The following is a 72089-nucleotide window of genomic DNA, read 5'->3' as shown; positions in this document are numbered from 1 at the left end:
AGAGAAGGAGCAGGAGATAAGCCGGGCCCCTCCCACCCAACCCATTTCCTCCCAGTGCCTCCCACTGGCCAAACCCAGGCAGAAACTAGCTAAGAGACCTGAGAACCCTTGCCAGTCTTAAACAGTCTGAGCTCCCCGACGCTGATCATCAGAGTCCCCTCTCAGGGGTGGGCTCTCTCGTCTAGCTCCGCAGAGCCCCTGAGAGGTGGAATCTTCCCGTCTTCGGGATTCAGATGAAGTCTCGGTAGCCGCTGCCCCCCTCATTCACCAGTGCCCATTTGTGGAACCCGCCTAAGATTCTCCTCCCTCTGCCTCTCTGCCCACTCGTGCACGTGCGTGCTCACTCTCTCAATCTCAAAAAAATAAATAAATAAATAAAAATAAATTCTGATTGTGTCCACTAAGTCCCCTGAGTTTTCCTGCCAGGAGTCACGCTATTGCTGTTCTAAGTTCTCTACTTTCCAGCTCCGCGGCTCCCGCGTGTTGGCCCCCACCGCTCTTCGCCAATGCTCCGGCTGTCCACTTGTCGGCGCTGTGGCGGCCCAGCGCACCCCGCCTGCTCTGAAATCACGTGGGGCCATGTGACTTGTGCTGGCCAATGAAATGTAAGCAGAAGCCCTGTGCGCAGCTTCCGGCGGAAGCTTCAGGAGCTGCCGCAGAATTCGTCGCTTTTTCATTTTCTGTCTTAGAGGCCTTGAGAGAAATGTGTGGAGACAGAACGTAGGTCCCTGCGTTAGTTTCCTATTGCTTCTATAACAAAATTCCCACAAGCGAAGTCCCTTAAAACAACAGAAATGTATCATCCTACAGTTTGGAGGTCCGAGTCCAAAATCCGTCTCACTGGGGCTAAAGTCAGGATGTCGACCGCTGGTTCCTTCTAGAGGCTTCCGGGGAAAACCCCCTTTCCTTGTCTTTTTTAGGGTCTAGTGGCTGCCTGGCCTCCCAGCCTTGCACCTGTCCCCCCCATTACTCCCCCTCTTCCTTCCATGGTCACATCTCCTGCTATTGCTTCTGACCTGTTTGCCTCCCTCTTATGAGGGCCCTTGTGATCACATGGGGCCCACCTGGGTAACCCAAGACAATCGTTCCATCCCAAGAGCTCTCAATCACACCAGCAAAGAGCCCTTTGCCACATGAGGTGACATATTCACAGGCTCTGGATATCTTTGGGGACGATTATTCTATCACAGTCCTTGAGAGATTTCAATCAGCAGAGCCCCACCTACCAACCAGCCCTAGACATGTAGTATGAGCAAATGATAAACATTTATGGCATCCACTCACTAAGATTTAGGGGCTCATCTGTTAGGGGTGCACAGTTTAGCCCGCATTTACATTTAGTTTCATTTCTGTCTCTGTTTATATGTTGCAAAGTTTAAAAATAACAGTATTAAATATAGCCATTTTCTACATAAAGCACTTTTAAGTAGTATACCCATAAATAATCAATCTATGGGCAAACCAAGGAGCTTTTTGTTGTTGTTCCTGAACAAAAGTAACTTTGGATCTGCAAACTAGACCTAAAAATAAATATTGCACATATTCAAGACCCTAATAAAAATTTTTCTGAATCTGAAAAATCTTCACAGATTCCCTTTGGCCCAAAAAACTAACCAGTTAGCAATGTGGATTTACTTAGATGTGGAATCAGATGAAAGTGAGGGAGAAAACAACTCACTGGAAGATGATTAAACTTAGTTTTGTGTTTCCTTGAAGTTGGGGGAAAGGGATCTGACCATTGAAATGAAAACACTGAGTTTCCAAATGCAATCCTTTTCTTAATTTCTGTAATTACGTCAGAGGTCATGAAAAGTAGAGTAACTAATATCTGACAATGCTGAAATGCAGAGTCCGAGGTGGACCACAACCCACACGTCTTCTTCGTAAGTCGGGTGGACATGTGGATACGTCAATCTCTGTCCGAAGCAGTGTTTTGCCCCTCTAATCGGTAAGTCTTCAGTATATACGTCTAATAGTGTACTCACCGAAGTGTAATGAGCATTACAATACCTACAGACACAAAAAGAACGTACAGTGAAATAAATAACACTTCTAAATGCCCTGCTAATCATGATGGTATCATACTACATTCATTAATGTTTTAGGACACAACATGCCTTAAGGAAAGGCTCGTTGTTAGGGCACCTGGGTGGCTCAGTCGGTTAAGCGTCTGCCTTCAGCTCAGGTCATGATCCCAGGGTCCTGGGATCAGCACCACATCGGGTTCCCTGCTAAGTGGGGAGTCTGCTTTTCCCTCTTCCTCTGCCCCCCTCCCTACTTCTGCTCTCTCGCCCTCTCTCAAATAAATAAATAATCTCTTTAAAAAATAGAAGAAACTTTTTTAAAATTTAAAGAAAAGAGGAGAGGCTCCTTGTAAATGATAGCAGGTGTGAATCCAATTGTAAACTTGGTAATTTCGAATATTTTTGCCCAGCTTTTTTGTCAGAACTAATTTGGCTCATGTTATTTTTACCTTTTAATGTGGATAGCGAAGAGTTTGTTTTAGGAGTGAAAGTGTCTGTTTTGTCATTTTTATTGTTTGTTTGCATTTGTGTTACTGTTTTCACTTCGGTCCATGGTTTCCTTGCAGGAAATCTTTTCCGTCATTTGTCTATTTTATGAGAGTTATTTTAATTAAAACCAGTGACTATTATTGAAAAATGTTTGTGCTCATAGACCTGGGCAGGCATAAACTGTAATACGTCACACTGTACTGAAAACAAATGCAAGAATGAGGAAACCACCTTCCACCCTCCTGTGTTCTGGAACTCCCAGGGTCTCCTCAGAGTGACTCCACATGATACAACCAGGACACAATAGCATCCAACGTTTGGATAAAGTAAGGTTGCCCGTGTCAATCCAAGTACTTAGTATTCTAGCACTTCTGGAATGCATGTGCCATACTCTGTAGAACTCTAATACAATCCCCTCTTATTGATGGGGATATGACCCAAGACCCCAGTGGATGCCTGAAGCCATAGGTTGGACTGAACCCCATATTTACTATGCTTTTTTCCTATACATACAATCAAGCTTAACTTATAAATTAGGCGCAATAAGAGATTAACAGTAACTAATAATAAAATAGAACAAATGTTAACAATATACCGTCATCAAAAGTTATGCGAACAAGTTCTCTCTTTCTCAAAATATCTTGTGGGGGACTTACCCTTCTTCTTGAGGTGAGATGATAAAACGCCTCTGTGATGAGATGAAGTGAGGTGAATGACGCAGGCATTGGGACATGGCGTTTGGCGACTACTGACCTTCTGACCATGCGTCAGAAGGAGGCTCGTCGGCTTCCGGTCTGCAGTTGACTGTGGGTAACTGAAACCACAAAAAGCAAAAACCGCAGATAAGGGGGGCATACTGTATAAATAACAGAAATGCAAGTTTTTAAAAAGGCTTTTGCAAGAGCGATGAATTCAGGTCCTTGACAGAAGATCTATAATCTATTCAATTAACATTGCTCTCATATAACAAATGACAAAAACCTGAAGCCCAGAGAGGCTGGCTGACTTTGTCTTGATCCTACAGATGGCTCTTGGCAATTAGCACCAGACACCACATCCTATGCGCCTCAGGCCAATATGATTCCCATTACACCACAAGGTTATGAATGGGTAAATTTAGCCATTTGGTGACTGAATTAAGTCCTGCTGGTCTCCCTTCAGCATAGGGCTATATGATGAGGTAGAAACACTCAACGCCAAAGCAAGGAGAAGAAGGCAGATGGTCCAGCTCTGGAGATGGGAGATTTTTAGCTCTTTGCAAGATATGAACGGGGATAGTTTGTCTTTCCACAGTGTCTCTCGTCCCCAGTAACTGTTTGTCTCACTGACACAGTCTTTAGTTTGATTGATTGATTGATTGACTGACTGATTAAGATCCTCTTGAAAAGAGCTTTTTTGTGTCTCCCCTTCCAGAGAGTCAAGGACATTATATTCAATGTCACATTGATTATATTGATATATATTGATCATATTCAAGGACAACCATCCAGAAAAGTGGCTGGTGTAGTAATATATGAGGAATGATGCAATGTCCCTGGAAATGTAATAAGATGAAGATAATTCTGTTTCTCTCCTGTATCAGTAAATTTCAACCAGGGAAGCAAGACCACTATGAGTCTTGTAGGATAGATTAGTATTATGGTGTTAGACCTTACACAATTTGGGGAGGAGCTGAGGAAGAAAAGTTTCCAAAAGTACCAGAGGAAAATCCTACCCAGCCCTGGTGGACAAGTCAGAGCTCGATGATGCTGGGTGAAACCAACGGCTGGAGAGGAACTACAAAGAAGCTGGTGTAGAAGCATCTGGAAGGTTGTCGGCTCTTTGATGCTTCCACTTCTGTGAGCTCACAGCAGAGCATCTCACGGTAGGTCTGGAGTCACCGCTGGTCAGTAGGGCCAGGAGTCGGGAAGAAGAGCTGGATTCAGAGTGGGAAGAGCATGAACAAAATGGAACCCACTGGGACCCCTGCGGCCATTCCCGGCTGCTTCTACTGACTTCCAAAATCGCTGCTGCTTCGTTTCTGCCTCTCAAATATCCTACATATGTCTCTTGCGGCAACCATAACTCTGAAGCATCCAGGATATTCTTGTACCCGGGTATCTGGACAGGGCAGTTCCAATTTAGCTAAGTCGACACTGTACAAAGCCACCATAGCTCCTCTCAGGGACAAACACCGTGTGCCCGAAAGTGACACTTTGATAAGCTGCTTGGGGTAGAGGGCAAGACACCCAAGGCTCTGGCCCCAGTTACGATCCACGATAAATATGCTGCCTTCTGAGGATGTGAGGCTATCTGCATGGCTTTGTGTGTGGAATATTCCAGTTTGGAGCCAGACCTGAATCATGGGGGGGAGGAAGCAAGGTGCCCCCTATGGCACTTCTTTGCTGTCTTTGCCTGTGGCAGGGTTCAGCTTCCCTAGGACGAAACCTGGAACAATTTATAGAATATAGGTTTGGAGAGAAACCTACAATCACTATTAAAAATTTACATGTAAATGCTCTTGCTCGTTGGGCCAGCAATCCCCCTGCTGAGAATTTTGCTCTCCCCACTTACGAACCATGTGAACTTGTACATACTTACAGATGTGCAAAATTCTGTTACTGGTGAATTCCTTGCCGCCTAAGCAAAAATGAGAAACAACCCTAGCATTTATCTAGGGGGACCTAGTTAAATAAAATGTGGCACATCTACAGGACAGAATTCTATGAAGCTAGGGAAAAAAAGAATAAGAAAATTTTCTATGGTAGGGGTGCCTGGGTGGCTCAGTCGGTTAAATGTCTGACTTCAGCTCAGGTGATGATCTCACGGTCCTGGGATGGAGCCCTGGTCAGGCTCTCTGCCCAGTGGGGAGTCTGCTTGTCCCTCTGCTCTCTACCACCTCCCTGGCTCATGCTTTCTCTCTCTCTCTAATAAATAAATAAAATGTTTAAAAAAAGAGAGAGAGAGAGAGTTTGTGTGTTTTCTTTGCTAATGTAGAAATACCTCTGGGATAGGTAGGGGGGAAAAATGAAGAAGAAAAAAAAGAGACAGATGCAGAACAATGTTTATAGTCTCCCGACTTTTGTGTAAGACAAAAAGGAAAATAACTCTACACATTTGGATTTGCTCATATGTTCAAGTCATGGAAAGGACCCAAGAAACTAACAGAAGTGGTTGCCTATGGGGGTGGGGGTGGGGTGGCAGGAACGTGGTAGACGAGGACAGGGATGGGAACCAGAGTTCTCCGTGTACACCTTTGTCTATAGTTTTGATTTTTAAGTCATCTTAGTGTTTCATATATTCAAAAAATAAATGAATGAAAAAATTAAATTCAGGTTGCCTTCAAAGAAAGAAGAAAAAGAATTTGAGGAAGCATCAAATTACTAGCCTGCCTGGAAAAGCCGATATCTAGGTCAGACCCTGTCTCCGCTTCGCCCAACCACTTGTCTCAATGTGGGGGACAAAGTCTGTCACATGGGTCACAGTCCAGAGCCTCCCGTGGGGCAGCCCATACCAGCTGAGGCCACGCTGCTGCATAGTTCCTTCATTCTCTCTCTTCTGCTTTCCTCTCCTCCTCTTTTCAAATTTATGAACCCCATTTTGCTGATGGGGTAACTGAGGCACAGAGAGGTGAAGGACTTTCCCAAAAGTCACACAGCTTGCAATGATTTGATTCCAAACATTGGGCCACTACACTGAATTACTGTACTGATTTATTTATTTACATTATTTACTTAACTATTTTGGTTATTGTGTACCTCCTCCCACTAAAATACAAGCTCCTTGAGAATATGGATTTTTGTTCTGTTCAGTCCACTGCTGTATCCCCTAGGACCTACAGAAGTCCGGGACTATACTAGGTCCTCAAATATTTATTAAATTATATAGCTCCTGTGACTTCAAGCCCTTCTTTCTGGATTTAAGGGGAAAACAAGATTTTTTAAGATTTTACTTATTTATTTGAGACAGAGCTAGAGAGAGAGAACACAAGGCATGAGAAGAGGCAGAGGGAGAAGCAGACTCCCCAGGTGAGCAGGGAGCCTGACTTCGGGCTCCACCCCAGGACCCTGGGATCATGACCTGCGCCGAAAGCAAGAGTTGGATGTCTAACGGACTGAGCCACCCTGGCACCCCCGGGAAAACAAATTGTAATAAGGGTAGATTGGTTATGCAGCTTTCACCCAGCAAATAAGAACCTCTTCCTTCCCATCTTGACTCTGTTCTGCAGTAAGCGGGATGCAATATATTTAAGGCACACGGTGATTGTTTTCAATATTCGGCTTCCGATTTAGAACCGAGAGTGTCACACAGCTGTGTAATTGCTCACTAAGATAATAATCTGGCATTCTGGATGCCGGAATTTGCAGTGATGCTGTCAAGGCCTTCCCAGAGACAATCGAGGCTGGGAAAAGACCTTAGATGAATCTAGTGGAAAGTGCATGGAAGTTCATGGCCAACATCATGTGTTATTACAATCTAGTACTGCTTGTTGTGACTTCAGGGGGCCCCCAAAATAGCACCTCATCTAATCTCTGAACTGCTTGAGGGGAAATAGACAACAAAAAGAAAAAGACAGAAGGAAACCAAGACATCATGTTTACGGCTAAGAAAGCTGACACTGCAAAATGTGTGGCTTGGATTTAAGAGAGAAATGTTTTCTTAATACTAAACCCCAGAACTAGGCAAACTCACCCATGGATGACTACAGACCTCCCCAGGCAGGGCCTTGGCTTTAAACTTATGCCGTGAAGGGCCATCTGGGTGGCTCAGTCAGTTAAGCATCTGCCCTAGGATCAAGCCCCACATCAGGTTCCCCGTTCAGTTGGGAGTCAGATTCTCCCTCTGTTCCTCCACAACCCACCCCCTCCTCCAACTCATGAGCTCTCTCTCTCTCTGAAACAAATAAAATCTTTAAAAAAACAACAACAACAAAAAACAAAACCTATAGTGTGAAGGAACAGAGCAGGATACACATTCTTTGTAGGTCCACCAGCTCTGTAGGTCCACCAGCTCCAAAGGGAAGGGTTGGCTACTCTATCCAGATGTGGGTACCTGATGTGGGAAACAAAGGCAAATGAAAAATGAAATGTACTTACTACTTACAGCCCACTGACAAGTCCTTAAAACAGGCAGAGTGACATTCCTCTAGGAACTCAGCTGCCTCGATGTTAATAATTTGTTAAGGGTGAAAAGCAATCAGCCCAACCCCCGAAGACCCTGTGTCTACTTCCGCATAAAAATTCCTTTGGAAACTTCCTTTATCTCTACCCCCCCCAGCAAGATATATGTTGGCAATCATCCCCCAAGACACACCAAGATACATCTGAAGGATCTCATGACCAAGGTTGTATTAGACAGTAATAAACAACCTTTCCCCAACAATAGCTAGCCCCCTCAAGGTACTGGTGGAAACGTTGCTTCCAATATTCCTTAGAGATTTTTGCTATCCTTAATCCCCTCCCAACCTGAGAATATATAACGGGCCACTCCTCATGACCCAGTGCAGCTCCTTCTGCCCATGGGTCCTGTCTTGGTGCTTTCATAAAGCCACCTTTTTGCACCAAAGATGTCTCAAGAATTTTTTCGTGGTTGTTGGTTCCAAACCCCAACATCTTTCCTACATCAAACCCACTAGCTACTCAAGTCACCGCATCTCCCCAAGGAAAGAGTGGGTGATAGTGCAGAGATGGGAAGAGCATCACATGGTGGATACCCCCTCCAATGGGAGGAAGCGTTAAGAGTGGGGATGACATTTAACTTCAATAGCAGTGTCCCGGGCGCCATTGGACTGCTCTCAAAAGAACCTCAATTACATTTCCGCCCTATGAATTTGGTGTTACAGAATACGCAGTAATCTCCTACAGCTACCATGTTGTCTTGTAGTTATCACAGCTAAAACTGGATTGAAATCTTAGAATTTTCCAGTCAAAATCGAAACTTCAAAGTTAAGCCAGTCTACTGCTCTCCTTTTTGCAGATCATGAGACTGAGGCTCAGAGACGTGGGTGGGATATGTTGTCCTATCACAGAAATGCAGGTCACCCAGACCCAGAACTGGAAGCCTTGTTCTTTTTTTTTTTTTTTTTTTTTTTTAAATCTCAAGCCACAGCCTTTATCTATCCAATGGCCTGTTTTTCTGCTTGTCATCAAATTGTCCCTCATGTCAAAAAAGAGAAGGAAAGGAAAACCTACCCCAATAATGAGAAACAAAAATATAATATACATGTAATATACATGTCTATGTTACAGCCAAGACTATGCAGTGGGGCTAAGAAATGTTCCTGGAGAACACAGAAGTGGTTTTTCTAAATGATAGGAGATGAGGGCCTTGCCAACTCTCACTGTACCTTTTGTGATTTGATACTCCCCACTGAAATCTTTTATCTCTCCAAGTCTGTGGTACTATAGTTAGCTAAGTCTCTCTGTTCAGGGAGACTTAGCTTTCTACTGCCATAAAATTCAAGAGAACTAGACAGATTTTTATGGGAACATAAGCTCAGTATCCTAATGACGTCTGTTTTAAATTATTTATGCACAGCTCAAACCTCCTAGGCATTGTTATAAAAAAAAATCCTACATTATTATGAATCATATGAGCTCATTCTCAATGAATGGTAAAAGAAATGAGTGTTATCTTCAGAAACCTGAAGGAGAGGGACATCTTATTTCAAGATTCTTTCACTTCCTACAATGCAATGTATACGTAGGGATAGCTAGAAATAGGGCCCAATATAAAGATCATAAACCATCATGTTTGAAAATAGAAATAAAGAATATATTCAACATTATAATTATATAGTATAATAATAGCAATGATTTTTTTATTCTGTATATCCATAATTACTGCAGAAGTCATCCAATTTATTGGTTTATTCCCATGCTTACTATAAAAAGCTAATGGCATATTTTAAATTACAGAACGTTTAGGTGGGTACAGAAACTTTCTATGGGGCTCCTGGGTGGCTCAGTTGGTTACGCTCCAACCCTTGGTTTTGGTTCAGGTCATGATCTCAGGGTCATGAGATGGAGCCCCACGTGGGGGCCCTGAACTCAGTGGGGAGTCTGCTGGGAGTCTTCCTCTCCCTCTGCCCCAACCCCTGGGCTCACATTCTGTCTCTCTCTCAAATAAATAAATAAGTCTTAAAAATAAAATAAAGGGGTGCCTGGGTGGCTCAGTGAGTTAAAGCCTCTGCCTTCGGCTCAGGTCATGATCCCAGGGTCCTGGGATTGAGCCCTGCATCAGGCTCTCTGCTCAGCAGGGAGCCTGCTTCCCTTCCTCTCTCTCTGCCTGCCTCTCTGCCTACTTGTGATCTCTGTCAAATAAAGAAATAAAATCTTTTAAAAAAATAAATAAAATAGGGGCGCCTGGGTGGCTCAGTGGGTTAAGCCGCTGCCTTCGGCTCGGGTCATGATCTCAGGGTCCTGGGATCGAGTCCCATATCGGGCTCTCTGCTCAGCAGGAAGCCTGCTTCCCTCCCTCTCTCTCTTTGCCTGCCTCTCTGCTTACTTGTGATCTCTCTCTGTCAAATAAATAAATAAATAAATCTTTAAAAAAATAAATAAATAAATAAATAAAATAAAATAAAAATAAATAACATTCCTGATCAAAAACGACTTGCCCACATGCTTCTGTGTGCTTGCTTCGGGCTCCCCAAGTAGGTCAGGTCATTACAGGGATGGTTATACGCTGCAGCACGAGGGCAATGTGGTTGCTAAGGGAGTGAAACCCTTACCTGACAAAGTACAGGCTCTCCCAGCAAATTCAGGTCACTGTATTGTGGAAATGCACTGTGATGTCTTTTTTTATTGGACTGTATGGCAATTGTCACAATCAGATATCTTTAACAGAGAGAACTAGTCCACGGGCCTGGCAATCCTGAATTGTAAAGCTATTGCTCATTGCCTAGAAAGAGAAAAAAATGCTTTTAGACCTCACCACTGTCGGGTGGGATAGGTTGGGATATTTCTCAGTGTAGTGTAAAGAGGACCTCAAGAGAGGGGTCCCCAGGAATATGGATCTCCCATGGCGACTAACAACCAGAAAACCCTAGAAGCTGCACTGGCTTATGCCAACCCAGCATCTTCTAGGGTCATTCTCCTCAATAACAATAACAATAACAATAGTTAACACTTATTTAGCAATTACTTTGTGCCAGGAACTGTTTTAATGGGCTTATATATATCTAACTCATTTAACGTCACAATTTACTCTATGCAGTAAGTTTACTAATATTACACCTAATTTACAATTGGGGAAACGGAGGCACGATGAGAAGTGCCTTGGCCAAGATCATAGTTATTAGATGGCAAAACATGCTCCAGATTCCTTGTACTTCCCTTCCCAGGTAGAGAAACTGTTTTAATGTGTTACCCCTTATTGGTACACACGTATACAGGCCCGTATGTACTGTCCCTTTACCCGAGTATTTTAGCAAAGCAGATCTTCAAGTTAATTGGTCAAGTAATAAAGATCTAATGTGAGAGCTTCCAAATCAGTTCAGTTCTTCCAGATTTCATCCTTTTACACTCATATTACTATTTTTTAAAGATTGACTTATTTTTTTGAGAGGAGGAGGTGGGGGAGGGGCAGCGGAAAAGAGAAACTAAGAAACCTATCTAACACAGGGCTTCATCTCATGACCCTGAGATAGTGACCTGAGCCAAAACCAAAAGTCAGACACTTAACCGAGGGCACCATCCAGGCATCCACACTCATATTTTTTATGCTGACGTATTCTACTTGAAAAAAAAACAGTGTTTTTTTTTAAAGGAGTTTGCTTTAAATTGCAGATATCATGATGTTTCACCCCAAATACTGCAGTATGCAACTCAAAAAAATGAGCACATCCTACAAAACCAAAAGAAATACTCATCATGCTTAACATATCACGATACTAATCATCTTAATGAGTTTTAATATCATTTATGACCCAGGCCATATTCCAATTTCCATAATTGTTCCCCAAATAGATTTCATCATGGTTCAAAACTGTTCACATTAGGCTCTAATCCAGGACCACATGTCCCATTGGTGTTTGAGTCCCTCAATTTCTTTTCCTCTGTAACAACCTCTGTCTTTGTGAATGACAATTTGCTGAGAGTTTAGAATGGACCCGTAGAATGTTTCACCTTTGAGATTTGCCTGAAAGCTCTGTCATAGTGTTTAGCTTGTTCCTACTTTTTCCATTTACTATCTGCATTTTAGATACTCTTCTGATACTTAGAAGGGCAAAAAAATATATCAAGTCCGCAGACTTCTAGAAAGAAGTTTCTGAAGACTGAGACGGGGAATGAGCAGAAACAAATGACTAAAGAAACATTTTTGGGTTCTTTCTGGACTTAGTTCATTTGAGTGATACGTGGATGAATGACCACAAGTAATTGAGAGTAGAAAAAAGAGCAGCCTCAACAACTTTCGTTCGGAGTAAGGACGAGGCACTGTAGGCACAAGGCAACTTTGTGACATGGACGCCAACAGGCACAGTAGGATTTGGGGTTTTTGCCTAACAGGCTTTACCACATTAGGTGGGGTTTGGTGATACAAGTTCTGATTGGAGACTCCAATCTTTCCTGAGTCAAAGTGTAAAAGAGCCAGGTTTAGTTGCTTAGGCAACCAATAATGTGAGACGTGATGAGTCATAAATTCAACTTGTTGTTAACTTGCAGTCATGAAAGTCTTTTGAAGCTTTGTTCCAAGACAACTCATTTGAATGCACTTTAAATGCTCAGGAAATGGCCCTGAAAAACATTTATTCAAGGCAGGTAAACAAAAGCTGTTTCTATGGTATTATTAAAATAGACTGGATACATTTCCAGATACTTCCCGCCTCCCTCTACTCACCAAATAGTCTGTCCGCCTGCTTTTTCCAGGACCATGGACATGTCGCAGGTGTTCACCAGGGTGCGAAAACAAGCCACGATTCTTTGCGTCTCAGATAAAGTTACATTTGTTCACTCAGGAAATTCAAGTTCGTGAATTGTGGGAAGGTGGGGAGGAGGGAACTCTTCTCCCTAGGGTCAGGAGAAAGACCGTCCCTGCCTTCAGGGATCTTTATATCTTATAATAGAGGCAAAGAAAGAGGTTATTAAAATATAGCACACAGGAGGGAGCCCTGCACTAGAAGCTAGGAAGGATTTTTCTGAAGGAAGTGGTTCTGAACGCTGAAATGACACTCCCTACCTGTGTACCAGGCACTGTTCCAAGCAAGTATTTTGTAGCTATCGATATGCAGTGAGCCTAAGATCAGAGCCCAGGCAGTCTGGCTCCAAAATCCACACCCTAAATCCTTAGACTCTACAGAGAGACCAGAAGGGTCTGCGTCCGCTTGCCACAGCAAAAAGTGTAGGTGCTTGAGGGTGGGGTAAGGTGGACACAGTGTAAAGGCTCCCTGGGAGGCATCAGGAACGGTTGAGCTAGAGCTCAGCTCCCTGACACGACCCAGCTGAGGCTCCAGCAGCTCTCCCAGGGTACTGACCTGGGAAGGGGACTCCCAGGATACTGACCCTTGTTTCCCTTATGCTATGGAAAGTGATCGGGTGAGGGCAGCTGACTCGGGTAATGAAAGGATTCTAGAAAATTCCTCTCAAAAGTAAATCTTTGCTGACAACGCCAGATGCTGGCAAAGTATAAGGCAACAGGAACTCTCATTCATTGCTGGTGGGAATGCAAAATGGTACAGTCACTCTGGACACAGTTTGGACAAAGCTAAACATACTCTTTAAAAAAGGGGGGGGGGCGCCTGGGTGGCTCAGTGGGTTAAAGTCTCTGCCTTCGGCTCAGGTCATGATCCCAGGGTCCTGGGATCGAGTCCCACATCGGGCTCTCTGCTCAGCAGGGAGCCTGCTTCCTCCTCTCTCTCTGCCTGCCTCTCTGCCTACTTGTGATCTCTGTCTGTCAAATAAATAAATAAAACATTTTTTTAAAAAAAGATTTTTATTATGGGGCACCTGTGTGGTTCAGGTCATGATCCCAGGGTCTTGGGATCGAGCCCCACCTAGGGCTCTCTGCTCAGCGGGAAGTCTTCTTCTGCCTCTGCCCCTCCCCACTGCTCATGCATGCTCTCTCTCTCTCTCTCAACTAAATAAATGAAATCTTTAATAGATATACCTTTTTTAAAAAAGATTTTATTTATTTATTTGAGAGCCAGAACGAGAGAGAGCACAAACAGGGGGGCAGAGGCAGAGGGAGAAGGAGAAGCAAGCAGGGAGCCCTACGCCGGTCTCGATCCCAGACCTCTGGGATCACGACCTGAGCCAAGGAAGACACTTAACCAACTAAGCCACCAAGGTGCCCCAGAGCTAACCATACTCTCACCACGTGACCCAGCAGTCATGCTCCATGGTATTTCCCCAAAGGAGCTGAAAACTTCATGTGTACAGAAAACCTGCCCATAGATGTTTCTAGCAGCTTTATTCCTACTTGCCAAACCTTGGAAGCAACCCAGAGGTCCTTCAGTAGGTGAGTGGTTAAATAAACTGGGGCACGACCAGATCATGGAATATTATTCGGGGCTAAAAAGGGAATGAGCGATCAAGTCGTGAAAAGAGGAAACAAACGCATCTTACTAAGTGAAAGAAGCCAATCTGCAAAGGCCACATGCTGAATGATTTCAGCTGTTGACATTCTGGAAGCAGTAAAAAGGCCCATGGTGGCCAAGGGTCAGGGGGAGAGAAGGTTGCGTAGGCAGCCCACAGGGGAGTTTTAGGATAGCAAAACTACTCTGTATTATACTGTAATGGTGGATACATGTCATTATATATTTCTACAAACCCATGGAGTGTACAACCCCAAGGATGACCTGTAAAGTGAACTATGGACTCTGGGCGATCACGACCCACAGTCATTAGTTATAACAAATGCACCCTTCTGATGAGGGATGTTGATAATGGGGAAAGGTGTGTGTGAGCTGGGAGCAAGGGAGATGCGGAAAAATCTCTGTACCTTCTACTCAACTTTGCTATGAATCTAAAACTGCTCAAAAAAAGAAAGTCTATTTTTTTTTTTAATAAGTCTTACCCAACCTTCTGTCAATTAGATTTTGATGACCACACGTCTCTTCTAGAACGGCATGATGCCCTGCCAAGAGATAATCCCTGCTCGGATTTGTTGTACCTTCCACCGTAAAATCTGATTGCTTTTCTCCTACCCTGACTCTAGTGAGGCGGGAGGCCGCCCTAGGGAGAGGCTTGGGGCAGAGCAGGACACAAAGATGACAATGCGCTGTTGGAATGAAATCAGAATCTCCGCTGTAAGGTACAACTGGCCTCCCTTTGACCACATATTCTCTCCGCTCTACTGGGAGCATCCTGGGTTTTTGCACTCAAAGGGCTTTGTGCGTCATGGGCTATGGAAAGCAGTTCTGGAATATTAAAACGCTACGCTGACTTCCAAGATGTCAATTACCGGCCTTCTGTGAGTGAAATAAAGGCTAAGGCTGTCTCAAGGCAGATCGGGGGCACCCAGCCAAATCAACATGCTCTCATCTTCATATTCATCAGATGTTCTCCGTTTGGGCCGAATTACGATCTTTGGGGACTGCTTTTTCTCTTGCTGAGTCTGGCAGTCTCAGCCTCAAATCCAGGTGAAGCTAAAGCCGCCAGGGCTCTGGGTCGATGGCCCAAAGTCTCCAGCCGAGAGCCTGGCACCAAGCCTTGCCCGACAGTAGCATCTGCTCGTAAAGGAAAGCAGAGCCCGCGGTCAATCCTCGTGTGACACCTCCTTTCAACCCGACTGCTCTGCTTTTGTGTGACTTGACGTTATTTATTCCTCAGAGAGGGAATGAGTGACTCACAAGATCTTGTGATTCACAGAGCCTCTCGCAGAACTAGGCAGATGGCAAGTGAAGAGCTGGGACGAGAGAAAGGATGACAGGAGGGTGAGGGCCGCTCTGTCCCTCTGAAGTCATCAGAGATGTCCCCCCTCCCCCCCCCCAGGAAACTGCTCCACCAGGAAACCAGCCAGACCCCCCTTTTACCCAGCAGGGAAAAGGCGGTTGGGAGGCACACTGGAGCTCCCTGTGGTGAGGATCTAGAGTTCATCTCCGCCCCCCCCGCCCCCCCCCCCGCCACCCATCTCCCCACTACCTCACCCCTGCCCACTGAGAGCCTGCTTTCCAGCTAACCTCAGGGAACTATGTACAATGTTTTCCCCTTCCACCCCCACTCTGCTTGCCTGGATCCCTCACCCTCCCTTCCTGCCCAAATCTCTTTCTGTACCTCCGTCTTGTCCTGTTACCTGTTCACATGTCTCTTCTGCCCAGTGAGGCTACTGATGACATATGTAATGCAGAGGTTAAGGGCATGAGTCTGGGGCCAAGCCACTAAGGTCTGAATCCTGGCTGTGCCAATTCTCAGCTATGACCTTGGCCACACTGGTTACCTTCTCTGGGTGTATACATGCATGATACATACATATGCTCATATGCATATGCAAGTACCCATTGCGGAGCACACTGAGCGCCCATCAAGTGGGAAAGTAAACTTGAATCTTGTAGGGCTGCCAGGAGGAGGTGACCCCCAGGCCCAGTCTTTAGGAACGAGTGAGAAAGGGGTAGAGAAGCAGAGGAAGGCTGAAATGCTGGCACAGGCGAAAGCAAAAGCATGAGAAGAGAGAACATCAGTCACTCCGTAGGGCCCCAGGGGAGTGGGGGGCGGCACAGATAGATGTGTTAGAGACTCAGACAGGAGCTGAATCATACAGGCTCTGCTAATGAATGTGGATATTGCCTAAGGCCAGTGCAGGGAAATGGAAAGAGTTCAAGTTGGAGCCTGCTGTGAATATTTCGGCACTTTCTAGAACACCACATTTTTCATAGCATTAGCCAGTGATAATCTCTGTGGTCATGAGCCTGAAGCCCCATAGGGTGCTGAAGAAAAGCCTGAAAAAGGACTCTGTTCAGTGTCACAGTTTTCTAGGGCCAAAAATATTTTATTGTACTCTAATTCTTTGGGAAATGATAAATTCTTTCTGGAAAGGATCTATGTCTTTTTTTTAAATCGCTAAAAGCATCTAGAACAACATGTAGGTATACCAGATTTGTCCAACAAATAGTGAAGGGAAATTCATATAATTCCTACACATTATATATTGGTAATCTGTAGTTATTTGAGACAATTAACTGACCATTCTGTTGGAAAGTGGGATCGAGGATTGGGACATGGACTTGATTTTAACGAGATGTTAAAGGAAAAATCTCCCCCTAGGGTATTTGTGGGACGTTAGACTTCTGTGTAATGGGGACACTGTTCATGTTTTTCAATAAAACCAGTTAGGAAGCTTTTCCTTTGGTACCACAAAATGGCAGAGGTTAAACTTCTGGCTTGTGGTAACACAAGGTGACACTAGCAATAGAATGATATCCCTTTCACTTGGAAAAGGAAAAGGGGGTGAAAAGAAACTGGCAAATTGCAAAGAGTAATGCAGTCTGGGGGATCTACTAGGGAACACTGAGCCTCCAAAACCACAGTATCTTGACACACAGCCTTTGGGTCCGGGCTCATCCATCCGTCCATTCATTCATTCATTCTACTACTATTTCGGGGCCCCTCCTGTATCTGGCATGCTAGGTATACAACAATGAACAAAACAGATATCCTCCGCTTCTGTAGCTCAAGAACATTACACGGAGGCAGAGCAAACAGGCTTTGAAAAAAAATAAGCTCAAAAATAAGTATATAAGAACAACGCATGATAAGCAGCATGGAAGAAAATAGGGACTCCTGCTATGAACGAGAAGGGAACCCTGCTTTCGGCTGGATGGGGGTCAAGGCAGGCTTCCTGAGGAAGAGTCAGAGAGGGATGAGTAGGAAAAAGCCAGGACAGGACTGATGGGGAGACGACTTCAGGCAGGGGGAGGCTCCATGCCAGACCTCAGGGGGACAGAGCTGAGAGAACTTGAGGAACAGAAGGGAAGAATAGAAAGGAGGCAGAAGTGGGTGGTGGAGGGGCCGGCGAGGGGGTGAGCACCGTGGAGGGGCTGAAGCCAGAGGCATAGAGACCAGTTGGGATAGTAGGAAATGGTGAGAAATGCCAGAGCCTTCTACTTGGTTTGCAACCTGTCTTCCAGCTCAACACACTCCCTAAACTCCAGTGCCCTGATCCCAGGGGAGAATCTCAACTAAGGTCGGGGTGAGCGATACAGATGACAAAGGCACCCAGCAGCTTCCCTTGTCAGACGTTGGGAGTGGCAGGAAGCCCGAGCACGTGGACAGAGAACAAGAGAAAGAGAAGGCTTGGGAACCAAGCTGACCTGGCTTTCACTCCAGGCTCCCAGTGTGGCCTTGCACCCCTCGGTCTATAAAATGAGGGTAACGGTACTCATTCTGAAGGTCGTAAAAAGGGATTGCATGGGGATGGGTGAAATGGTCGAAAGTGGGCAAACAGTACAGACTTCAGTTATAAAATAAATCACAGGCATTTAGTGGACAGCATGGTGACGATAGTTAATAATATTTGCATTGCCCGTTTGAAAGTCGCTGAGTGAGGGAAGCCTAAGAAACAGGCAACTCTTGATCTCGGGGTGGTGAGTTCAAGCCCTACCTTGGGTGTAGTGATGATCACTTAAATAAATAAGTAAATAAATAAATAAATAAATAAAGCCTCTTTAAAAAGTTGCTAGATCTTAAAAGTCTTCATCCAAAGGGGAAAAATTGGGGGGTGAGGGATGTTACCTAGAGTTATTGTGGTGATCATTTCACAATGTATACAAATATCTAATGTATACAAATATCTAATCATTATGTTATACATCTAAAATTAATACAATGATATATGTCAATTATACCTCCATAAAAAACAAACAAGAAAGGCTTGCCTGTAAGTGGAAGTGAACACTTGACCTAGGGGCCGCGTTCCGTAGATGGTTGTTGCGGGTTCTTCGGGATGAAAGGAGTTAACGTGAACCCCACCGAGAAGGCAGAACCTACTAGGGGTCGGGACTCCGAGTGAGGCGGGAGTCTCCGAGAGCCGGATCTCAGCCTGAGCAGCTGCGGGTGGGCGCTGATGTCACCCCCCGAGAAAGGAACCGCAGCGGGGGTGGGGTGCGCTCGCCGAGCGAGCAGAGGGGCGGAGCCAGTGGAGGAAGCCGCGGCCGGGGCAGCTGCGCAGGAGGCGAGGACCGGGCGGCCGGCAGAGGGGAGCGGGGAGCCGGCGGCCGCGAGGAGCGGGAACGGCGCTGGGAGGCGGGAGCAGTCCGGCTGCGGCGGCGGTCGCGGGAGGAGGCGGGCTCCGCTGGGCTCGGCGGGCGCCCGGGCGCGGCTAGCTCCGGATCCCTACCTGCGCAGGTGAGCCCGCCCCGGGTGACAGCTGGAGGCACGGCGAGGAGCTGGGGGGGGGGGGGGGTAGGGGGGACGGCTCCTCTGCGCCTTTACTGCCGGGGTCCTCAGGGGCGGGGGGATCCACAATCGTCCCTGTCAATCCCCGCTGGCCTGGCTCGAGCTTCGGCCCAGGTCCGCCAAGCGTGGGGGGCTCCGGGTCGTGCAGGCGGCCTGAGGCTGGAGATGGGGCGACGCCTGCGGGCTGACGGCCGGTTTCCCTCCCCCGCCACCAGGAAGTGCCGCGACCCCCTCCGCTGTCCCTCTGAGCACGCGCCGGTCCTCGTCCTGCCGCAGGCCTCCCACCCCCTACCCTGGTGTCGGCGTTCCTGCGGCCCCAACCACTGAAAAAGTGGAGGGACCCCAAGCCCGACCAGGGCATGGTGGCGGGAGCTGCACCCGGAGGGCAAGACCTTCCCACGAGGCTTGCTCAGATTCAGTGGGTGCGAGGGGGCCTGACCACCACAGCTGAGACATGGTACCTTTGCTCCCTGGTTTGAGGCAGCCGCCTAATGCCTGAGCCAAGATGATCTAATTTGGCTTTAGGTCAGCAAAAACTTCCTGGAGCTCATCAAGAAATAGGGTCAATCTGAGGGCAAAGTTGTCCTTTACTGTTCATCGTGGCCATTGTTGGTAGAGGTGGGGTTGGGAGGGTCCATGATCCACCTGGAAACACGCCCGTCATTGCTAAATCACTTTTCTGAGCCTTGTGGTACCGATAATTCGTTCTCTCCTTTGGGAACCCGCCCCCCGCCTTATCAACTATTCCTTCTCAGTCATTTCCTTAGCCTGTTTTGCTTCCTTTTTCTTCTCTTGTTAGTATTCCCTTAGCCTCATTGTTCACATTTTCCAATACTCTTTGTAGACAACTTTATTCGTTTCTTGCTTTACCTCTCATCTTTATGACAGCTGCTCCCAAATTCCTGTTCCCTGCCTATTCCTAATCTGTAACTCCAGAACCAAATTACCAAATATTGTCATTCCTACTGGCTAATCCCAATGTATGCCCCCACAGGCACCAAATCCCACATTCCCAAACTCAAACTGATCATCGCTATCCTTCCCCAAGGTCTTGGTGCGGGTCTCCTCAGTTCCTTGGCTGGACTGTTACAGCACCTTCCAAACTGGTCTTCCTGACTCCAAGTCCATCCATCCCTTGAAAACTCAACAGTCTTAGTCTTGGGTGTCTTCAGAACTAACCCGAGAGCATAGAACTTTCTTCCTCTCCTTCCTTAATACCCTGTATACCCGTAAAGGAGCCCTTTGCATGTTGGATAGCTGCTGACTTGTCTCTCTTCCCCTTTAGACCAGGAGCTCCTTCAACACCAATTTTTGTCTTCCCCTGGCCTGGCACATAGTAGACACTCAATAAATATTTCTTATAGTTAGTGACCTTGTAACGAATTGAAACCTTTTGCAGGACACAATTTTTAAGTAGTAAAACTGTGCATGGTGTGTCATTTCACTCCAACCTAAATCCAATTTGTCCCCATAGTGAGTTAATCTGTGTGTGTTGGTGGGGGAGGAGCATTACAACATGAGTCTGCAGGTGGTTGGAGACTAAGACTGATGACAAAATGAAAGTAAGTTTTCCAAATTGCTGAGCTGATGCTAAGGGTGTTTTTAAGGTTGATCTCAAGTGCAGCCGTAGTGACTGGATGGTGACGTAGCCAGCATCATGACTCCCTCCTTCTTTCCTTAGACATCGAGTCAACGAGTAAGCTGAGCACATTCAACTAGAAGAGAATCAAAGACAGAGTCATCATGGCTTCAGTGTCTACTCACGGAAACCAAGATAAAGGCCACCATTTGCCACCACCAAGCAAGCAGGTATATTTTTAATTCGGAAGTCTACCAACTGAAGAGGACCATCATGTAGGACTTTCCTTAAACCACATCCTTGAGCAGCCGGTCTTACTGTGTTCAATCTGGCACTTTGCCGAATGGGTTCAGAGACAATGGGATGGGGAAGGAAAGTTTTGTTTTGTTTTGTTTTTTTAGCTTCCTTGAAAAGGAGCCTTTTAAAATTTTATTTATAAAATCCTTTCTTTTCTCTTTCCTGTTGAGAATCCAGCCTAACTAACTCTTATGTAGGCTGTCAGTGACTGAAGAGGTTTCCTTTGGCAGAGCAGCTCTCTTAATTGAATCTAACAGAATGATAAATCATGCTCGTTTTTATATTTTTGTTGCCAAGGCTAACCATACGAAGTGTATACACTACTGACAGGTGTTCCTTAGCTACTAAAGTAGCATTCAGCTTGAGAACCGTAGCGTTAACAGGGGCACAGTCTTGCAAAGGGTGAAGAATGAATATTGTATGGTTTGGGGACACATACATGAAACAAAGAGAAAGTATTTTGGTGGGTAAATGGAGTTCGTGTTCTCTAGCGTCAACTTTTCCAGCGAAAAATGGTTTCATGAAGGAGGGGATGTTTAAGGAGCGAAGTTTAGGCGAGGCAAACAGACAAATGGTATCAAGTCACAAGGAAAATGTAGATGCCCGAGTTGCCTCTGTGAAATAGAGAGCCATAAAACATGTATGGCTATTCAAGAAAGGATCACCAGAGCTCCTCCGGGGAGACAATGCAGAAGCATCAGTCTTGACAGCAGGACTCACAGCACCTGTAGTGGTCAGAGTCCCTGACCCCAGATGTGGATATATATGGGTGTGTTTGGGGCAGACGAGGAAGGGAGGCGTTCCCTACCTCTGCCGCAGCCACTGGCAGAACCAAGAAGAGATATTGACACAGGGATAAGGAGTGCTTGCTGAGCAACTAAGGTAAGTGGAGAGGGGGAACAGCTCCTCTCACCGCCATGACTCACCCTGACCGCCTTCATCTGTGCGCTGTGCTGTGGGGAGTTGTAAAGAGAGAAGACGGAGCTCTACCTACTTGAGCTATTTGTAGAACTCTGAAGGCATAGATGCCACAGGGTCCTTTCACCTTATCATCATGCATGTAAAGTGCTTGGCACAGTGCGTGGCCCATGGGAGAGTGCTCAAGAAATGGTGACCATTGTCCACATTGACATCTACTACAAAGAGTCCAAAAAGGAACATTGGCAAAATCAGCAAGGGAAGATTCAAAAGCCAAAGAACTGCACCTCAAGAAAAACACTAAATATCCAAGCGGTAAATGGCAGAGGTCCTGCATAAATAATTCACGAACAAGGAAATACAACTGTGACTTGTACAGCAAGGAACAAATTAAATAAAATTTGTTTTAAAAAAAATGAATGAACCATCCAGAGATGGATAAAATTATTTTCAAATCACATATCTGATAAGGGTCTAGTATTCACAATATACAAAGAGCTCTGACAACTCAACAACAAAAAGACAGACAGCCCAATTAAAAAAAAAATGGGCAAAGGACTTAAATCAGTATTTCTCCAAGGAAAATATGTGAATGGCCAACAAGCAAATGAATAGATGATTGATGTCATTGGTCATTAGGGAAATGCAAATCAAAACCACAATGAGATACCATTTTGCAATCACTAGCATGACCATAATTCAAAACAGAAACAATTTCGTTTATTTACCTTAAATTAACTAAATAAGTTATATTTTAAAAAATTTAATGTGCTAATTTGGAAAGGAAGAGAAACAAAAAAGAAAATGAGAAGTGTTGACAAGAATGTGGAAAGACTAGAACTCTCATACTCCATTGGTGGGATCGTACAATGGTGCAGCTGCTGTGGAAAACAGTCTGGCAGTTCCTCAACAAATTAATCATAGAATTACTGTACGGCCCAGCAGAATGGAGAACAGATGTTCAAACAAAACTCACACATCCACGTTCAGAGCAGCTCTATTCACAATAGCCAAAAGGTAGAAATGACCCAAATACCCATCAGTAGATGGCTGGATAAACAAAATGTGGTATATCCATACAATGGAATATTCTAGAGCCACAAAAAGGAAATGAATTACTGACACATGCTCCAACATGGATGAACTATGAAAACATTATGCAAAGGGAGAGAAGACAGCCATGAAACGAAGCATAATGTATGATAGCACTTACGTATCCATAGAGACTGAAAGCAGATTAGTGATCGCCAGGGAGCTAAGGGTTGGGGGGAAGCAGGGAATGAGGAGAGGCTCTTTAATGAGTATGCAATTTCCTTTTGGGGTGACAAGAAACTTCTGGAACTAGACCGGGGTCGTGGCTGTACAACATTCTGGGTGTCCTTAGTGCATGGATTGTGTACTTTAAAATGGTTAAAATGACAAATATTAGGTTTTGTGTCTTTTACCACAATGAAAAAGTATGGAGCCATTGTATAACCCAAGATGACAACCGAGGTTAGTTGAGGGATTGCCTCAACATGCGAGGAGAAGGGCATTTGGGCTGAAAAATACGTAGATTCTCAAACACATTAGTTATCAGAGAAATGCAGGTAAGAATAAAATAATTGCATTGTACTTAGACCATTGACATTTAGAAGACTGGATAATGCCAGATGTTCCAAAGTCTGTTCTTTACTCTAACCTGCTTCGAATCCAGCTTAACTAGCTCTCAGGCAAGCTCTGTAGGCACAGAGGAACATTCAGGAACTGCTGGTGTGAGTCGATACTGATGCAGCCACTGGGGAGAGAACTCCAGCAAGACTGTGCAATCGGGAATACAGGTGTCCTCTATTTTACTTCTAGGTATCTATCTACACATGTTCTCATGGGAGACTGTAAGGAGACATGCTAGAGAATTAGTCAGCAGTTAGATCTTAAGCGCATAGAGCTGAGTTGAAAACATTTTTTGAGTAATATTAAATATATAAAATGATGCCATTGGCATAAAAAAGATGTCCATACCTGCGACAATGACCATTGTACAACAATGCATACCAACAAATGAGCCCCATTAAACCCCCAGAATGGCAGTGATGGGCAGAGGAGAAAAGGAACGGAGAATGTAGGCAAGCATGAGTGAATAATACATGTGCGCAAAACGGGGAGGGTCATAAATGGTGGGAGTTAGTCCAGATTATAGCATATTGATAGGATAAAAAGAATACTGCAGGTCTAGTAAAAAATGATCATGTCAACCATGTCAGTATTTCCACCAGAAATTTTGTGCAGGCCACTCACAAACGTGTAAAAGAACCTATTAAGACAAAGTAGAGGGGTGCCTGGGTGGCTCAGTGGGTTAAAGCCTCTGCCTTCAGCTCAGGTCATGATCTCAGGGTCCTGGGATCGAGCCCCGCATCGGCCTCTCTGTTCAGCAGGGAGCCTGCTTTCCCCTCTCTCTCTGCCTACCTCTCCACCTACTTGTGATCTCTGTCTGTCAAATAAATAAAATCTTAAAAAAAAAAAAAAAGACAGAAAGTAGAATAGACAGGGCACCTGGGTGGTCAGTCCTTAAGCGTCTGCCTTCAGCTCAGAGTCCTGGGATGGAGCCCCGCATCGCATTGGGCTCCCTGCTCCGTGGGGAGCCTGCTTCTCCCACTCCCTCTGCTTGTGTTCCCTCTCTCGCTGTGTCTCTCTCTGTCAAATAAATAAATAAAATCTTTAAAAAAGAAAGTAGAGTAGACAAATAAAAAGCAGTCTGTTGATGAGTTCATGGCCTTAAAATGCAAATAGAAGTAGAAATAGGTGAATCGAAATGCCCGGTCTATAAATAACTATGCAGTCCCCTGCTCTGAGTGGGATCCCGGATACATAAACACTGTGCCCGAGGGGAAATCTCTTCTTCACCCAGGAGGCAATACTGAGTTGGGTCCTAAGGATGCCAGGCAGGCAAGGGGGGCGGGAAGCCTTGCAGGGCGAGTGAGCCGCGTGGACAGAGGCTGGAGGTTGGAAAGAAACTCTGACCAGATATCCATTCCATGCTTGAGTCAGTGAATCACTCTGCTTCTCCCGCTGGGATTCTTTCCTCGCCTAAACCCGCCTAGCATTCCAGGTTGGAAGGTACTGGCTGAGACTGGTCGTGACTGCAGGCATCCACACAGCACACACGCTGGGTGACCAGAGTCCAGAGTCCTCCGTGCACTCCTCTAGGGAAAACAGTGCACATGCTTTGCTCATGATTCCGGTCAACTCACCACACAACTTTCCTTACAGAGTCTGTTGTTTTGTCCGAAATCAAAACTGCACATCCACAGGGGAGAGATTTCGAAGATTATCCGAGAATGTCAAGAAGAAAGTTTCTGGAAGAGAGGTAATTGCTCCCCTCTTAATCTTCATTAACATGATATTTGCCGCAATAAACGGCCCTCCGTGTCCCCTTAGAACGACGGTAATGACTCACTTCTGAGCAGGGACTTTGCACTTCTCTTGCCAGGCCTGCCTTATGTAAGACGAGGGTGTGAATTCACACTGTGCGTTCAAGTCTCTTCCAATTTAAAAAATTCATGATCTGCCATTTGAAAATGTCATGATGGGGCCTATAGATATAGTCCCAGTGTTTTGCAGCATTGGGATAATGTATACTTTGAAATATGCATCTTGATTTCTAAGATCAGTCAAGTTCAGTGTCAAAGGATTGGAAAGTAACACTTTAGAACTTGATATTCATTATACATTATTATGATTATTGATTGTGCTCCTAGAAATGCATGGGTGTGTGTGTGTGTGTGTGTGTGTGTGTTTTACAGCCAATGAGTCAGTAACTTAAGTGAGCACTAGAAGATTAACATTTCAGTATGACCCATTCATCTACCATCAGGTAGATAGGAATGGGGAAATCGGTTGCTCTTTGATTTTTCTGGGTTGCTAGGAAGAACTAGATGTTTATCTGCGCTCTCTGCCCTTGGAAGAATTGTTGCATTTTTTTTTTTTTTAAGATTTTATTTATTTGACAGACAAAGATCACAAGTAGGTAGAGAGGCAGGCAGAGAGAGAGAGAGAGAGGAGGAAGCAGGCTCCCCGCTGAGCAGAGAGCCCGATGTGGGGCTCGATCCCAGGACCCTGGGATCATGACCTGAGCCGAAGGCAGAGCTTTAACCCACTGAGCCACCCAGGAGCCCCGAATTGTTGCATTTTGATAGAACTGGAAACTGCCTTTGCCAGACTAACTTGCCTGTTTTAAAAATCATAGCTCAACATCACCCATGTTTAACACGAGTATAATGATCTTGTAATCTTCAGAAAACAGACCTCCCCAAATCGGGCAGCAAAGTGTCACTCAAGACAAAAAGCTAGGAAGGGTCCTAGACGGGGTATGACGGAGTTTATAGTGTTTTTTAACTTTTACATAGGATTAAAAATTTCCAAAGCCACAGCTCAAAGCAGACCCCCCAGTTCAACGGCTAAGTGGGCACACACGCTGGGATGCCTTTGTCATAGGTCGTGTTCCAAATCTGGTGCATGGGGGGCACTCTGTAAAAGCAGGTGGCAGGGAGGGAGTAGCATGGGGTTAGGTTTTATCACCTTCATGCTGGGCTTCAGGTTGAGGGACTGGGGCAGATCTCAAGAAAATTCTGCCTGCAGTGTTTAATAAATACTTGTTGGATAAGTGAAAGAAAAAAATGACTGAAAACTCGTTGCCCAGCGTATTGCATGGAACACTGGGTGTGGTACATAAACAATGAGTTCTGGTACACTGAAAAGAAATTAAAAATTAAGGAAAAAAAAAAAAAAACCTCGTTGCCCAGGTAGATAAGAGAAAAAAAAAAAATCCCAGACTAATTTCCCATGACTTCTGGATGGTGTGCCAAGCTTGGAAATAGCGATAACGAAAGACATTTTTCTTTTACAGCTTTGCCTTTTTCTCTTGTGAGCATGCTTGCCACCCAAGGACTAGTCCACCAAGGTAAGATTCTAGATCTATTGAATGATTAAACTTAAGAAAGCCCAGTTTTCACTGGCCCTCCTGGCAGCTTTTTGGCACTTGGCCTTTGTTTTTTGGTGAGGGATTTATTTATGCCGGTCTTTGCTAATTCTCAGACTAAGCACCCCCCTCTCCCGAAGATGTCCTCATCTCCAGGCTGAGTGTCTATAGTAGGTTATGTGGCAAAGGGAAATTACGGTTGCAAGTGGATTGAAAGGGTGTTCATCAGCTGACCTTAAAATAGAGAGATCATTCTGGATTATCTGGATGGGCCCGGTGTAATCAAAAGGCTCATGAAAAATGCAGGAGTGGATCAGAAGGCGGAGCAGAGGGATGGCAGCACGAGAAGGGCTTGGTTCAACAGTGCAGGCTGTGAAGACGGAGGCAGGGACCGTGAGTCCATGGATGTGGCTGCCTCTAGAAGCTGGAAAGGCAAGAAACCCTCGAGCCTCCGGGAAGAAGGCAGCTCTGCCAATACCTTGATGTTAGCCCAGGACTATGGTCTGAATTCACATGGTGAACTCTTTAACACCCCATGCAGTGGTATTAGGGGGTGGGGTCTTTAGCGGGGAGGTAGAGCCCTAATGAAGGGGGTTAGTGGCCTTGGAAAAGAGATCCCACAGAGCTCCCTACCTCCTGCCATCACCCGATGAAACAGCAGGAAGTCTGCGTCCCCAAAGTGGACCCTCACCCAACCATGCTGGCACCTGACCTTGGACTTCAGACCTTGGACTGAGAAATGAATTTCTGTTGTTTATAACACCTCGTCCCACGTCTGCCATATTTTGGTATGGCCACCCCAATGGACCAAGTCACCTAGGGAGACCCGTTTTGAGCTTCTGACCTCCAGCACTGTAAAGGAACAAATTTGTATTGCTTTAAACCACTAAGTTTGTGGTAACTTGTCAGAGCCCAGGAAACCAGTGCTGTGCCTTTCTCTATGCGGGAGTCCATGTTTCCCTCGAGCTCCACTACGGTTAGACAGAGGCATTGCTTGGTCCCCAGACAACAAGAAAGCACTTGACTTTGTTAAAGCTGTACTGAACACTGCTGATCACCAGGACTTTAAAAAGAGGATTATACCCAGCAAACGTGAGAGAAAATGTTCTGGTTCTTTCTGGGGTCTCAAAGACCACATATGTCATGCGTCTAGGAGAATCTCATCTCACTCAGTGTTACTCTTGTCTTTAAAGTTGATTTATTAAATATGATTTCATTATTTAAAGATTTATTATTTATTTTAGAGAAAGAGTTCACAAGTGGGGAGATGGGCAGAGGGAGAGGGAGAGACATCCTCAAGCAGACTCCCCACTGAGCACTGAGCCTGACATGGAGCTCAATTCCAGGACCCTAAGATCATGATCTGAGCCAAAATCAAGAGTTGGCCGCCCAACTGACCAAGCCATCCAGGCACCCCTGATTTCACTGTTGTAACTTGAAGATAGCCTTTTTATAGAAATATATTCATCAATCGGTAGCATGCATTTGTCAGACCATTTCTTTTTTTTTTTTTAAGATTTTATTTATTTATTTATTTATTTACTTGAGAGAGAGAGAGAGAGAAATATCACAAGTAGGCAGAGGGGCAGGCAGAGAGAGAAGGGGAAGCAGGCTCCCAGCTGAACAGAGAGCCTGATGTGGGGCTCGATCCCAGGACCCTGAGATCATGACCTGAGCAGAAGGCAGAGGCTTAAACCACTGAGCCACCCAGGCACCCTGTCAGATCATTTCTAACAACAAAAAATTATGGCCACAATGTCTATAGGGATTATGTTTTATAGATACTAAATTGCTTAAAATCTATAGTCTCCCACATGTGTGCAAATATACTTTTCCAGGTTTGTGTATTAGTCTTCTGTAGCTGCTGTAATAAATTACCACAAGCATAGTGGCTTAAAGCAATACAAATTTATTATCTCAAGTTTCGGAGGTCGGAAATCCAAAACAGTTCTTGGTGGGAAGAAATCAAAGTGCCAGCAATTCTACCTTCCTTGGGACTCGGGGGAGGTTGGTCTGGGGCTTCCATTCCCTTTCCAGCTTCTGGAGACCACCCACAATCCCTGGCTCATGGCCCCTTCCTCTGTCTGCAAAGCCAGCAACACTGAGGCAAGTTCTTGTCATCCTGCCGTCTGTCTGGTTTGTCTCTGAATCCCTCTTCCACATTCAAGATGATTACATCTTGATTACATCGGGTCCACCCAAATGATCCAGGATAATCTTCCTATTTTAAAGTTATCTGGGGACACCTGGGTGGCTCAGTCGGTTGGGCATCTGCCTTCGGCTTGGGTCATGATCCCAGAGTCCTGGGATCGAGTCCTGCTCAGCGGGGAGCCTGCTTCTCCCTCTGCCTGCTGCTCCTTCTGCTTGTGCTCTCTCTCTCGCTGACAAATAAATAAAATCTTAAAAAATAAATAAATAAAAATAAAATTATCTGATTAGTAACCTTAACTCCATTTTCTTCATAGTTTTCAGGGATTGGGATGTGGACATGTTTAGGAGACCATAACTGTGCCTACCACAGATATTAATGTTTTCATGTAAAAATTATGATCGATATGCTATGAATCTCTAAACTGAGACTTTGTGTTCAATTACTTAAAAAGAGGAGGGGGTGATGCCTAATTGCTTGGAACTAAGTTGTTAGTTCTGCCTTTGCCTCGATAGCTTTTTTTTTTTTTTTTAAGATTTTATTTTTTAGGAATTTCCACACCCCGCATGGGGCTCAAACTTAAAACCCTGAAATCAAGAGTTGCACGCTCCACGGACTGTGCCAGCCAGGAGCCCCGCCTTGATATCTTTGTTTATTTATTAAAATTTTACTTATTTAGAGAGAGACCGCGTGACTGTGAGAGAGCACGAGCTGGGGCGGTGGGCGATGGAGAGAATCCCAAGCCAACTCTGCTGAGCAGGGAGCCTGACATTGTTCTTGATCTCATGACCCTGAGCTCATGACCTGAACAGAAACCAAAAGGCGGCCTGCAGCCAGCTGAGCCACCCAGATGCCCCCCTGCCCGCCCCCACCTTGGTATCTTTAAATCACTCTTGAATTTTCTGTTTCATATTCTTTTCCTACATATTTTGGCAAGCCAATACATGCTACTTGCCAAAAAAGGTGATTTGAGAGTTAAGCTCCATCAAGGACTGACTTTTAACTCTTTAAAAACCTTCTCTTTAGATTGAGAATCTGTGCATTATCTTAAACATTGAAGTTTTCTTTATACTTTATAAATCTGAATAAGTTATAAAATGAAATAATAATGTATTTCTGTATTTTTCTTTAGGTTATTTGGCATCTAACCCAAGATTTGGATCGTTGCCCAAAGTTGCACGTAAGTCATAGAAGTTAAAAAAAAAATAAATTCTTTTTTTTTTTTTAAAGATGTTTATAGCAACTGGGTATATGGATGTCAGACCAACCAAATTGCGTGTGTTGACGCTCTAAAATATTGGTCTCCATGTTTTTGTCTCTTTGCACTTCTTAGTTCATGCAGCACTTTCTGGTATAAGGCTGGGCAGTAAGGACCCCACCTTCGACAGGCCTCTTTAAAGCCTGGACCAAAGAGAGACCAACAACAGAGCCTCTGAATGATAGAGTCATTAAGGTTTTGAATTTTCTCCTTTTGGCCAGATCTATCAAAATATTTTCTATGACAGACCTAGCCAATGAATACTTTTCAAAAAGCAGGGACTTTCTAATACTACATTAACCACAAACATGGGGGCTCGTCTTATTCCACTCATTCATTATACATAGACCTGTTAGGTACAAAGAGGATGCAGTCCAGTGTGTGGGCTGAAACCCCCTTCCCAGCAAGAAAAGCAGGTTGGGTGTTTCTCCCTGGAAGGTTCCCTCTGCCTCGTGACTGCTCCTGCCGGCCAGCAAGATGGGTTGTGGCTCCCCCTTCTCTAACCCATAGAGAGAGTTAAAGGGATTTCCTGCCAAGGAATTTGGAAGCTACCTATAGCCACAACCCAAACCCCATCCCTTCCTTCTGTGGTGGCCTCAGACATTGATTCACCCGCTGGGCCTCCCTCTGGCTGCCAGTCTCTGAGACAGCACCTTTGCTTCCCCTATCCTGGCCCTTCTACCACCAGCTCAAAACTGAGGAGATCAGAAATTCTCCATTTCCCAATCCTGCTCTTTAATAGGGAGATTCACTGGCAGAGATTTTGTTCATTGGTTTATCGTGGTACTTTTCAAGTAAAAATTACTATGGCTCATGTAGAAAGTTCTAGAAGATCATTAATGGAGGAGATTCTGAACTTTTAAATGATCTTTTCTAACCTGCTTTTACAGTTGCAGGTGTCTTGGGATTTGCCCTTGGAAAGGCGTCATACATACGAGTATGCCAGAGTAAATTCCATTCCTTTGAAGACCAGCTACGTGGGGCTGGTTTTGGTCCAGGGCATAACAGGTTTGTAACTTTTTAAAAAGATGTTATTCGGTTCTTATTTTTAATTCCAGTACAGTTAACATACAGTGTTCTGTTAGTTCCGGGTGTGCAATCTAGTGATGGTCAGTGCTCGTCATGATAAGTGTCCTCTTAATCCCCATCCCCTATTTCACCCATCCCCCCAGCGACCTCCCCTCTGGTGACCATCTGTTTATTCTCTAGAGCTGAGAGTGTTTCTTGGTTTATCTCTCTCTCTCTCCTTTTCCTTTTGTTCATTTGTTTTGTTTCTTAAATTCCACATATGGGTGAAATCATATGGTCTTTGTCTTTCTCTGACTGACTTGCTTTGCTCAGCATAATACGCTCTCACTCCAGCCATGTTGTTGCAACAGGTTTGTGATCTTTTTGATTGAGGGATTGTAAAGAAAGGACTTATAACAAGTTAAACGAAGGCCCTTTCACCACTTACCATATTAAACAATTATCTAAGTATCCATATATTGGGAAAAAAACCTCTTTAACTCTCCATTTTTGAGTTGTTGCTATTCAATTTCAATAATAATTATTTATCACTCAACTTAATTACCTACTTCATTTGCTCAACATTTCATGAGCACCTACTGCATTCAAGGCAATGTGCAGTAGAAAGAATGCCTTCATCAGCAGACATGGCTTCTACCATCACAGGGCCACACACAACGGGAACAGGTTTCTCTGCTGCGGGACTTCTCAACCCTTCTAGGTTAATGTGTATCATGATTCTTATTCAGAGGTGTGAGCTCCATTAAGGGCATATAAGGTGTCCTTAAGTCCAGAGTCCTAGACTTAAGGACATTCCCTCTGCGGTTCGAGTACCTGGGTGGAAACCAGTTCTACCACTTACAAAGCTGGGTAACCTTGGACAAGTTTCTCACACTCTCTCATCTTCAGTTTTCTCCTCTGTAGAAAATGGTGATCCGAACTGTTTTCATGACATGTTGTAAGGAATAGAAATGATTATTTAGGACAGTAAGTGCTCAGTGTATAATAGCTATTTCTAAGAGAATATTTATAGGACTAGTGGTGGGGACACATTTCTCCAAAGACCCTCACTTGGCCCAGTGGATTCTATTCTAGAGGCAGCACGAAAACTGTGAAAATAATGGACATGAAGATCGTTATTGGCCCTTTTGGGAGGATGAAATTCTGGGAATCTCTAACCAAGAAATAGCTCCTGTTTTTCCTTTAAAAAATTAGACTTGTGAACTTTAATGTAGACAATGTCTCTAAGGGGATGCCTGGGTGGCTCAGTTGGTTAAGCATCCGACTCTTGATTTCGGCTCAGATCATGATCTCAGGGTTGTGGGATCGAGTCCTGCACTGGGCTCATGCACTGCATGGAGTCTGCTTGAGATTCTCTCTCTCCCTCTCCCCTTTCCCCACTGCTCCAGCTCTCTCTGTCTCAAAAGAAAAGAAAAGAAAAGTCTCTCGACAATGTTGTGTTAAGACTAGAACTTCCAGTGTCAAAGCACAAACTTCTGTTTTTGCCTCCGTTCTAGGCACTGCCTGCTCACCTGTGAAGAATGCAAAATTAAGCATGGATTACATGAGAAGGGAAGTTCGCAGCCTTCAGCTTCCTAAACTTATATCTATGGCTTTTGATGTTTCTCAAACCTCTGAATTTGTACACATTTAAAATTTCCAGTGTACTTTAAAATAATATACGTAGAGTGGAACAGAAACATTGTGATTTCTTGCACTCTTTTGAAATGCTTTCTGGGGAAGATTCCCAGTTGACTTGAGCAGTATGTGTTTGTCTATTTGAGAACATGTCCTGAGCACTCATAGACCGAAAAAGAAATTATGTGGCACTCCGTAATTTGCATACCGCTAAGTTAAAAGATCTTAGAGTCTTCTCTCATCCATTCTTTCACTCTGCATTTGTTCAGGGTTTTAAGATCTCTGATAGAGGATGAGAATGAGTGTTGAGGAACTTGGGAAATCATTGCCGCACCCAAAACCCATGTATATAGAGGTAGAAACAAAGGGCACGAAAGAGTATGTCTTATGGGCTTGAGAAGCGCTTTCTCAAATGGAGGGACCGAGATTTATAATTTAATAAAAAATATCTCCCTTGAAAGAGTCAGAATCTGAATCTGCTGTCCTCTCAGTGACCCAGGTCACTTCATGCCTCCTCAGTGGTGAAGTTTTCAAGTGGTGAAGTGGTGAAGCTTTGTGTTATGTTACGTTACGTTACGAAAAATCTTTACGTTGCTTGTTTAGCTAACGGGTTCATGCTCACGGTCAACGCTAGAGAACTACGTTCTTCTCTGTACTGCTAGTGGCCTGTATATAAACATACACGACTTTCCAAACTGCCTCTCCTCTCCCAAGGAACAGTTTGTTTATGGCAACAACCACTGGAAGAATTAATTCATGGAATGATAAACTTAGAGCTTAGAAGCAGCCAATCCAACCCCAGGAAGTGGATTCCTATCCTCCTACCAGATTTTTTTGCATGAAAAAAACAACCAACCAACCAACCAACTAACCTCTTCCCATAGGGACCTTGTGTTTTATGGCAAGTTGTCTGAGCCCTACATAAAAATTTCCCTTGCATCTTTGCATTTTCTCGAGAAAACGCTTTATATGTGTGTCACCATTTATATATTGGGCGTGTGTGTGAGTGTGTGTACATGTTTGTATTTTACTTAATACATCTTGAAACCCATACCATGGAGGTATAAAGAGAAATCTCACCAGAAGTTAAGAATTGGGGCGCCTGGGTGGCTCAGTGGGTTAGGCCTCTGCCTTCTGCTCAGGTCATGATCCCAGGGTCCTGGGATCAAGGCCCGCATGGGGCCCTCTGCTCAGCGGGGAGCCTGCTTCCCCTTCTCTCTCTGCTTACTTGTGATTTCTCTCTCTGTGTCAAATAAATAAATAAAATCTTAAAAAAAAAGTTAAGAATTGATATAAAATATTTTAAATATCAAAAATATTTGGGAGTTTTTATTTTTATATGAACTTAAGTATCTGAAATGGAGTGATTTTGACTTCCTCTCCTGGCTATTACATAGCGTGGTCTTTCAGTAGAGAAAGTGCTGTTTCTGTCCATCTGAGCACAGAGCCAACATCCTAGCTTCACGGATGCACTTAAACTCCTGGTTTCGACAACTAGCAGTTTGACTCTGTTCTCTCAGTGACTGGCAACAATTCAGAATGAGACACATTTATTTCCTGCGTGCCAGAAACTGATTTCCCAGGGATCAGAACATCTTCACATCGCTAAGCACAGTGAGTCGATGTTGAAATCAGCCTTGGGGTACTGGGAAAAAAAACGAATTATTGGTGAAAGGGCCCATTGTTTTCACAGCTGACATCTTCATCACTCTTCTGAATCCATTTGGATTTATGATTTGGGCTCTCTGCTTTTTCCAGGCAGGTAACTTATTCACTGAAACAGTTTATCACAGTGATCTTTCCTTTCACAGTGTGAAAGGAAATCAATAAAGAAAAAACTGGAAGGTCACTGAAGAAATCTCAAATTTTTTGCTGCATTATCTATCGCTTATGTTAGGAAGCGTGTGTCTGAGGCAGAATGTCTGTTTCTTGTAGGAGGATGTGTCCAAGGGGTGGCATTTGTCTTTCAGCACTTAGAAATTATCAACACTCATCAGCACCCTGGTCATTAGCTTGTGAAAGCAGCACTTTCACGATTAAAAAAAAAAAATATATATATATATATATATATATATGTGTGTGTGTGTGTGTGTGTGTGCGTGTGTATGTGTGTGTATAGACTGTATATAATACTTATATATTTTTTAAAGTTCTCACTTAGCAAAGACATTCTCAGGGGCACCTGGGTGGCTCAGTCGATTAGACATCTGCCTTTGGCTCTGGTCATGGTCTCAGTGTCCTGGGATCCAGCCCCACATTGGACTCCCTGCTCAGCAGGGAGTCTGCTTCTCCTTCTCCCTCTGCCCCTCTGCCTGCTTCTCTGTCTGTCAAATAAATAACATCTTTTAAAAAATTATATTCTTGGGGCGCCTGGGTGGCTCAGTGGATTAAGCCGCTGCCTTCGGCTCAGGTCATGATCTCAGGGTCCTGGGATCGAGCCCTGCATCTGCCTCAGCATCCCTGCTGAGCAGAGAGCCTGCTTCCCCCTCTCTCTTTGCCTGACTGTCTGCCTACTTGTGATCTGTCAAGTAAATAAATAAAATCTTTAAAAAAAATTATATTCTCTTCCCTTGCTGTCAGAATAGATGACTTATCGGGACGCCTGGGTGGCTCAGTGGGTTAAGCCGCTGCCTTCGGCTCAGGTCATGATCCCAGGGTCCTGGGATCGAGTCCTGCATCAGGCTCCTTGCTCAGCAGGGAGCCTGCTTCTCTTGCTGCTTCTGCTTACCTCTCTGCCTGCTTGTGTGTACTCTCTCTCTCTGGCAAATAAATAAAAATCTTAAAAAAAAAAAAAAAAGAATAGATGACTTATCTATTTTCTGCTAATACTATGAAAGTAATGAAATATATCTTGAGTGACTTGATTAAAATAATGAAAATGTCAGGTAGACAATTTTCTTGATATTCAAATAATGCAATCTGTTAATTGACAAAATTTCTCCACTTTATTTTTTAAGATTTTGTTTGTTTGTCAGAGAGAGAGAGCACAAGCAGGGGGAGTGGCAGGCAGAGGGAGAAGCAGGCTCCCTGCTGAGCAAGGAACCCGGTAGGCAGTACTTGATCCCAGGACCCTGGCTGGGGTCATGACCTGAGCTGAACGCAGATGCTTAACCCACTGAGCCACCCAGGCATCCCAGATTTTTCCACCTTAGAACTCAACTGCAGAATTCGATTTCATTGACATTGAAAGTTTGCAGAGATTTCAGTGATTAACCCAAAGGCAGTAAAGCCCAGGCCCAGACAGAGAACAGAACTGGATAAATCTGGGCGGGGGTGGGGGGCAATGCCAAACACTGGTATAGCGTTCACTTCCCACACACACAAATATGTGGGCCCACTGTTGCCAAATCTTCCCGCTTTTGAAAACAAATAAGCATAGGTTTTTATATGAGACATCCTAGTTTTTGTGTGTTCATCCTTTCGTATATTCAATGACTGTGCTCCCAGTCTGCGCCTACATACTCTCCTAGATCCTGGAAATGGAGGAGTGAACACCACCAACAAAGCTGTTGTCTTTCACGAGTTTGTGGCTTGAAATCCAGTCCAACCTCCAGCCACCCCAGGAATCCCTTCTGTGGTCTGGGCAGGTGAGATTCCAGGAGCCACGTACTACCTCCCCGGGGAGCAGACTCGCTTCTTCCTCCTCCTTCCTTCTTTTTTCTTCTCCTTTTTTTTGGTCCCACCCAGCCCTACAAAATAGGATTCTTCTTCTTTCACACGGTAGCCTTTAAATATTGGGACACATGTGCCTCTGAGTTTCTCCAGCCATTGGAGTGGGTTTCCAGCCCTGTCACATCTGGCCTGGGGACACCTTTTGGTTTTACTGTCCTCTCGATACCAAGCCTGCAAACATGGACTGACGAGTTCAGGAGAGACCCGGATTATGGTGCTTTTCATTTCCGGCATTTGAACTGCTAGCAAGAGGCCCTGCATCACGCCCCGTGCTCCTCTCGAGGCTTCACGGCATATTGATGTTGAGTCAGCTACGCATCTGCTCTGCCTCCATTTTCTCATCTGTAAAATGGAAACATTTTAGGCTCTCCTGAAAGGTTGTCCATGAGGATTAAATGAGCTAATCCTTAGAAAATGCTTACAACAGGGCATGGCTTGAGTAACCACTCAAGGGATGTTAGCTATTACTACTACTACTACTACTGTTAATGGAGTCCAAAGATACATGATTGTGCCACACATTTGGCCTGTGCTAAGCTTTCACATGACCCACCTTGAGGTCAAGTCTTCCCATTTTATGCTACATAGCCGGTCATTCTGAACTTGTGTAACTCATTACACTCTTAGCTTTTTTTAAAATTTCATGATGCTATGATGTCCCTTTCAGTTTAAAATTTGTGATTTAACAGGTGAGAGTCATGTCCATTAATCCCTTTGGTATCTTAATGTATGGCGTTCATCCTAAGTGCCCGAAGAATCTTTGTCCACTGAATGATTGTCTTGAAGGATTTGTTGTAAAATACAAACCTGGAAGAGTGGTTTGGTTTATTAGAGGGATTCTCTCATCTCTAGATGTGGGTGGGGCAGGAATGAGGGTAGGAATGGGAAGGTGACCAAAGACAAGGGTGGAAGGGAGAAGTTAATGATGGTGGGAAAGAATTATCAAAAAGGCACCTCACTGAATACCTCCCTAATTTTGAAAATTGGGGCTGTCACCACAGGCCTCACGATTTGAAAGCCCAGAAACGGCTTCTCATTAATTCAATAGACATTTTTCAGGATCTACATATGCAAGGTAATGAGCTAGGAGAAATAGGGGTATATTCGTATGTGACAGTCCCCGCCCTCAAAGTAAGGGGAGGAGACACGATCTGTAAATCAACAGCTCTACTACAATGTGATGTCTGGTCTGGGTGAGGTAGATACAAACTGAAGGCCACTAGAATTCGGGGCAGAAGTGGTTACTTTTGCTGCCCTTACAGATCCTATTCCTGGCCTAATTCATACTCTCTTTATATCCACACCTCTTGACATGCAATTTTGCATTTCCTTCCCACCGTGAGCCGGGCAAACTACCGATCTTGAGCTGGAATTAGTCCACACGACTTGCCTCAGGCAAGCAGTGATGCAGAAATGAAGGCGAGCCAGTTCCACACCCAAGCCTGATGAGCCTTGTGTTTCCACTTGTGTCTCTACCGTGACCATGAAAACAGGCCTGATCCTAGATGCGGAGCCAATAGCCAGCACGCTGCCTGCACACACCAGCTCCACCGCAGCCTGGGATCTAATCCCTGTAGGAAACCCCTTACTCTCTCTCACTCAGTATAGCGAGGTCCTGAAACCAAATGGAGGGAGAGAACCCCTGGCCACACCCCAGTGGCTCTGGTTCCCTGATGTCAGCTGCATCCAGCACCTGAATGACCTAAGAGACACAGCCAAATCGCTCAGCGGATTCCTTCCTTCCTCAGGACTCAGAGAAAACGGAGATAATAAACGCCGCTGTCTTAAGCCACTGGGTTTGGGGATTTACAACAGTTAACTGGAACGCTGTTTCTGGTAAAACTGCAATACGAGTAAGTAGAATTTACATAAGACCAGTGTCATTTTCCATTCACCTGAACCAAAAACAAACATTAGGTTGATAATGAAAAAAGTATACCAAATTTTTATTCCTGGGGAATCTGACAGTTTTTCAAATATGACCACTGCTTAAAGGTGCTGAGCTATTTACTATGTTTTTTTACACGCGTCACACTCACTGTACTATTAAATATTCAGAAACAGATGACTTCATTTCCTGTCCCTACCAACACTGCTTACTTATAATGATACTTAAAAATAAAGAGATTACAAACAATAAAACCATGAAATCAACAAAGACACATGTTCCTTTATGTTTTATTTACCATAAACATTAATAAGTGAATACAGCAAACACTGGAGAAAGGCTTTTTAATAATTTTTGGATGTAAAGCTTAACACTTAAAATTATGCTTGCTCCCCCCACCCACCCCAATTCAACATGCAGGTATGTATTTTCATATATGCTGATCCCAGAGCAGACAATCTCTTTACAGTTTCATGAGAGTATCTTTACCCTGTAACTTAAACGATTTCACCAACTGTATGTGATCCTAGTATAATACCATCATTCAAACAGTTCTTCAAGAATATAGCCACACAACATTCACATTAAAATCTGTTTTTAAACATCATTTTAATAAGCCAAACCACAAGAACCCAGGTTCTAGTTTTAAATGTGTTTATGAAGACTGCTGCTGAGCTCAAGGCATGCAGATTTTCATGACCACCTAGATGAAGCTGGATATTGAAACGCCTTCAGTAGGTCCAATGATGCAATTTTTCACTCATCCCAAGTATCTCCATATTTGTTTACTTTGACTAGGAAAAAAGCACAAATAATTCATGATTCCAAATATTAACAAGTGAAAGATACTATTTCAAGGTTGCTACTATGATGCAAATTACGTTTCAATAAATGCGCATGAGAGAAAGGGGCTAGCTAGACTTTTGTGAACTGAAGGTTGGACATAAATAACGATGCATTCTACCAAAAACTTTACATCAATATTTGATCCTTGTAACAACCATCCCCATTCGAAGGGGGAGAAAACAGATTAGTAACTTGCCCAAGGTACAAACCTAATAAAGCAAACAGCCAAAATCTGCACACGGGTCTACTTAGGTCCAAAGCGTGGACACCTTCACAGCTTTACCATACTAAGTGCGGTATATACTACAGCACATACAAAAAAATTACCAGGAAATAAAAAATAATAACAAACATTTGAACATAGTTTTTCACAAAAAATAGAGTAACAGAAATGATCACGTCTTCACGCTATAGTTAATTCATTCTTCTCCCCCATGAGCTATAATACTATAAAAGAAGGAAATGGATTCCAATATTCCTGCATTTTACATGAAACCACACTTTGTTAATAAGCTCCTTTGTCTTCTCTACTCTTTCGCTCTCAGCCTCTCTTCTACATAGCCTTCATCTGTGGATGACAACGCTTCAGAAGACTCAAGTATTCATAACCACGTAAAGCAGCCGTTCTCAAAGTAGGGACGAGGGACCCCTCCCCCCAAGATTCTTTCAGGAAGTCTAAGTCGAACTACTGCAGTATTATACTAAGATATTATATACCTTTTCCCTCATATTTTGCCCTTTCCCCTGGCCTTCATTCCCTCATGAGCACAAGGCAGGCTTCTAGAATTTATATGATATATGGTGCTGTCATTGCCCTGATGGCTAATTGATAATATGCTTGCCTTTTTGAAATTTCTGTCTTAATTTCTAATTTAGGTAAATGTCAACAAACATAATCTACACAAACGGAAGGTGAAAACTTTAAGTGATACTTTCGGACCAAGTGAAGCTACACTGTACTAATGTCAAATTTCCTGTCTAGAGTCTAAAAAAGAACATTCTAAAAAATCACCCAAACTATTTCGTAGCTGTTTTTTTCTTTAAATCATATAGAGCACACGCCAAAAAATCCATTTTCTTCTTACAAAAAAAGTAATTATTCCATATTACTGTGTCATGTAACAGAGCTTCAAGGTTCAGTCAAAACCACAAATGTCAAAATCCAGCAAATCCCAAAGATCTACCTTATTTCCTTTTGTAAACCTTTATTATTGAGGCCCGACCAAAACACTTCATATGCACTGATACATCAGTGCGTCCTATGCTGTACAGACATACAATAGGAAAGATTACAAAAATGAGAGAAATGCCACCGCCTGCCCTCATGGAGCTTACAGTCTAAATCCTCAAATTAGTGGAAAAAAGTACCAGGAAGTCTTTACGTATTACAAAATAATGGCCACTGAATGCGAAATGTTTATGCTACAAGTTTTCTTCTAATGATAAACATTAACAGGTATTTTTTTATTATAAATCTATTTTAAAGCTGGATTTTTTACATTAGTAATATGACAGCAGTATTACCCACGATTATGAAAATAGAATTCTAAATGAAGCAACCACTAAACAGAAATAAAACTGGTTCTAAAAGAACAATCATAATAAAAAATACTCAAAATTTTAATGTATTTTTGCATTCTTTGTGGCATAGGGCTCTCAAGAAGGTATGAAGGATCTCTTCTTTCCTCCTTTTTTTTTTAAGTACTAAATAGAAAACCTTAAAACAATGATACTCTAAAATTCGTCAAAAATGTCATAAAATTCTACACTGATATAGATACAAAAACCCCTGTTCAAAATGTCCTCTTCCATTAGGAATAAACTTATTTCAGAAAATTTATTTTGGCTAATGTACAGCTGCTCCAAAAGGAATGAAAACAAACTATGATTTTTAAATTTATAATTAATTATAGAGCAAAAGTATTACTGAAAAAAAGGTCAAACTCTTTCAGAAGTACCCTAAAAGGTGGTTTATGGTGCATATAACTTCTATTTCAATTTCACAAAACATGTAAGAAAATCAATTTCATTATCTGATCATGATTCTCTCATTCTGCTTCAAGTGGCATTACAGCCTGTTACCAATCTCAGGCAACCAGATCTGGTTTTATGCATTTGATGCCATCATTTAAAAAACACTTATTAAGTCCCAAGGTGATTTCTGATAAGAGAAAACATTCATAAGGATTTAGAATTTCTACAGCATATTAAAACTAGTCTTACTGTCTTAATTCATAACACTACTTGGACTTTATTATTTTCTAATACAAAATGGTCTTTGGAACAACTTCGAAAAGGAAGACTAATAACTGTGACAGAACTACTTTTTTTTTTAAGTTATTTTTGTTAATTGTGTGCGGAATTAAATCACATATTAGTATAATTAATATTTTTAACTAATGCTGCAGTTCCCAATCCTAAAGAGTAAAGTGATTCAGACTAAACTATCATACCTTCTTTTTTTGGCATTCTTTCCTGCATAGGCCTGACTGAGGGGTCAGTCTTATGTGTTAAAGTTACTTCATATGACTCTCTGTTCTTAGTCCTTAATTCCTCATATGTAATATTTTTTTTCTTAGGACTTTCTTCAGGGTTGGGATCAGGTCCTAAAACAACAAACAGTTAATAAATGGTGATAAAAGGATTTGAATAAACCCAAAGCAACTAAATTTTCTAAATACTTCTTACCTACAATAAAAACAGAATAAAGTAAAATAGTCAAATTATTACCACCGTTCCAAAGGTACTATATTTTCCGCAAGATAATTACAAACAAAAACTTTCTTACACTTTTAAGCTTTTATTTCTAAAGTTTAAAATCCACATAAAAAAATTAAAAAGTAACCATGGCCAGAAGAATGGATATCATAATACATACCAGTGCAATTTATTCTCACTAAAATACTAGTGTTTTAAACCGGAAAATTATTCGCACTGTTTGTACAATTAAAAATTGTACAAAAAATATATCCTACTAGTGGCAATTAAAATTTGGCATTGCATATATTTTACTTAGTAATATTTTACATAGTTGAACATTCCTATAACCATAATCTATACATGAACAGCTATTTAAAAAAAAGTGCCATCTTTATACTTAAACAAAAACACTTGGAAATAGCTTTTGAAAAGTATAAAACATAGCCTTTGATCACGGTATGCATCATTTTTACTCAGGTCTAATGGAGCAATACTGTGGCAGAAAAAGTGGCAATGATAATTTTGGCCAGGGAACTAGCACTTATTCTTTATCTCTCCCAAACAAAGTCAAGGCGGCAACATATATATATCATCAAAGAGTTAAATACTGATGTAAAAATAGGGGAGTGGTTACTCTTACTATTAGATGACAGGAGCAAATATTAAACATAGTTTACAAAATGTATAACCAGCAAAAAAAATCATATAAACATTTTAAAAGAAATGAACTAATGCTAACATAACATTGAGTCAACAACTAATTACAAAGTCTTACACACCACTCCAGAAGTAGTAATTTCCAAAAAGGTTCTCACATACAAACTAGACATATTTTATTAATATAATCATTATTAATTAAAATAATTTTTAAAAAAGCAGTTTCTTGTAAGTGGTATTTTGGAACTCTGCAGTAAGGTCCCAGTGAATAATCAGAATTTTCAAATCAACATAAACTACACTTTAAATGTTTTCAAGCATAACCTTTTATTTCGCTACAAAGTATACTGCACTGACACAAAGCAAAAGGCTTTAAATATTAATCTGAATATTATGCCATTCTTGAAAACTAAATTTTTGCTAAAAAAGAATGCAAAGAAAAATATTATAACCTTATATTGGGTTTTAAAAGCACTTGCATTTCATCATTAATGAGTAATTATTAAACTCCTTGCCCTTTACCATAAATGATATTTTTAAGATTCTGAAGGAGACAGTGTGCACTAGATTACTAGTTAGGAACCCCAAGTTTTTATTCCCACGTTGCCAATAATCAGTGAATGTCCTTGGGCAAATCACTAAACTTCTTTGAATCTTGGTTTTCTCAGTTGTGAAATACAGACATTTGACTAGATGATCTATCTCTCAAGTTCCTTCCAGGTCTAAAACTTTTTCTCACTGAAAAGAAAATACTTCTTTGTTCCAAAATTCTGTGACAAATAATGGACACATAAATCAGAAGATTAAGGAGAATTTTTTCCACTTACAAAGCCCAATGAAAATATTCTGCATTGTACAGGGAGCATGACTTACTACTTTGGGAAGGTTATGAAGAGCTGGAAGGAATAAAATATAAAACAGCAATGATTTGAATCTAACTGTAATAAACTATCTATGATAAGTCTAACAGCAATGAAAGAGTGCTTTCTACTTTGAAAGATTAGTAACTCTATCAACTCCTAGTAAAAGCAAGCAGAACCACATAAGGGCAAATAGGACTTTAACAAAAGGGGAGAACGTCCTGGCAAGGGAAGACAGCAGCTGGGGCAAAGCAGAGGAACCTACAACTGGCCCATGTGGAGAGTCGTCAGTGGCAAACTTGATTTAGAGAAGGGACTGAGAAAGCAGAGCAATAGACGGATAGATGGCTACTCTCAAGGACACAAAATATATTAAAATATGGGCCTTGCTGTAGTCTGTGGGCAGATACCAAAAGGCTTTTTTGTCTGTCTGCTTTTATTTGGAAAAGGAACTGTACAACATAGTATGGAATTTTCTAGTGCAAATGGAAGGAAAGATGAAAGTCATTACAAGGGAAGAAGTGATGCACGGCTAGAATACAAGTAGAATGGATTTGAACTTGAGAGACTAGGAAAATGAGAGCTGCAGTGAGAACTAACAGCTGCCTGTGAAGATAAATCCTAACCATTCTCTCCTAACTTGCCCACATCCTTCTCTCTGACTAACCGGGAGGTCTTTGTTTCCAAGCCCTGGCGGGGGAGAATCAAGACTCTTCAATACCTTTCATCCACTTACGAATGTCTTTAATTACTTTAACTTCCATTCTCTCCTGTTTCTTCTTTTCCGAAATGTTAACACTTACTGTCCCCACCCCAACCTGCTCTTAAGCAATGCTGTCCAATACCATTTTCTGTAATGATGAAAATGTTCTGTAGCTGCACATCCCAACGGAGCAGCCACTAGCACATGTGGCTACTGAACAACTAAAATGCTACAAAGCAACTGAGGAATTGAATTTTCAATCTGATTTAATTTTAATTAATTTAAATGGTCACATATATTTAGTGGCTACTTTATGTTCTAACCTACCTGGAAGCCCTGCTACAACTTCTGCAACATTACTTGACCTATAATCAACTTCTCCCTTCCCACCGTTTCCCCTCCCTCCCTTTAACCTACACATAGATCCAAATTTCTATCCCAAGCAGCAAAATGTTCCTTTAACCTACTTTGTTCCTCATAGTTACTGGCTTACAGTATTTGCATTAAAGCAAACATTTTCAAAGAATATTCTATCCATAATCCCTTATCTAAAACTTGGTAGTCAGAAATGTTTCAAAATTCAGTTTCTCAGATTTTAGAAAGATATCATAGTATATAGCTTGTTAATGTATCACTTAACCATAGTCAGAGGTTTGAAGCAGCAACGCATAACAAAACATTAATATTTTGTACAACAAAATGCAGGAGACATCATATTAAGATAAAGATGATAAGGTCAGGGTTTGAAATGAGTTAAGTCAGATTTCATCACCAGTTTAATTATAAAAAAAGTTTTGTAGGGGTGGCTGACTGGCTCGGTCAGAAGAGCATGTGACGCTTGATCTTGGGGTCATGAGGTCTAGCCACATATCAGGAAAATAAATAATAAAAAAATTTAAAAATAAAGCTTTGTGGTTTTCAAAGTTTTTTGGATTTTAGGATTTTTAGATAAGGAACTGCAAACCTGTACTTCCTGATTCTTCGCTTTTCACCGCAAATTAGGTTGAAAAAACAAACAAACAAACAAAAGGAAGTGAACATCTATTAAGAGCCTATGACTTGGCAGGTATTACCTCTGATTATTTCATCTCATTCCCAAAGTTCTTTAAGAGAGAATCTATCAGCTCCATTCCAGAGATCAAGAAACTGAAGGGATCACAAAGTTACTTGCCTAAAGTCCCACAGCTAGCAAATGTCAATCATTCAAATCCAGGCCTTAATCCAAATTTGATGTTGTTTCACTTACATTCTGCGATCTTCAAAGCTAGTATTTACACAAACTTCACAAAGCATTTTCACATGGATTTCCTCACTTGACAAGAGTTCTGTAAGGCAGGTAATTATTATTTTTCTCACATTACAAAGAAGCTGAAAGCCTTTAAGACCAGCCTAACAACTGTAACCTCTCTGAAGCCTCCCCGCGGCCCAACTTACGACTTCTTTGCAATAATCACTAAACTTTGTTAGTATTTTTGATTAGTGGGACATATTGGTAATTTTTCCTTATATTTCTATATCTTCTAACAGTCTGAGAGAGTTTCTCAAGAACAAGAACCAGGCCTTACTCATCTATACTCCTTTCATGCCTAGTTGAGTGCCTGACACCTACTGGATGTCAAAAAATGTTGAATGAATGAAGAATCAGATGAACATGATGAGTTTAGGCTGATGGTGGAACATACAGGTGATATCCAGCAGAAAAGGTCATCAAATAAAGTTTATACATACGTTGGACCATATAATGCTGAAACTCATTTCAAGAGAAGTTTCTACCTTGGGCAACATGATCAGTAATACCAGTGGGAGTAGACTCATTCATAGAAGCACTGAATGGAATTGGCTCATAATGAGGAAGCATCTCTTTTTCTATGTTGTCTGCTGCTGGAGACGTCACAAAGGATGAATGACCACTCAAATTTGAGTCATATTTTGACTTCTGAGAATAGTGCCTGTAAATCATATTGTATAAGAAACACAAATTATTGCCTATATCCTAAAAAAAATGTGTTGAAGTATGAAGCTACTTATCTTACTTTCTAAGGAATTATGTAATTTTTACACGGTTATCTATAACAGTAAAATGAAGTCTGTTTCTCTCTGCCACAAAAACCTTACAAATAAGTTTTGACCCATTTATACAACTTAAAAACACCACTCTTAATACAGAAGAAAAATGTATATCCAATTTTCTAATTCCAAAGCTTCAGAGACCATTCTTTAAAAAAATATTTGAGAGAGAAAGAATGTGCGTGAGCAGGTAGAGGTAGGGGCAGAGGGCAGAAGAAAGTCTCAAGCAGACTCCCCACTAACATGGGCTCCAAAGTAGGGCTCAATTTCATGACCCTAGATCATGACTTGAGCCGAAATCAAGAATCAGCTGCTTATCTAACTATGTCACCCAGGCACCCCACTTTAGAGATCATCTTAATGTGTTTAAAGTCCTTGGAAGGGTGCCTAAGTAGCTCACTCAATTAACCATCCGACTCTTGGTTTTGGCTCAGGTCACGATCTCAGTCAAAGTCATGGAATTGAGCCCCATGCTTGAGATCTTTTCTCCCTCCCTCTCCTTCTCCTCTGTACCTAGCCCCGCTTGCTGGCACATGCTCGCTCTCTCTCCAAAATAAATAAATAAATCTTTAAAAAAAAAAAGGTCCTTGGAAAGAAAAAAGTATTTCAAATTAGAAAATATGTCCAGTTCCACATTAAGGGAAGTTACTTCCACAGCTAGCAGGCCATAAACACAATTTTGTTAAAGCAGATATATAAGTAATTCTAGCTTTCGTAGGGTTTACCATTTATAACAATTTAGGTATTACATCTACTTAATTATATTATTACTTATCTACCTATCCAAATGGACAGATTCATTTATTTATACTTACATAATTAAAACTTTGAAGAACAAACTTAAAATAATTTCCCTAATTTAAACAGAAGGATTAAGAAGTTGAAAGTTTAAGGGGGCGCCTGAGTGGCTCAGTGGGTTAAAACCTCTGCCTTCGGCTCAGGTCATGATCCCAGGGTCCTGGGATCGAGCCCCGCCATCGGGCTCTCTGCTCAGCAGGGAGCGTGCTTCTCCCTCTCTCTCTGCCTGCCTCTCTGCCTACCTGTGATCTCTCTCTCTCTGTGTCAAATAAATAAATAAAAAATCTTAAAAAAAAAAAAAAAGAAGAAGTTGAAATTTAAGAAATGGGATGATAAAATTTGGGAATTCAAAAGAAAAGTCCAAAATATAGTAATTGAAGGTATTTGCCAAATTAAAATCCTTTATTCTTGTATAAGCACTCCTAACAGGATGCAACTCTATATTTAAAACAAAGACTGGGGGGTGCCTGGGTGGCTCAGTCAGTCAAGCATCTGCCTTCAGTTCAGGTCATGATCCCAGGGTCCTGGGATCAAGCCCCATGTCGGGCTCCCTTTTCAGCTGGGAGCCTGCTTCTACCTCTCCCTACACCCAGCTCGTGCTCTCTCTCTCTCAAATAAATAAATAAAATCTGAAAAATGAATAAATAAATAAAAATAAAACAAAGGTAGGGGTGCCTGGCTTGCTCAGCTGGATAGAACATGGTGGCTCTTGATCTTGGGATCCTGAGTTCAAGCCCCAAGTTGTGTGAAGAATTTATTCAAATAAGTAAATACAAATAAATAAAAATGAAACAAAGGTAGACATATTTTACTCCCCTTTTTAAAACAAAATAGCTTTATCTTGCTGCAAACAGTAAGTTCCCAACAGTCCTTCAGGTTATACAACTATTTCATGCCCTGAATTATGGCAATAACCAGTTACAATTTTTTTAGCTAAAATTAAAAACCTTCAATAAATATTAGAATTTGGCCTACCCAGATGGTGAAGATCGCCGTGCCTGTCCCGAGCGTAAAGCTTCTCCAAGAGGGGAATTCTCGAGATTTCTGAACTTCTCTTGGCAAGTTTTCACGTAAGAAAGCTTTCCAGCAAAGTATCCCATGATACAAGCAACTTATTTGTAAAAACAAACAAAAAATGTAACTCAATGTGCCCATTTAAATAAAAATCTTTCCTAAAAAAACACTTAAGAAATGTGATCTTAAATAGGTCTTGATATGGGAAAACTGAGATCACATTAAATCAGATTCAGAATACACAGAAAGATTCTGTAGACATAGATCACTTCACAAAAGGAAATAATCCAAAATAAAACTGCTCCAAGATACATAAATTCCACTTTACTAATTATTAATATAGTCAGGAAAGATGTGGTACAGGAATTAAGAGTTCTAGCCCAGTCATAGGGATTTCAGGCCATTTCTTTTCCTATAAGATGGGAATCATACTATTTGCCCAGCTAATTTTGTAAGACTGTTTTTAAAATTAGGTGCAACAAATTCCTTAAAGTAATGAATTATGAAGTGTACCTAAATGTGACTACTGCTGCCTTATGAGTTTATTTACAATATGTAAGTGGGGCTAATCTGGAAAGATTCATAAAAAGTCTCAGGTGCTCTTTTTAAAGCAATTTAGCTTCTTTCCTATAATCATACTATAACATTAGATAAATTATGCTTATTTACATCTTAAAATGTAAAGAGATTTTTAAAAGTTAGACTTAATTTTAAAAGACAATTTATTTCCATACAGCTGGACAATTTTCCTTCCTCCAAAGAATTTATTTTAAAATACTATTTTTACAAATTATTTAAAAGTAACAGTTTTATTACATTATAAAAGAAAAAAATTCTCTTTCAAATAACTTGTAATTCTTAATGCTAACCGTAAAATGCCTAAGTAGTTGACTAGTCCATTTAATGCAAAGCTTCAACAAGCCGGTCAAAACAAATAACCAAATAACTGTTATGGATTAGATAAGACAAAACATTTGGTAAAAACTAATTATTTCAGGGGCGCCTGGGTGGCTCAATGGGTTAAAGCCTCTGCCTTCGGCTCAGGTCATGATCCCAGGGTCCTGGGATCGAGCCCCGCATCGGGCTCTCTGCTCAGTGGGGAGCCTGCTTCCTCCTCTCTCTCTGCCTGCCTCTCTGCCTACTTGTGATCTCTCTCTGTCCAATAAATTAGTTAAAAAACAAACAAACAAACAAACAAAAAAACCTAATTATTTTACTCAGGCAAGAAAGCTAAGAAAATCAGTGTTGTCCATACTTACATATAAGTTTAGGGATGGAACCATATTTGGGATGACTCGAAAGGATTCCTAAAGATAAAAGAGCAGATATTTCTGAGTCATATTAACTGTTAGAGATAGACACATTTAGATAAGATAAGTAAGATGTCTTATCTTTTATTAAAATAAAATAGGCATATGCCAAGTTTATGCTAAAAGTATGTAAGAAAATGACAGAAATTATGATAAAAAAATGCAAGAAAACTATTTCTCTGAGCCATGATCTAATCTCTTCTAATGTGAGCAAAAATAGTAAAAATGTTTAGCAATATAAAGATGCATCTATTTCTCAGCAGCCTTGGACAACCCACAAAGATAAAAGGAAAAATCAGGACAGCCTATCTTTAAGTATTATTACCCGACTATATTATCTCTTTCCATTACCTCAGAGAAGTCTAAAAGCTATAGCTATTTAAAAGAGAGAACCAAGTAAATTCAACATCAACTGAAATATGAAGACAATCCAAAAGACTCTACAAGCTATTAGAACAGGTGAATTTATTAGCAGGATCACTTGATACAAGGTCAATATAAAAAAAAAATACTATACTTCCTGTATACGAGAAACAACAAACCAAACCTTTTTGAAAGATACAATTTATTATAGCACCCAAAGACATCAAAGATCCAGGAGCAATCTAATGAAAAATGTGAAGGATTTGTGCACTGAAAACTATGAAACTTACTGAGAGAAATGAAAGCTAAGTAGAGGAATAATACATTCATGTCCATACAGGGAAGACTATAAATACTGCCAGTATGACAACTAACCATAAAGTCATCTATAAATTCAATCCAATCCCAATTAAAAATCAAAGTGTTCCTAAAAGTTGAAAAACTTACTCTGAAAATCATGTGGAAATACAAAGAGCTGAGAAACAAGGCAATATTGAAAAACAACAGAAGTGAAAAACTGACTACCAAACAAATACCGAGATCTACAACAAAGCTACAGTAGTTACGACTGTTACAAGTGCAAGAACAGATAAACCCATCAAAAACCAGAAGAGTCAAGAAACAGATCCATACACAGTCACTTATGACAAAGGCAACACTGCATGCAGTGAACAAAGACAGTTCTTTCAAAATACAGTGAGCAGTCACCTCCATATCCATAAGGGGGAAAAATGTACCTTTACCCTACACCTCACACAATACAAGTGTACCTCAGAAATACTGCAAGTTCGGTTCAAGAGCACCGCAATAAAGGGAGAAAGGGAGAATCACAATAAAGTAAGTTCAATGCATTCTTCTGTTTCCCAGTGCATACAGAAGTTAGGTTTATGCTGTCCTGTATTAAACATGCAATAATATTGTCTAAAAAAATGTATATAAATATTTTACTGCTAAGAAATTCTAACCATCATCTGAGTGTTGTAATCACTGATCACCATTACAAATATGAAAGGGGAATATCTACTGTGAGAACTGCCAAAATGTGACACAGAGACACAAAGTGAACAAATGCTGTTGAAAAAATGGCACCAATGAGACTTCTTCAAAGTAGGGTCGCCATAAACCCTAGATTTGTAAAAACCACAGTATCTGTGAAGCTCAATAAAGCAAAGCACAATAAAACAAGATGTGCCTATATTAAAAAACAATTCCTGGGGCACCTGGGTGGCTCAGTTATCATCTGCCTTCGGCTCGGGTCACGATCCCAGCGTTCTGGGATTGAGACCCATATTGGGCTCCCTGCTCAGTGCAGAGCCTACTTCTCCCTCTCCAGCTCCCTTGAGCTTGTGTTCCCTATTTCTCTCTGTCATAATTAAATAAAATCTTAAGAAAACAAAAAACAAACCGTTCCAAATGACTTGAAAATTTAAGTATGAAAGAAAAAATAAAGCTCATAGAAAAAAGTGTTAGAGATTCCTCGTGTCCTGTTATTAGGCAAAGGTCTTAGAGTGCATAAAGCCTTCATCATAAAAAACATGATAAATTATTTTATATACTAAGAACTACAGTTAATCAGTGGGAAAAAATAATCACAAGACATACATCTGACAAAAAAGTCACTTCTAGAAGATACAGAAAACCTCACAAAATCAACAGAAAAAGACAATCCAATGAAAAATGGACAACAGACCTGAACAGACACTTCGCTAAAAAAGAACATATTCAAGTGAGCTATAAACAAAAGAAAAGGTCCCCAACTTCATTAATCATTAGGAAGATACAACTTAAAACCATAATCAGTCTTAACTATTCACTCACCACAACGGCTAAAATTCAAAGGACACGAAAAGAGGAAGTGATGGCGATAATGCGACACAAACAGAACTCCACTAATAAATTGGTATGAGAGTGTAAATTGGTCCAAACAATTTAGAAAGTCTGGCAGTATCCACCACAACTGAAAATATACCTAATCTATGACCCAACAAAACGACTACCAAAAGGTACCGCATTTATAGCAGAACCATTTGTAACAGTCAAAACTGGAAATTACCCAATTGCCAATGTACAAGAGGATGGATACACTGCTGTGGTGTATTTACACAGCAGAAAACTATATGGCAACCAGAATATATAATCTACAATTAGATGCAAAAATGTGGATGAATCTAGTGATGTGTTAGAAAAACCAGCTCTCCAAATAAAAAGCTCTGATTTGGAATGTCAGTTGATTTCCATGGAGAAAATACTTGCACCATGACCAATTTCAAGCTATCAATGGTTTCAACACTGGCTTGCCAAGCTGTTGAAAATTTAACAATCAGCTTTCTGGAAGTGGTACAAGCCAGCTCTAGTATACCACTGGATGAATCTAATAACCTTGAAGGAAGATATACAGAGGAATACTTAATTATAGGATTTCATGTATATGAAATATGAAAACAGAACTAAGTTATGCTATTAGCTTCAGTTACACAACCGATATGAGAAAAAGGAAGATAGTAACAATACCTACCTTCATTCAAAACAACTGTTCCTTCATTCTGTCTCCAAATAGTTACAGACCACTTACGACACACAGACATTACATACTAGAAAGTAGGAATATAACAGTAAACAAGATGTTCTCTTTTGCTCTCAGAGTTTTTACAGTTTTGCCCTCTGATCAGTGCCAGAGATAGCCTGTTTCCTAAGAGGAAGTAGCAAGAATAGAGGCAAATAGACTTGTTGACGGCTAATTCAATACTCTTGGCAACAGATGGCTGCATTAATTACGCTGGCAGGGCAGATGGAGGTAGACAGTTTATGGAGATATTTAAGAGCTGGACTAGAATGAATATTCATTGGGTAAGGCAAATAAGGGGTAGAAGTTAAGGATAATGCCTTCGTTTCCTAGATGAAGAGTGTACCATTCAGATATGGGGACAACAGAGAAACTGGTTTGGAGGCAAATGAACTCAGTTTGGGAAGAAATAAGTCAGTTTGAAGAGTCCATAAGAAGGGCCATTCGTGTGAAGATATGCAAAATATGGTTCTGGAGCAGAGATGTAGGCTAGGGAGAATCAGGGGGATTTAGAGCAATAAACAACCCTGAAGCACACATTATCACCGGGTAATAGTTTGCACAGACTGAAGACTGAAAGGCAAAGCAGAACTCCAAAGAACACAAGTGGAGGATGAAAACCCACATTAAAATATTAAGTACTAACAGTTATTGAATTTTTGTCTGTTGGTGTTATCTACCAAAAACAGTGTATAATACATATTAGACACTCAGAACACATGAAAAAAATGGAGGAGTTTCCAGTGGCAGAAGAAAAATCAGAATGTGCTGTCACAGAAGTCAGGGGAAGAGAACTATTCCAGAGATTGGTTAAAGTCGTATAATCATCAAGAACAAAAACTGCCCATCGAATTTAAGCAACAAGGAAGCTGTGCTCGTAATCTTTTGAAGTGTTGGTGAATGTCAGAACATATGCATAATCTTTTCACACAGATTGTAATGGGTTAAAAGAAGTAAAAATTGGGGGCACCTGGGTGGCTCAGTTGTTAAGTGTTTGCCTTCAGCTTCGGTTATGATCCCAGGGTCCTGGGATCGAGCCCCAGAGCCCCATATCGGGCTCCCTGCTTGGGAAGAAGCCTGCTTTTCCCACTCTCGCTCCCCCTGCTTGTGTTCCCTCTCTCGCTATATCTCTCTTGGTCAAATAAATAAATAAAATCTTTAAAAAAAAAAAAAAAGAAGAAAAAAGTGAAGTGCTCATTTGTGAAGTTTGACTTCAAATGCAAGACAGCTGGGAACAGTTGGAAAGGGATATGAGGGAAGATTTTTCTTTTTTATGTTCTCAAGTTAGAACAGACCTGGGCATGTTTAAATATTCTGGAAAAAAAAAAAAAGAGAACAAGTAGTGATAGAGCAGCTAAGACTATGTTGAGTATGACATGACACACTGTGGATGAAAGCACATACAAAATGCTAGGCATTCTGATTAAAGGCAAATGTCTTGGTGGATTCTGAATTCCTTTTCTAAAGTCTTCCCAATTTTTTTTTTTTTGAGACTGACTTTATTAGGGCACTGCATCCAAAACAAATCCTCACTACAACTTAACAATAATAAAATCCCTTAATCCTGGAAAACAGTTGCATGAGTAGCACATCAATTTTTTTTTATATTTTTATTCCAAATTATCAAACCCCCAAAAGTAACAACTCTGACAAAGTTATTGTATTATACAATAAACATTATTCCATAAATTAGGTTAAATCATTTTCAGCAATTCTTTCTAAAAACTGGAGGGGCACCTGGGTGACTCAGTTAGTTAAGTGTCCGACTCTTGGTTTCCATTCAGGTCATGATCTCAGGGTCATGAGATCAAAACCCACGTCGGGCTCAATGCTGGGTGTGGAACCTGCTTAAAATTCTCTCTTCCCCTCTCCTTCTGCCCCTCCTCTCCACTCACAGCATGCACACACTCTCTCTAAAATAAATAAATAAAATCTTTAAAAAATAAAATAAATAACTAAAAATGGATTACTGAATTCTACTGTTAGGGCTCCAGGCTCAGACCTTACAGACAATTACAATCCTTTGGAACAATGTCGTTGATCATGGTATGACTTTTGCAAATGAAATCACAGAGGCATAAAGTGCCACTGATGACAAGTCAAGTAATCACCAAACGGTGACTAAAAATCCAGGAAGATTTTAGCTGTAAGAAAAATCTGCCTCCTCAGTTAAAAGTTCTAACATTTTCAGTGGGATTCACCCTATCCGAGAACAGTTCTATCAAGATATATCTGCAACTTATAAAAGGAAATTTCTGCTTCAGTTATGTGTGTATTAGTTACATAGGAGGAAAGCACTGTAATATTCACACCAATAGAATCAGGGACAGAAAGTGGCCCCAACCCCCTTTCTATAAGATAAAACTCTGGTTTTAAGGAGCTGGAGAGCTACTGATCTTTAAACCAGTGCATTAAGAATGACCTGGAGCTTGTTAGAACAGATTCCTAGGCCCGACCTCAGAGATTCTGATTAAGGAGTTTTGGAATGGGGCCCATGAACTTGCATTTCTAATAAGATCCTAGGTAATAGTGATGGTGGCCTTCCTAGACCAGGTTTTTTCCTCTACCTCCCTGCAAACAGTCTGTAGGTTTTGATTTACTTTTTTGCTCTTATAGATTGTGAATGTTGCTACAGTGTCAGAGGATGTCAAATTCTTAAGTCTATTTATGAGTCAGGGGTCCATGGAGACATAACTCTCCTGATGTTGGAGAAGCATACCAATGATCATGTTTAATATGACACTATTATACTTTATCTAAAAATCAGGAAAACAACATAAAAACATAATGATATCCAAAATGCCAAATAAATCTGAAGTTTAAATATTTACCTTTACTAATTAATCCTTGAGTAATCAACATACTTGTTGCAGCCAAAGGCACAGCTAAAGGAAGAAAAAGAACTTGTCAACATCAACAAAAGGAAAAGACTTTATCTAAGTTCATTAGGATAAATATGTATCAGTACAACTATCCAGGAAGATCTTTACAAGAGATTTTTCCGGGGCACAAAAATCTGGCTCAGTTGGTTAAGCATCTGCCTTCAGCTCAGGTCATGATCTCAGGGTCCTGGGATCAAGCCCCACATTGGGATCCCTGCTCAGTGGGACTCTGCTTCTCCCTCTGTCCCTCCCCCCCCCTGCTCATGCTTTCTCTCTCTCTCAAATAAATAAAATCTTAAAAAAAAAAAAAAAGATTTTTCCATTTTTAAAAGCTGTATTTTAGGGGCACCTAGGTGGCTCAGATGGTTAAGCATCTGCCTTTGGCTGAGGTCACGATCCCAGAGTCCTGGAGCTCCTGGGATAGAGCCCCACGTTGGGCTCCTGGCTCAGCAGGGAGTCTGTTTCTCCTTCTCCCTTGGCCTCAGCCTCTTCCCCTCCCCCTACTCATGCTCTCCCTCTCTCTCTGTATCTCTTGGTCTCAAATGAATAAATAAAGTCTTTAAAAAAATAAAATAAACTAAGAGCTGTACTATATACAATCCATAGAAATATAAGAAAAAATTTAAATTTAAGAAAATATTATAAATATTAAACAATGTAACTCAAGAACCATCTAGATTTGGCTTTAAAAGAGCCATTCATTAATATCACCAATAAAGACAACATTCTAAATAGGGACCAAAAGTCATTTCTGAATTAGAGTAAGAAGGAATTAATGAGAGGCAAGTAGTAGTATTACAATAAGAGCCACTACTGAATAATTACTAAATTCATGGCCCATGCTAAATGCCTGATATATGTTTTCTCATTCACTTTTAACATATTTCTATAGAGTTTTTGTTTTTTTTAAATTACTGCCCTTTTAAAGGTAAGAAAATTGAAACTCAGAGATGTTAAGTAATTTGCTCAAGGCCATACAGATACTTCAATGGCAGTTCCAGATTCTAACTGTCTGATATCGTTATCTCAAGCTTTTAAGTTCTGTAGTACACTGTATGAACCCAAACACAAGAAATATTTGTCGACAATTACATGGTGACCGGGGCAAAAATACACAAGAATACATTTAAATACTAGAGTTTTTTCTTCTAAACCAGTGAATTCCTCAAAACTAAGTGAAACTATTACATAATTCAGCACTGTGTCAACTACACTTAATTTTTAAAAATCTACATATGTACGCGTATTAACTCAGACTGAAAAATCTAAAGCTCTCCATCAGAATCTCCAAAAAGCTCATAATTAAATATCACTGTTTTTTCCACCAGCACTGTCCAAAAGAATTTTCTGTGATGATGGCAGTAGTCTGTATCCGTGTTTTCCAGTTAGGTAGCAGGCAGAAAAGATTTAAAATAGGAACTCTCAGACTGCTATCCTTAAAAAGACCTCCTTACAAGGTCCTTGGCTGATATGTGGGAACGTGGCTAGTAAACAGTTCTCTACAAGTGATAAAAAACTTGACCTAAGTGGCTCACTGTGCCTAAACTGCTTATACAAATATAGCTTATGCTGAACACCTGCTTTCCTTCTGAGAATCTGGAATTTTGGTACTTGCTAGACTGAGTTCATGGGACCAGCCCCCAGTAAAAACCCCGGGCACTGAGTCTTTTTTACTGAGAGTCCTTGGTGGGTAACACTTCACTCACATTATCACAACTCACAGCTGGAGAAAATTCCCATGTCCACTGGTGTGTGACTCTACTAGCAGAGTCCTAGAAGTCTTGCCTGGTCTACCTGGTTTTCTTTGGACTTTAACCCACACTCCTTTCCTTTTGCTGATTTTGCTTCGTATCCTTTCTGCTATAAAGTATTTCAAATTTAACTAGCTTCATGTGGCTGCTATACTGGAGAGCACAGTTTCAGACCAGGAGTTGGGAAATGTTCTATAAAGACCCAGATGGTAAATATTTTAGGTTTCACAGGCCACAGGTCTGTCTCATCTACTCAACTGCCAATTATAACCAAATGCATTCAGACAATAGTAAACAAATGAACATATGGATGCAAAAATATAAATTTAATGTGACTTTCACATGTAACAAGATATTATAACTCCTTTGATTTTTGTCAACCATCTAAAAATAAAAATGTAGTAACTATTCTTACCTCATGGCCATACAATAACAGATTTGGCCCTTAGGCTATAGTTTGCTCAACTTTGGTCTAGACTCCATGAGCATTCAAAAACTAAGGTACTTTAAGACATCTGAACTATTAGAGATCTCATGATTGAAATCGATTAATTTTGGAATAGGGCATTAGCTTTGCCCAGACACAATCTGCAGAAACCCTAAGGTTTAAATCCTTGGTCTACTACTTATGAATGGATTTTACTTTTGCTAGAAAAATACGTTAAGGTTGGTTGGTTGGTTAAAATACTTAATGAATTATCGTTTAATGGCTTTTTGAAGGACAGGTCTCTTTCCATTATAGCGCCAGTATAATTTGTTATCATTTTTCCCCTTCAGCTTGACTCAAGGATGGCAACATGAAGCACTGAAGAATCACACAAGGATAAAACGTACTGAGTCAGCCGGCCATATCTATAATGGATGATGCCGTTCCCATTTCACTTTGTCCTTAGGCCAAGATGGTATAATACAGAGAGTAACAGTTTGGTTAAAATTCTAGTACTAGTTCTGCCATTCACTACTATGTCTTTATATAAATTTCTTAACTTCTTTCAGTGCTATAATGGATTAGAACTAACATCTGGTCTCATGTACTGTGTCACAGTAAAAGAGAATGGTAAAATCAAAACAGACTTCAGAGATTATCCAATCTTTATCTTAACCAGAGTAAACTGATAATTGGAAAAAATAAGTCATGTGCTCAAAAGCAACAAAGACAGGGGCACCCGGGTGGCTCCGCTGGCTAACTGACTGCCTTTGACTGCTTTGGCTCACGATCCCAGGGTGCTGGCATCGAATCCCATGTCAGGCTCCCTGCGCAGCGGGGAGTCTGCTTCTTCCTCTCCCTCTTCCCCCAACCCGTGCTCACTCTCTTTTGCTCTGCTCTCTCTCAAATAAATAAAATCTTAAAAAAAAGGAAAAAAGCAACACAGGTGGATAGTTTATGGTAGAGCTGGGTCTAAAACCCAGGTTTCCTGACCCCCAGGTCCACAGCCTTTTCCACTGCAGTATGACTCCTATCTCAAAGTCTGTTTTAAAATGTTTCTTTATGCAAACCAATAATACTGCTGACCAGAAGCTTTTTTGCACTATGACCCCAGTCCTGACCATATCCAATACGAGGACCCTAAAATTCCTTAAACTCTTCTCCTCTTACAATAACAAAATGCTAACCTAAATTTGTAACTGTGTTCAAGTGAAACATTTATTTTGTTAAAATCACGGTAGCACAAATAGCCAAATATAGACAGTTTAACACTTACAAAATAAACTGAGTCAATCCTCATAATAATCCTATGAAATGAGTTATTATCCCCATATAGGTAAGGAAACTGAGGCATACAGGCATCAGGTGCTTGTCCAAAATATGAAAGCTAAATGATGGATGGAGCTGGGATCTGGATCCAGACAGGCACCAAAGTCTACACTCCACAATCAGTATACTATCTCATTAGGAAACCGACAGTACAGTGGCACCTGGCTTTCTCAGTCAGTGGAGTGTGCAACTCCTGATCTTGAGGTTGTGGGTTTGAGCCCCATGCTGGGTGTAGAAATTACTTAAAAATAAAATTTAAAAAAAAAAGAGAGAGAGAGAGAAGAAAGAGAACCAATAGTACACATGTGTATTATCCACAAAATCTATAAATGATGCATAAAACCGGTATGAATTCATATACTTTTCTACTAATTCCCGAGGTTGAGAACTGTTATATGTAATACACATTAAACTACCCTTTATGTAATAAATTCCTTCATTACCTCTACGTATGGGCACAGATATAACCAGTTTGTGGTTAGTGCATAAAACGACAATTTTAAGGGCACTAAAAATAAGATCCCTTCATAGTTGTATTTTAAAATTAAGTAGATTAAAGTAGAAATAAACAAGTTACCATAAAGAGAATGAACCCTAGATCAAGTCTAATTTTAAGCCAAAAGAAATATATTTAACAGATCTAAAAAAATGTGTAAAAATTACCCCAGGAAGTACTTTTTCTACTCATTCCTACTTCCACCACACCTTTTCAAAAAATCAATGGACATAAAATGACACTCTCCAAAGTAACATGGATTCCATAAATTCATTGATATAAAGTTAACATCACATACTGCATATTTAACATATATAAATATGCATATCCTTACACGAAGATACAAATATTAATGTATAACATTTCCTAACACATGACTAATAGTTCTCCTGATAACCATATGTTGAACTGCCTATTGTCCATGGTTACAGCCAAGGTTCTGTGTTTTCCATGCTTGATGTTACTGCAACATGCAACACCTAGCCTATCTGCTTTAAAATGTAATCATTACTTACTCATGTCCTAGTATAAGCTATTCAGTAATTTCCCAATAATCGATATGGTATGTAACCAACAAGCTGAAATACAACTAACGAGGTATGCTTCCCAACTTGTGATTAATCTGGTTTTTTAAAACATTTTATTTTTAAGTAATCTCTACACCCAATGTGAAGCTCGAACTCACAACCCCAAGATCAAGAGTCACATGCTCTACCGGATGAACCAGCCAGGCCCCCACGATTCATCTGTTTGATACACAGAATTACTGAGGCTCCCACTGTTCATATACTTCACGTCCTACTTTTAATAGTCAGGCATACATGAGTACTCTACCTACTGATCGCTGCTCTTCCACACTTCTAGCATATGCTGTTACAGCTATTTCGAATGTTAAAACTATACAGCAAGTAGTTTAAATTTATCAGCCAGAAATTAATCCGACACCACAGTATCTACGTGGCCATGAGCCCAACATTACATTGATCCCAAATCCCTATCCACCAGATTTGTCTTAATTGTGTCAAAATTAGACTTGAAAATAGACCATTGTATCTATCTACTCTAGGCAACCCACAAAGATAAAATATCTGTTGCCAGAGTACAACTGACTTCCCTAAGAAATTATTGCCTAACTATGGGCCATAAAAACGTTTTACAGGTCTATGATCCACGATGACTGCGGATCTAAAAGAACTGTTCTCACCTGCAGATGTACATCATCATCTAATTCTTACTCAAGTCTCTGAATATCTGAACCAAAGATAAAATGCACAAGCTTATATGATACTCCTATTCTCTTTTCAGTCTCTGTTGATTCTTTTACCACCACCTGTTGCCTTACCCATGGGTGCCACCCAAACTTCTGCCTACCATTCCTACATATTAACCACATGACAGATATTATGCTTTTATTCCTACACTTAATTATTAATCAATTAATTGTTAAATACTTTATAAATAATTTAATGATTAATTATTTATTAATTATTATTCCTACACTTAACTCCTTGAATTCACCAATACAACTATACCTCCAACCCTAATTTCTCACATACACCTTTGCTCTCTAGGTGCTTACAGATCTTCTACAATCAAATGCTGCACCAGGAAAGACTGTCCAAACAAGTCTCCTCCTTCAAACAGTAACTCCTACGGATTAAATATCTTTTAATCTGTAACGTCATCATTAGTCTCCTAAGATGGGTATCTTGAAGTTAATACCGTTATAGTCAGTTTATTTTAAAATCCTGTCATCTATCCTTTAAAAAAGATGCCATCCCATCTTCTGTAGTCCAAATGACACTACACTCAATGACACCTCAATGACTGCATGCCTGAGGTACTGCCAAAAGCTCGTAAGCCTTCACAAAGTGTTACCTCTTATCCTTCTAAGCCATCCTGCACACTGCTACCTCATCTCCCTTTTAAAAATCTGCAAACAAATCCCTTGGCCACAGAACCGAAAATATGTAATGAATCAAATCTTTAACTTTTTGGTATTGTGTTCATTTTCCACCCCCAACAAAAGACCCCATTCCAATCAATTCAGCCTTAAGGCTCCAGTTCAGATGAAGTTACCACAGACTCTGCCTTTGCTCACTTTTCCTTTATCTAAATGTTCTTCTAACCCCATTCTTCTTCATTTAATTCAAGTCCTATTAGTTGTTGAGTCTCATTTGTTTGATAAGGTCTTTTTTAGCTAAATCAACTCCAATTAATTTATCCCTTTTAAAAATTCCTACTGCCATTACGTATTTAATCTTTCTCCAAGTGTTTCATGTGTTAGCTTTGTCTCAATTACAACAAAAAACTACTTTAGGACAAAGACTAGGTCTCATAAAACTTATCTACCAAGCACTGAAACCATAAATGCCAGGCCAACTGATAAAAATGCAGATCATTCTAGGGGCCCCTGGGTGGCTCAGTGGGTTAAAGCCTCTGCCTTCGGCTCAGGTCATGATCCCCCAGGGTCGTGGGATCGAGCCCCGAGCTGGGCTCTCTGCTCAGCAGGGAGCCTCCCTCCCCCTCTCTCTCTGCCTGCCTCTTTGCCTACTTGTGATCTCTGTCAAATAAATAAATAAAATCTTTAAAAAAAAAAATGTAGATCATTCTTTAATTATTTAAGTCGCCCCTTCCCTTTCTAAAATTCCACTGTTTTTGTTAGAATCACTTTATCTGAGGGGCACCTGGGTGGCTCAGTTGGTTAAGCATCTGCTTCGGCTCAGGTCATGATCCCAGAGTCCTGGGATCAAGCCCCATGACACCCTGCCTCAGGTTCCCTGCTCTGGAGGCAATCTGCTTCTCCTTTTCCCTCTCCCCCTGCTTGTTCACACGTTCTCTCTCTCTCTCTCAAAAATAAATAAAATCTTAAAAATATATATATAATATGAAAGGACTGCAGTGATCAGATGAAGCAACTTCAGGACTCTGTTCAAAAATAAGATTCTATTTTATGCTGCTTTCAACATTGTCTGTATTTAAAAAATAAAATCTTCATGTATGAAGTCTCTAGTTGCAAATGAGGACCCAGGAGTGTAACAATATTTCACAATATAAAGTGGACACTAACTAGGTTTTATAATAGTCAGAAATCTAAGAGTTAAAATCACACACTTCTGTCTCAGACAGACTTGGCTTCAAGTCCAGACATTATGACTCATAAGCTCATTTAACATCTCTAAACTTCAATTTCTTCATTTGTAAGGTGAGAGTAGTAGTTATCGTCTAATTGGGTTGTTTTTATATAATTCACGTACACTCAGTAAATACTAGCTATTACTTTTACCAACAAAATTAACTCATGGTCTTGAATAAAGTTCTAGGAATTATTACTTTAAATATGTACAACTTGTTTCCCTTAATCAACCTTTTTTACCAGTAACCATACTACACCAAAAGTGTGCCAATTTTTTCTATACGAAGTCACAATAATTTCAGGTACTAAAGGTGAAATTTTGTTGATTAGAAAATTTAACTTACATCTGAACCAGAAGCTTTCATCATTGCACTCTGCGAAGACTCTTCTTTCTTCCTCTGTTGGAATGTAATCAGCCCCTATGTCTTTTTACCAAGGAAAATTGGCAAACATTAAAGTGCCCATGGAAAAGCTAAGCATAAAAATTTAATTCAGTCTAAACATTAACAAAACATATCCAATTTTTTTAAATGAATGAAACAAATGCCTCATAAACTTTTTTTTAAATTTAAATTCAATATATTTAGTTTCAGGGGTAGAATTTAGTGACTCATCAGCTGCATGTAACACTCAGTGCTCATTCCAAAGTGCCCTCCTTAATGTCCATCACCCAGATACCCCATCTCTCCACCCACCTCCCCTCCAGCAATCCTCAGATTGTTCCCTACAGTTAAGAGCCTCTAAACAACCAGCTTATAATCTTGAAGCAAACTGACTTCAAAGAGAAGTCAGTGCTACTATTAGTCAGGACTGACTACATAATGTGCTGGTCCAGTGCAAAATAAATATTTGGGACCATTTACTCAAATTATTAAGAATTTCAAGATGGGGTGCCTGGGTGGCAAAGCCAATTAAGTGTCCTGACTCTTGGTTTTGGCTCAGGTCATGATGTCAGGATCCTGGGATCTAGCCCCAGGTCAAGCTCCACACTCAGCAGGAAGTCTGCCTGGGCTTCTCACTTCCTCTTCCCCTCCCACCATGCACACCTGCATGCGTGCGCTCTCTCTCTAAAATAAATAAATAAATCTTTAAAAAAAAAAAAAAAAGGAATTTCAAGATGGCAACAGATCATTAAACAGAGTGAATCCCTGTCTGACTGCACAGGTCACACACCCCTAAACCAGGCCAGTTGCTGCTACTCAAGGCAGTGAGTTTTTACACATAGAAAGTGCTTCTAATTATAAATATTTAATTGATAGTTACGGGGAATTGGTCTTGGAACTTCTGCATTCGGCTCTTGAAAATCAGCCCTCCCATTCATTTTTCCTGCATCAAAAACATTTCAGTATTAGAAATCATTCAACATACCAAAATTAATTAAGAAATAGCATAGTAAAATCACTAGTCTACGGGCCAAACAAGCAACAAATACTTACTAGACACTACTACATCTGAAGTACCTGACATAATAAAAAGTGACCTAAATAAAAATGTAACAGACTATTAACTTATTTGGATCTGATTACCCATCTTAGGTCCCTTAACTGAAAAAGAATAGGTCCTTTGTAATTATTTATCAACAGATTATGTAAAATTAAGAGATAAAATGGTACCAAAGAAACACACGTATTTCTCCTCCTGAAGCTTGGTTATGTCACACTACCCTATGTTTTTGTCCTTTCAGAAATATATGCACAAAGATTACGATGATTTCCCAAATTAGAAGAAGAAACACCTCAAAATTCATTTTGGGCTTCCATCTTTAAAAAAAAATGAAATAATCATCAGGAAACAGACAACCTCTTCCACAAAGCACTACTCCACAAAAACTTAATAACAAAGACGTCATATCCTTCTCCCTGCGGTTAAAGCTAACAGCAAATTCTGCATCCTCCAAACTTTCCTCGCTCTCTAGAGACTCAGAATATATGATTCCAAAATGCAAAATTTCAAGAACATACGTTATTTATTTTTTTAACCCAATGTCTCAGGACTTAAGAGACCAACAGATTGGTTAACTGCGTATTTTACAGAATGTTCACAGGACCATCATTATTCCCATCTTAAAAGCCATTTACATGAAAACGTGAAATGGCATACACGGTGGGAATAGCAACTGAGGCTATTTCACTGAATAAACCATCACCGAGGGCCCACTATATGTCAATCCCTTGTACAGGAAAAAGAAATAGAAAGGGTAAAATGAACTCATGGACGGATGGGGCTCGCTAAACAGACTACCTATGAAACGTTATTTTCCAAAACAGCATCCTACTTAGAAATCCTAACGACAGGGCTGACAAGGCCCCTTCAACAACACAATTTTAACCTCTTAACGCTACCAAAAAATGCTGAACCGAACCCTCGTCGGACTACGGCCGAATCCCGCACAGCACAGTCACAATCCCCGCCTCTCCCACCTGCAACACCCCGGTACACACATTAGTCACCACGAAATCACCCCCTCGCCTCCCCCAGGCACCCGCACTCGGGAGCCCGAGAGCCAGCGGGCGACCTGCCCATTCTCGCAGGCGGGAAAATGGCGGAAGGTGCAGGGTAGCGGCTGGCCGCTCGGAGGTGGTGAGTGGGCAGGTGGGGGGCGGAATGGAGGCTCTTTGCGTCACCTCACCCACCTCCGGACCACAGCGGCGATCGCGCGGCGAGCCGGGGCGATCGGGGACAGGAGGCCTCGAGGGGACCCGAGAGGGCTCAAGGAGGAAGAAGAGCCCGCGGAAACCCTCAGGCGCGCAGCAGCGCAGCAGAGGTGGGGGTGGGGAGCAGCCAGCCACTCTGCCTCCAAGAAGTCACCCAAATACGGGCTCAAAATGACCGCGACCCGGAAGCACTGGCGACCTACGGACGGAAATGACGTCAAGGCCTCCCTGCGGATCTCAAAGGCTCTCAGCCTCGGACTGGACGCCAGCGCCGGCGTTTGTCGGCCCCGCCCTCCCCTGCCCGCCCCTCCTCCCTTCTCCCCCAGGCCGCGGCGCTCGCGAGCTGCACTGCGGCTGCGCGCGCCCCTCTGCGGGTCCAAACCCCGCCCCGCCCCCTCCTTGAGGTCCAGGGGTGGCCTGATTTCAGGTTCTAGTGACGCACCTTTGTGGCCTTCCAGTGACAGGTTGACAGGAAAGTTCAGGAACCCCTATTTAAACCCGTTGTTAAGAGTAGCCGGTTTTCCTTGGATTCCTTTGGTTTGGGGCTTTACACGATCTGTTTCATTATTGGAGCCTCTAAGGTTAAGTAATAGAAAGTGATTATTAAGCCTGCGAACTTGGCTGTGTTGTGGTGTCTTGAGTCCAGCTGTGGACTAGTTCTAGAACCTCAGGCATGGCACGTTCTGTCTCTGAGCCTCAGGTTTTTCTCATCCGAAAAAATGTAAATTACACTTGCCGCATGGGGTTATTAGGATTAAACAACACGCTGAATAGAGACCAGCACTCACTGGTTCTCTATTAATGGAAGTCTATTGGAATGCGGGCCTCGTGACTTGTGTTCATCAGACATCTGCTGCCACAGCCGGCCACCATTGATTCATTTATTCATTTTTTACAAGTATTTATTGAGTGCCTACTATGTGTACTGAAAGTAACTGGTGAGTCAACAGTGAACAATTAGCTCTACTTGGTGGTTTTTGTTTCATCAACTCCTAAAAACCTCTTTGGTTTCTTCCCTCTTTTCTGAGCAGCTCTGCCACTGGCCTCATTTCACCTTTCTCACTGCCTGTAGAGCTGCCCTATATTTATTCTCCCACAGGCATATTTAAGAGAGACAGCCTACTGTGATCCATGGAAAACACAAATCCGGCCCTGTGGTTCCTTTTGATAGCTCCCATCATGCACAGACTATTAAGGCCCTGCATGGCTCAGCCTCTGTCCTCTTGAGCCTCGCTTTCTTCTATTGTAGGGTTCAATGAGAAACACAGCCTGCAGCCCTTTGCCCTCACAGTCCCTGTATGCTCTTCCCCCTAGCTTAACCCTCCTCCCTGCCGGGTTCACTCTGTTGGTATTTCAAAATCCTACTTTTACATTACTTTCTTTGTCAAGCCTTCGCGGAAACCCTGCCCAGAGAATTTCACTCCTCCCTCTTAGCACATCTTTTCTTTGTGCATACTTCTGTCATTTCAGTGTAGTTCTGCCTTGTATTGTGACCTTTTGCTTATGTCTCTCTGTTACAGAACTCTTTTAGGACAGAGAACTTGGCTGATAAATATTTATACGCCCAAAATAATAATACTCATTTTGTTTCTGGGACATGCTAAGCTGAGCCTGGAACCAGGGCCTTTGCACTTGCTGTCCTCTCTTCTAGAACACTGTTCTTCAAGGTGTTCACATGCCTTCTTGTCTCAGGTTACAGCTGATGTCACCCCATCAAAGGGGCCTTCCTTGATACCCAGTTAAAATTAGAACCTCAGTCATTCTCCATGTTACCATGTTTATTTTTTTTAAAAGATTTTATTTATTTATTTGACAGAGAGAGAGAGATCACAAGTAGGCAGAGAGGCAGGCAGAGAGAGATGGGGAAGCAGGCTCTCCGCTGAGCAGAGAGCCCAATGTGGGGCTCGATCCCAGGACCCTGAGATCATGACCTGAGCTGAAGGCAGAGGCTTAACCCACTGAGCCACCCAGGTGCCCCACCATGTCTAGTTTCATAGCACTTATGATCTAGAACAATTACTTGGTTTTTTATTGCTTTTCTCTCTCCACTCACTAAAATAAAAGATCTGTAAGAGTAGAAGTCTGTCTGGTGTCAACATGATTGGCACATAGTATGAAATCAATACATATTTCTTAAATGAATTCATCGAGTACATTTTTGTAAGAAAAGAAACATAATTAAAAGACATACTGTGTGAACTTTATGGTAGAGCAAAATCTGATCTTTGCTTTCTAATTAGATAGTAAGATTCTGGAATCCAGTTCTGTCGTGTTCTTTACTGAACCAGGCCTAACACATGGCACATGGTATTTTGATGGGTATATTTTCTGTTGCCCATGTATTTCTCAGCAATCAAGTCAATTAATAAGTTGGATTTCTATTGGTGAAAGGATGTGGTGCTCTTTCTGTGGGAACAGATAAGATTCTAAACACTCAATCGTCGGCAAGGAGCTCTTGGGGCTGCCAGAGATAATTTATGTTCTCAACACTCAGAGAGCATGGCAGGCGTCCTAAGGTGCAGCTAGCAGGGTGGAGACCCACGGAGACAGGACAAGGGGTCTGGTGGGTGTAGTTTCAGGGAGTAGCCCCAGAGAGCAGCCCCAAATTTCAGTCTTCAAATTAATTCAAATATCTGGCTTTTGTAATTGATGCATCCTTTTTGTGATGTCCAGGTCAGTTGCAGGTGGACTGCTCAAACAATGCAAATTAGAGCCATCATTATTTTTGTATACTTAAAATCTAAAAGCTCATTTGGATTCAAAATTCACTGGGATTATCGCAAGACATTTCTGTGTCACATTTGTTAGTGAAAGATAAGAAAATTTAAGAGTCTTTAAATAAAATTTAAGTTGTAAACGTTGAAAGGTTATTACATTCAAAATTTCTCATTGATAAGAACTATTAAGAATTCATTAGTTAAAAATAAATAAGTAAATAGAGGCATCTGGGTGGCTCAGTCAGTTAAGCATCTGCCTTCAGCTCAGGTCATGATCTCTCAGGGTCCTGGGATCCAGCCCTGCATCGGGCCCCCTGCTCAGTGGGGAGTCTGCTTCTGCCACTGCCCCTTCCCGCTTGTGCTCACTTGCTTGCTCTCTCTCTCTCCCTCTCTCAAGTAGATAAATAAATAATCTTAAAAATTAAATAAATAAGTAAGTAAATACGATTTAAAGAGAGGGGGCACCTGGCTGGCTCAGTGGGAAGAGCATATGACTCGATCTCAGGGTCGTAAGTTCGAGCCCCATGGTGGGTATAGATGTTACTTAAAAATAAGTACATAAACGTTAAAAAAAAAAAAAGAATTTGAAGAGCTAACCATTAAAAAGAAAATTTGTGTGGCCATTTCAAATTTAAACCTACAATTAAAAGTTACATTTAGAAAAGCAAGTTCAAATTTATGAGATATATTTGGAGGTTTTATACAATTTAATATTTATTCAATAGAGGCAGTGTTTTGTTTTATTCTCTTCCCTTGTGTTTTGTATTTTATTTTTATCACAATTATGCCATAAATAAACATGTGCCTAAATATATAAATAGATGTGTTTGTGTATTCTATACATATAGAATCCCAGTATAGTTGCCTCAATCCCCTCCAGTTTATTTTAGTGACTAGCACAAATACTGTCATTTTTCTGTGTTTGCCATGATGTAAGAAAAAGTTGGGACATGTATAGAACTTCTGAGAAAGAGAGAGGACAGTGAATCAAGATCCATCTTGATCTATACTGGGATTCTGTAGAATCCCAGAGGAGTATAGAGGAGTAAGCATACAGGTGATGTAGCCTAGGCAATGAATTGCTGGTTAACAACCTCAAATACTTTGTCCAGCCTTCTAATTAAAATTTAAAACAAACGTTTTATTATCTAGGGAAATATAGGGCTTCCAATGATGAAATATTTCAGTTCTAATCAATGCTGTTTGAGGGCTAATAAATCCCAATGATATTATTTCTTTGTTCTTTTGTTAATCTCAGCTCTATCTTCAGTATCCTGAGTTTTGTACTCAAACATATATTTGTCTGTTTTGTTATAACAATGCAGAGTCAACTCTTTATCAAAAGTTAGAGAAGGAGAATTTTTTCCACATCTAAGTGACTCTCTTTTGCTGAGAATCTTTTCACTACAATGCATATTTGAAGAGAAAGGCTTTCTTTCTTACATCCCCTGCTTCTCTTTCTTGTATGAAAGTTTCATTTGTAAGCAGAAGCAGGAAGAGGGAGGGGGAAATCCTTCACAGGAGATGACCCTTGCTGGCGGTGCCCCTCATGCTGTCAATCAACCAGAGAACCATCTGTCCCACTTTAGATTTCAGGAGCCATCTTGCACATCTGCTGTGCCTTTTCTAATGTCACTTATAGAACCCACTAAAAGCTGTTAGATGAATTAAGGGAACCAGAATGCAGCTGCACATAGCTGATTTTGAATTTTTGCGGCTGGGTCCTACATGGTACTCTCAGTTTTGAAGTCATTTTTTTATGAGATCGGAAAAACAAAGAAAATAATTCATTTTATGATAATAACTCCTAGGGTCTTAAAATTTTGTTCTCTGAACATTTAACGTATTTAAAAAAACTCCCGCCAAATGTTTAAAACTTAAGCCAACTGTAAATATTTAAATAATTATTCAAGAGCTCCTCTTAAGAAAAAGTACCACATGGGGAAAAAATATTTTTAAAACTGATTCAAGAGTTTTTGCACTCACACTTGGGCAGTAGGAGCAGGTGTGCTCTGGACATGCAGAACAATTCCAATGAGTTGGTAGACCTGTATGTGCTGCCAAGATGCTCCCTCGGCAAGGGCATTAGCTGCACCAAAGACCACGTGTCCATCCAGATGAACCTGGCCAAGGTCAACAAGGTGACATGCAGGTTCAACAGCCAATTTAAAACCTATGCTATCTGTGGGGCCATTCGCAGGATGATGAGTCAAATGACTCCAAGGCCAACAGCATCGTTTCAAAGAATTTCTGACTGGAGAGGATAATAGAGCTGGAAAATTTTCTTTAAAAAAAAAAAAAAAGCAAATACCCAAAGAAAGAGAGAGAAAGATTGATTCAAGAGCCAAGTACTTTCTGAGATGGAAGCAGTTTGGTATCCAGATGCCAGAAGTTTGCAGGCTAGAAATCTAAAGTATTATCACCTTCAGGACAGTTTCCCTATATCAACTTCAAATGGACTGAAAGACACAGTATTTACTTACTTGTCTACGCAGGAAATGAGAATTTTCACGTACTTATAATGTTATATCATAGAACTTAAAAATCCTTGCTGACCCAGAATATTAAACCATAAGAAATTAGTCCTAGCTGCATGCTATATACTCTGAACATTCTGTTCAGAGTTTTTCTCAGTATTAGCTCCTGCAGTATTTTCGTATGCCTTTTTGATAACACTACATCAAAATTATTTATCCACTTCACCCACAATACTGTTCCTTGCAAGAAAAGGGGACACTTCCATTTTCAAATCAACAGTGTCATGCATTCTAGGCTCTTTTAAGAAAGCTTATTTAACTAAAGTGACTTACAGGGGCACCTGTGTGGCTCAGTTGGTTGAACATCTGCCTTCAGCTTTGGTAGTGATCCCAGGGACTTGGGATTGAGCCCAGCATCGGGCTTCCTGCTCAGTGGGGAACCTGCTTCTCCCTCTCCTCCCACTCATGCTCTCTCTTGCCGTCTCTGTCTCTTTCAAATAAAATCTTTTTTTTAAAGATTTTATTTATTTATTTGACACAGAGAGAGAAATCACAAGTAGGCAGAGAGGCCGGCAGAGAAAGTGGGGAAGCAGGCTCCTCACTGAGCAGAGAGCCTGATGTGGGGCTCGATCCCAGGACCCTGGGATCATGACCTGAGCTGAAGGCAGAGGCTTAACCCACTGAACCACCCAGGCGCCCCATCAAATAAAATCATTTTTAAAAAGTGATTTATATATGTAATAGAAAAGTGCTCTAATATTTCTTGAAAAGGCCTTTAATGCAATTAGAAACCACAAGCTCATCACAACATCTGCCTGCTTACCTGCATTGGTGCCCATATATTATGTCTTTCCTCCTATTACTACTAGGATCTTCTGCCTGGGCTCCCATCCAAGACCAACTCTACCCTTGTGGTTGTGAAGTAGATCCTATCCTCTCTTATTTGCTCAAGGATATCTCCTCAGCAGTTCTACCCACTCTTTCCTACATTCTTTGTTTCCCTTCATTGTTGAAAAGTTCCCATCAGTTTATAAATGAGCTATAATTCTCATGCCATTAACAACAACGGACCTTGTAAAATGTCTCTTGACCCCCAAATCCTCATTTATTGACTCATTTATAGCAACCCCCCCTGAAAGAACTCTCTGTATTTCTGTCTCCAATTCCTGTTCTCCTAGTCTCTCTCAGACCTACCTCAAGCATGCTTTTACCATTACCTTTCCATGGTAAATGGCCTTATAAACACCCTATGATCTCCGTGTTACTAAACTGATTTTTCATTTCTCAATCCTTGTATTAGTTCACCTAAAGCAATCGACACAGCTGATCACTTCTTATTTAATTGTTTTTTTCACCTGGCTTCAAAATACCTTTTACATTTTTTTTCTATCTTCAGGAACTCTCTTTGTCAGTCTCTTTTGCTGGTTCCTCCTCATCTCTGTATCTTCTAAATTTTGGGGTGCCCTTGGATTCAGATCTTGGACATCTCAATGGTCACTTCCTAATCTCATTCAGTTTCAAGGTTTTAAATACCATCTGTACTCGGATAATTTCCAATTTTAGATTTCTAGTACAGACCTCTTCCTCTGGAACTCTAGACTCATATATCTGTGTACATATATCTACTTGGCATCTCAAATTTGACATCCTCAAACCAAATCCTAGTCTCCAACTCTACAACAGAAAAAAACACTTCTCATTTTCAGTCTTCTCCATCTCACTTGAAAGTCATCTCTCCAGTTTATTAAGCTAAAGTATTTGGAGGCATCCGTAATTCTTTTTTGTCTCACACACTATATACAATCTCTTGGTAAGTCCTATTGGTTATATCTTCAAGTCATTTCTATAATCTGATCCCTTCTCCCTAGACCCACCACCACCACCCTTGTCCATGTCACCATCATCTCTTGCCTAAATTCTTGCACGAGTCTTCTAATTGCTCTCCCGACCTTGCTTCATTTTAATCTCAACATCTCACCCATAATGATCTTCTTAAAGCCCAATTCAGATATTTTCTCCTCAGGACCCTCCAATGGCTTCTCATTGCTCTCCAACAAAGAACAAAGTCCTTACAATGGCAAACAAGACCCTGTGGCCTTTTTCAGCCTCCCTTACAGAAGTCATATTCTCCTACTCTTTCTCTTACTTATTA

At 41.3% G+C, this 72089-nt stretch overlaps 2 protein-coding genes and 1 long non-coding RNA gene across 3 annotated transcripts; 1 reads left to right on the top strand and 2 right to left on the bottom strand.

Annotated features, from left to right (window-relative positions):
• Positions 1-1760: 1760 nt before the first annotated feature.
• On the bottom strand, positions 1761-10306 carry LOC308338778. The gene is made up of 5 exons (XR_013966433.1): positions 10225-10306; positions 7435-7544; positions 4228-4428; positions 3170-3327; positions 1761-2010 (listed from the first exon to the last, which is right to left on the bottom strand). It is a non-coding gene; the product is annotated as an uncharacterized lncRNA (long non-coding RNA).
• An 8277-nt stretch (positions 10307-18583) lies between these two features.
• OCIAD2 (OCIA domain containing 2) lies at positions 18584-33087 on the top strand. Its single transcript, XM_080797064.1, has 7 exons — positions 18584-18772; positions 20505-20632; positions 24867-24963; positions 26503-26556; positions 29856-29903; positions 30872-30989; positions 32507-33087. Exons 2-7 carry the CDS (start codon positions 20567-20569, stop codon positions 32586-32588), a joined length of 465 nt encoding a protein of 154 aa, XP_080653190.1. The 5' UTR covers positions 18584-18772; positions 20505-20566; the 3' UTR covers positions 32589-33087.
• Positions 33088-38221: 5134 nt separating this feature from the next.
• Positions 38222-64936, bottom strand: OCIAD1 (OCIA domain containing 1). The gene is made up of 9 exons (XM_080795061.1): positions 64723-64936; positions 63353-63415; positions 62434-62514; positions 54900-54953; positions 49092-49139; positions 47794-47929; positions 45727-45902; positions 41487-41639; positions 38222-38981 (listed from the first exon to the last, which is right to left on the bottom strand). The coding sequence occupies exons 2-9, from the start codon at positions 63408-63410 to the stop codon at positions 38944-38946; spliced, it is 744 nt and encodes a 247-aa protein (XP_080651187.1). The 5' UTR covers positions 63411-63415; positions 64723-64936; the 3' UTR covers positions 38222-38943.
• Between the last annotated feature and the right edge of the window lie 7153 nt (positions 64937-72089).

This window comes from Martes martes (genome assembly GCF_963455335.1).
Source record: "Martes martes genome assembly, chromosome: 2".
Taxonomy (NCBI): domain Eukaryota; kingdom Metazoa; phylum Chordata; class Mammalia; order Carnivora; family Mustelidae; genus Martes; species Martes martes.
The sequence above is the reverse complement of the archived record's forward strand: the minus strand, read 5'-3'. Positions and strand labels throughout refer to the sequence as shown.

What these genes read in the sequence shown, in the direction of transcription:
- OCIAD1 (XM_080795061.1), bottom strand. Translation starts at nt 63,410, where the DNA reads ATGAATGGGAGGGCTGATTTTCAAGAGCCGAATGCAGAAGTTCCAAGA. An exon ending in TTCCATCCCTAAACTTATAT is followed by an intron (nt 47,930 to 49,091) that starts GTAAGTATGGAC and finishes TTTACAAATAAG; the next exon opens with TTGCTTGTATCATGGGATAC. An exon ending in CGGCGATCTTCACCATCTGG is followed by an intron (nt 45,903 to 47,793) that starts GTAGGCCAAATT and finishes TATGATTTACAG; the next exon opens with GCACTATTCTCAGAAGTCAA.
- OCIAD2 (XM_080797064.1), top strand. Translation starts at nt 20,567, where the DNA reads ATGGCTTCAGTGTCTACTCACGGAAACCAAGATAAAGGCCACCATTTG. An exon ending in TGCCACCACCAAGCAAGCAG is followed by an intron (nt 20,633 to 24,866) that starts GTATATTTTTAA and finishes CTTTCCTTACAG; the next exon opens with AGTCTGTTGTTTTGTCCGAA. An exon ending in TTTGGTCCAGGGCATAACAG is followed by an intron (nt 30,990 to 32,506) that starts GTTTGTAACTTT and finishes CCTCCGTTCTAG; the next exon opens with GCACTGCCTGCTCACCTGTG.